The following is a 69,262-nucleotide window of genomic DNA, read 5'->3' on the forward strand; positions in this document are numbered from 1 at the left end:
AAAAAAAAAAAAAAAAAAAAAAAAAAAAAAAAAAAAAAAAAAAAATGAGCCGGGCGTTGTGGCGGGCGCCTGTAGTCCTAGCTACTCGGGAGGCTGAGGCAGGAGAATGGTGTGAACCTGGGAGGCGGAGCTTGAAGTGAGCCGAGATTGCGCCACTGCACTCCAACCTGGGCGACAGAGCGAGACTCCTAGTTTTGAGGCAGAAGGGTTAGGCAGGGGCGAGGGCAGAGCAGGCGCGTCCTCGTGGCTGGGGCTCCAGAGCAAACCACCTGCCTCACCAGCCCTGGAGCTCGCGCCGCTTGGCCTCACCTCACTCGTGCTGTCCCTCGGGTTAGCTTGCCTGGCTTTGTCTCACCTGACGCGCCATGTCTCGCCTACCCGGGCTCTGTCCTCAACTCTGCCACCATCGCTGTGTGGCTGTGCTTGCCCTGCAGCCCGACCCCTGCCTCGCCCACTCTGAGCCTCCGTGCCAGCCCATGTATGCCACGGAAATATGGCTGTTGGAATTGTGGTGTTTTACGACCTTCTTAACACCGTCTGCATACGTGCTAAGCAGTCTGAGCCAGTTCAGAGAGGAGTAGATGGAAGATGTTGAGCGCCTGTTAAAGTCCAAAAAACTTTCAGAAAAAAATAAAAAATAAAAAACAAAAACTGTCTTCATAAACTGTAATACCATATTACAAACATTGTGGTATTCAGTTTCATAACCATCTTTGTGATAAAAATTTTGTACTTTTTTAGTAATATGCATTATAGAGATGTATAGTCAAAAATGTTTTGCTTAAGTATTAAATACAACTGAAGCACTTTTAAAAAGCTAGCTTTGAGCTTTATATCAGGAATTGTCTGAACTATTTGCCTTAAGATACCTTTTCTGCGGTTGTTACCCTGGTCTTTTCACCAATATGCTACTTTTTCTTGGTGGGGGGGCTGTCATATATACAATCTATAGTATCGGTTTATATAGCATATATTGTATTGTAAGCCATTTTTTCAGTTCCTTGTTGATGAGACCTGGTCTGGTTCAGTTGAATTTAAGGCCATTTGAATGACCTAAAGGGTAACTTTTTCTTCTAAAAAATAAGACCTGAATTATTGACACAATCTTGAAGAAACAACTATGCAAATTATGTTTACAGAATTTTTTGGACTCAAGATTGGGGGGAGAACAGAGGAGGTTGCAAGGATATAACAAGTGGTAGAGCTTACAGTTTGCATGCCTAGGGTTCCCAATTCGATCCTTGGTATCTCCACTTTGTCTTCCCCACAAGGAGCAAATGAAGCAAAACCTATTCTGTTTGTTCATAGGTTATTTCATTCCTCTTTCGATGTCACTGCTGGTGTTTACTTTCTGGCTTCATTCCCACTTCCTGGTAGTTACTCTCCAAGAAACTATCTAAAGACGCCATTTTTTGTGGCAATTTTGGTCAACAATCAGAATAGTCAGTAATACCTACAGTGGGGATGTGGTTCAGTGGTAAAGATTGGAAGACCCAGATTTGATCCGCAGAACTTCCTCTTCCCACCTACCTCTTTAAAGAGTGAGACATTGCATGAATTCTGTAAACAAAACAAGGCCTTTGCCTTTCTCCCTTTAACAATTTCGAAAATAGGTTAAAACACCAGAAGTTGAGGCAGTTAAATACAGACATATATGTTTATTTAGTTTTTTATTGATGTATCGTTCCATGTGCTGGGTGGCTTAGTAGATTACTGATACTGAGTGGATTTTTGATCTTTGCAAGGGCCTCTTTTTTTGTGTGGTGAATTAATTAACTAATTAATTAATTAATTAATTTAGAACAAGTCTTGCTCTGTCGCCAGGCTGGAGTACAGTGGCATGAGCTTGGCTCACTGAAACCTCTCCCTCCTGGGTTCTAGCAATTCTTCTGCCTCAGTCTCCCAAGTAGCTAGGACTACAGGCGCAGGCCACCACACCCGGCTAATTTTTTGTACTTTTAGTAGAGACGGGGTTTCACTGTGTTAGCCAGGATGTTCTCTATCTCCTGACCTCGTGATCCGCCCACCTCAGCCTCCCAAAGTGCTGGAATTACAGGTGTGAGCCACCAGGCCCAGCCTTGTGTGGTGAATTTAATTGATTTTTTTGCAAAGCTCCCAACATCTCTTTATGTCCTGTCTAATATCACATGATGAATGTTTTCTCCCTTTTGATTCCAGCAAAGAAATTTCTTTATTTTCAGTTATTGTCCTATTATTTCTTTCTTTCTTTCTTTATTTTTTCAGACAGAGTCTCACTCCGTCACCCAGGCTGGAGTGCAATGGCGCAATCTCGACTCACTGCAACCTCCGCCTCCTGGGTTCAAGCAATTCTCCTGCCTCAGCCTCCCGACTAGCTGAGATTACAGGTGCCCACCACCACGCCCAGCTAATTTTTTTTTGTATTTTTAGTTGAGACAGGGTTTCACCATGTTGGCCAGGCTGGTCTCAAATGTCTGACCTCAGGTGATCCACCCACCTCGGCTTCCCAAAGTGCTGGGATTACAGGCGTGAGCCACCGTGCCCGGCCTGTCCTATTATTTTATTTTCAATAGAGCACACTTGCTCTGGTGTACCAGCTGTTGACCTAAGAGATGAGAACTTGACAAATTACTGATATCATACTGACCCTATATGCCTTTGAGTTCTTGTGTTCTATGACATGTAAACATCGAACATTTCCAAGTAATTTAAATGTAAAGCAACTAAGTCACTACCACCTTTCTTTATCTTAGTTTTAAATTGGAGTGCATGCAGATGGTGAAATAAAGCCACATTGCTTGCAATGCTAGGACCTCTGGCTCCATCAAGTTTTTGGTGGTGGAGGGAGCAGGATAGGGGAGAATAATGCATGGGTATGTATCCCACTCAGCCATTTGTCTTTCAGTAACACTATGATTGTTGCCACTATGTCATTTACTCTAATTTCTCCTCTTCCTGGTTTCCCATTGAAGCCAACTGCTTTTAAAATATATGTACCATGGAACACACATAAGCTGAAGTAGAATGGATTCTCATGATAGATTAGAACAAGACTTTAATGAAGAGAACTGGTTCTGAAGGAAACAAAAAGTTTCTCATGAGAAAGGTAACTGAACATATATATTAGTCTGTTCTCATGCTGCTAAGAAAGACATACCCAAGACTGGGTAATTTATAAAGGAAAGAGGTTTAATGGACTTACAGTTCCACATGGCTGGAGAGGCCTCACAATTATGGCAGAAGGCAAAGGAGAAGCAAAGGCATATCTTACATGGTGGCAGGTAAGAAGGCATGTGGGAGGAACTGCCTTTTATAAAAACGTCAGAGTTCATGAGAATTATTCACTGTCATGAGAACAGCAGGGGAAAAACATGCCCCCATGAATCAATTACTTCCCACCAGGTACCTGCCATGACTCGTGAAGATTATTACAAGTCAAGGTGAGATTTGGGTGGTGACACAGAGCCAAATCATATCAGTATGTAAACTAGCTTTCCATATTCACTCCACTCTGGTTGCCCTATCAGTAGGCAAAGGAGTTATTACATTGCTTTTTGTCATTTTTGTTTTTTAAATTTTAGAGATGTAGTCTTGCTATGTTGCCCAGGCTGGCCTCCAACTCATGCTCAAGTGATCCTCATGCCTCAGCCTCCTGAGTAGCTGGGACTATAGGCAAGGGCTGCCATTGTATGCCCGGCTGTTACTGTGTTGTTGTGATGAATGGTTTGGTTCTGTTTCTTCATAATAACTTATAATAATAACCCAGTTTTATTTTTATTTTATTTTTTACTTTTGAGACAGAGTCTCACTCTTCCGCCCAGGCTGGGGTGCAGTGGCACGATCTCAGCTCACTGCAACTTCCACCTCCCAGGTTCAAGCGATTCTCCTGCCTCAGCCTCCATAGTAGCTGGGATTACAGATGCACGTCACCATGCCCAGCTAATTTTTGTATTTTTAGTAGAGATGGGGCTTCGCTTTGTTGGCCAGGCTGGTCTCGAACTCCTGATCTCAAGTGATCCACCCACCTCGACCTCCCAGAGTGCTGGGATTACAGGTGTAAACCATTGTGCCTGGCCAACCCAGTTTTAATAAGAAATAGTAAGAAACAATTTTAAAAGAAATAAGACATTTAATAAGGAATAATGATAAAAAATTATTTCTTCCCTATTATGCACACAGTAAATTACATGCTATCACCATTATCATTTTTGTCATCATCACAGTTTTCATTATCATTATTATCCATTGGCATGCCACACGCTAACAAGCACAGTCCCTAAAGTCAAGAAAAGGAGAGATAAATTTGATTAAATCAAAATTTAAAATGTATTTAAAAAATTAATTTTAGCCTTTAGGTTTATTTTATTTTATTTTAGTTTAGTTTGTTTTTTATTTTTTTTTGAGACGGAGTCTCGCTCTGTCGCCCAGGCTGGAGTGCAGTGGCACGATCTCGGCTCACTGCGAGCTCCACCTCCTGGGTTCACGCCATTCTTCTGCCTCAGCCTCCCAAGTAGCTGGGACTACAGGCACCCACCACGATGCCTGGCTAATTTTTTGGGGTTTCACTGTGTTAGCCAGGCTGGACTTGATCTCCTGACCTCGTGATCCACCCGCCTCAGCCTCCCAAAGTGCTGGGATTACAGGCATGAGCCACCACGCCTGGCAAAGCCTTTAGTTTTAAAGAAATTGGAGATTGTCAAAGATTTTGAATACCTTAGAGACAAAGAATACTGTAGAACAAAATTAACACATTGATGAATCTGATAATTTTATAGGTCAACTTGACTGGGCCACAGAATGCCCAGACATGTGTTTAAATGTTGTTTCTGGGTATGTCTGTGAGGGTGTTTCCAGAAGACAGTAGCATTTGAATTGCTGGACTGATAAAGCGGATGGTTTTCCTCAATATGGGTGGACATAATCCAATCCATTGAGGGTCTGAATAGAACAGAAGGAGAGGGAAGGTTGGATTCACCTTCCCTCTGACAGGTTGTGCAGGAACACTGATATTCTGTCCTTGATGCACCTGGTTCTCAGGCCCTCAGACTTGATAAGAATCTATGCCACCCACCCTCCAGCTCTTAGGCCTTCCAAATATACCACTAGCTTTTTTGGGTCTCCAGCTTGCAGATGGTAGATCATGGAACCTCTCAGCTCCAGAATTGTGTAAAGCAAAACCTTAAAATAAGTCTCCTTATATATGTAATACATATGCAGAATATTTGTTATAGTAACATAATAAGTATTGTTCATTATGTTAGGATATGTTATAATATATACTAATTATAATTATACTACAATGTTATAAAATGTGCATATAATAAATTATATGTATAATAATATATAACTATATAATCTGTTACTCTGGAGAACTCGGACTAACACAACGACAGATTTGGAGAAGTTATTTGCAATATTTAAAACCAGCAATGAAATCATTCTTAGAATATACAAAGAACAATTGCAAAGCAATAACAAATCTGCCAACTCTTGACGTTAGATTTATTTAAAAAAAAAACATTTATTGGCTGGGCGCAGTAGCTCACACCTGTAATCCCAGCACTTTGGGAGGCCGAGGAGGGTGGATCATGAGGTCAGGAGTTCTAGACCAGCCTGACCAAGATGGTGAAACCCCATCTCTACTAAAAATACAAAAATTAGCTGGGCACAGTGGCAGGCGCCTGTAATACCAGCTACTCAGGAGGCTGAGGAAGGAGAATCACTTGAACCCAGGAGGCGGAGGTTGTTGCAGTGAACCGAGATCGTGCCACAGCACTCCAGCCTGGGCAACAGAGCAAGACTCCGTCTCAAAAACAAAAAGCAATAACAACAAAAAAGCAGATTTACTGAGGCATAATTGTATACAAAGAACTGCACAAAATGTGTACAATATGATGAATTTGGGCATAGCGAAATACCCATGATCCATCAACGCAATCAAGGTAATAGACATATCCACCAACCAAAATTTCCTTATGTCTCTTTGGGTTTTTTTGATTTTGTTTTGTCTTTATTTTTTGTATGTGGTATAAACATTTAACGTGAGATCTGTCATCTTAACAAATTTTGAAGGGTACAATACTTTATTGTTAACCATAGGTGCTATGTTATACAGCAGATCTCTAGAACTTATTCGTGTAGCGTAACTAAAATATACCCATTGAGCAACAATTCCCCATCTTCTTCAGCCTCCCAGCCCCTGGCAGCCACTATTGCATTTCCGTTTCTGAGTTCAGCTGTTACATACCTCATGTAAGTGGAATCATGCAGTATTTGTGCTGTGACTGGTTTATTTCAGTTCCCATAATGTCCTCCAGGTTCATCAGTATTGTTGCAAATAGCAGGATTTTCTTCTTTTCTAAGGCCTAATAATTTTCCATTGGATATATATGCCACACTTTCTTTTTTCATTCATCTGTCAATGGATACAGGTTGTTTCCATATCTTGGCTACTGTGAATAATGCTACAAGGAACATGGAAGTGCATATATCTCCTTGAGATCCTAATTTCAATTTTTGGAAATATACCCAAAAGTGGGACTGCAGGATCACATGGTAGTCTTATTTTTAATTTTTGGAAGAACCTCCATATTGTTTTTCATTGCTGCTTCACCATTTTACATTCCCACCAACAAGTATACAGGGGCTTCAATTTCTCCACATCCTTGCCAACACTCGTTATCTTTCTTGTCGTTTTTTACAATAGCCATCTTTACAAGTATGAAATGACATGTCATCGTAGTTTTGATTTGCATTTTCCTGGTAATTAATGATGTTGAGCATCTTTTTATATACTTGTTGGTCATTTGTATGTCTTTTTTGGAGAAATGTGTTCAAGTATTTTGCCCATTGTCTAATTAGGTTATTTGGTTTTTGTTTGTATTCTTTTTTTGCTATTGTGTTGTATGAGTCCTTTATATATTTTGAAAATTAGCTGCTTTACAGGTATATGATGTGCAAATGCTTCCTCCCATTCTGTAGGTTACCTTTTTATTCTGTTGTTTTCTTTTGCTATGAAATTATTGAGACTTCTAACTTTTGCTTGTTTCAGTAGTGTAAAATGAAGTTTTATTGTTATTTATTGTTGATTACTAATGAATTAATACTGCATCTTCACATCCTCATTAGCCTCTTGTATCTTTTCTTTTTGTAAATGCCTGTTTATATCCTTATTTGACTTTCTATTTGTTTGTTTTTGGTTTGCACTGCTGGGTAAAGTGCAGAATAACACACAGCCATCCTCAGAGAAATTGGCTAGTATTTAGGCAAACATGTTAACACATTCTCTATGACCAAATGTAATAGACACAGATGCTCTGCCCAGATCTACCTGGACTTGTTGCCTCAGCTAATACAAGTGCATTCAGCAGACAATCCACAACTGTCAGGACTTTCAGGGATTGTCTCAGCTGCAGAGCTGCCTGCCCAAGATCACATCCTTTTTGAGGCTGTTCACATCAAATGAGTGAAGGGGCAAGAATATATATATATACACACACATACACACACACACACACACACACACACACATATATATATATATATAATTTTTTTTTTTTTTAGACAGAGTTTCACTCTTGGTGCCCAGGCTGAAATGCAATGGTGCGATCTTGGCTCACCATAACCTCTTCCGCCTGGGTTCAAGCAATTCTCTTGCCTCAGCTTCCCAAGTAGCTGGGATTACAAGCATGCGCCACCACACCTGCTAATTTTGAAGAGACGGGGTTTCTCCATGTTGGTCAGGCTGGTCTCGAACTCCCCACCTCAGGTGATCTGCCCACCTCAGCCTCCCAAAGTGCTGGGATTACAGGCATGAGCCACTGTGCCCAGCAGAGGGGGCAAGAATATTAATGCCCCAAAGTGGATCAGATGAACCACTTAGCCTCAGAACTCCCCATGGTGTTAGCTGAGGCTGTCAGGCATGCATCCTACCTTGCATGCATCCTAGCTTGACTTCTTCTCAATCTTGAGTCTACTCTCTGCCTTCCACAGATGTGGATCTCAAAGATACTGCATAATAAACATCCTGCACATTAAACTCTATCTCGTTGGGCACAGTGGCTCACGCTTATTGGGAGGCCAAAGTGGGTGGATCATTTGAGAGTCAGGAGTTCAAGACCAGCCTGGCCAACATGGTGTAACTCTGTCTCTACCAAAAAAATGCACACACACACACAAATTAGCTGGGTGTGGTGGTATGAGCCTGTAATCCCAGCTACTTGGGAGGCTGAGGCACAAGAATCGCTTGAATCTGGGAGGTGGAGGTTGTAGTAAGCAGGGATCGTGCCACTGTACTCCAGCCTGGGTGACAGAGTGAGACCTTGTCTCAAAAAAACAAAACAGAACAAAACAAAACAACTCTATCTCAAGGTCCACTTCACAGATAATCAAACCTGTGACACCAAGCCACTATGCTCCTGTGTATATGTGGAAAATTGTAAGAAAATTATTACACATACATGAACAGGGACATGAGGAAAGATTTTTATTACATCATTTATTATCAGATATTTATATATTACATCTTTATTTGTACATATATTTATATATTAGTATATATAATTTGTATTTATATATTATTATAAACTCTCTCCTTCTGGGTTTTTATGGAGGTTTCATTACATAGGCATGACTGGTTAAATCATTGGCCATTGGTGATCAGCTCAGCCTTGAGTGACTCTCTTCTCCCTGGAGGTTTGGGGTTGGAGCTGAAAGTTCTATCCCTCTGATCACAAGGCCGGTTTCCCTGACAACCAGCCCCTGAGGCTATCCAGGAGCTCAGCAAGAGTCTCCTCATTAGAAAAAAAAGGTCTTAGGAGCTCTGTGTCAGGAACTGGGGTCAAAGATCAAATATTAGAACAAAAGATTTTCCTACTGCCCACCTAAGGGTTTCAGAAGTTCTATGTCAGTAACCAGGGGGCACAGATATATTTTTTTTTGTGTATATATATATACACACACATATAATATATATACACACATACACACACACATATAAAATATATATATATTTCTTTTATTTTTATTTTTCTTTTCTTTTCTTTTTTTTTTTTTTTTTGAGAGAGGGTCTCTGTCACCCAGCCTGGAGTGCAGTGGTATGACTGTAACTCGCTGCAGCCTCGATCTTCCTGGCTGAAGCGAAGTCCCACTGCAGCCCCCCACAAATAGCTGGGGCTACAGGTGCGCGCAGCCAGCCACTGCTAATTTTTAAATTATTTTTGGTAGAGACGGAGTTGCCTAGGCTGGTCTCTGAACTCCTAGACTCAAGCAATTCTCCCACCTCAGCCTCCCAAAGTGCTGGGATTACAGGCGTGAGCCACTGTTGGTCTGTATTTCTTATATCAAAATATCATAGTGGTAGACCTACACACGAACTACTCTGCATCCATTATGTGGCAGGCCAGGTTTCACCAACTCAGGCCTGCATCACAACTGTTTCAGTACTGACCGAGTGGTTAAGTTAAATATTAAAAGCTTAAAAAAGCCAGTGCCCTTATACAAAGGCTAGAATGTAACAAAAGCCTCTCAGAGTTTTGCCTAGGACTTCTGTGGGCTTTAAAGCATGACAAAATAATGAAGGAGTTCTTAACAGGACCCATTTAGGTTTAAACAAGTTTTATTGGGAGTCTGAAGAAACTCCCCAGGCCTCCACAAACAAGCTTATTGGAGGTCTGAAGGAACTCCCCAAACCTCCGTGATTTAGCAGGAGACAAGATAAGGGTAATCACCCCAGCGCCTAGACCCATTTAGATTAAGTAAACTTACTGAGGCTCCAGAGGAAGGTCTTCAAGACTCAGACTTTAGTTATAGATTAAAAGAAGTTAATCACTTATGTCTTTAGATGAATGCACACTTACACATAGACATATAGCTTAAAAGGTATATAAGCTCTGGAAAACTTTGACATTTTGAGTTGGTCTGGCAATAATTTCCAGGCCTTCTACCTGTAACTGGTTACAGGAATAAAAACCCTCTTCCGGCCAGGCGCGGTGGCTCAAGCTTGTAATCCCAGCACTTTGGGAGGCTGAGACGGGCGGATCACGAGGTCAGATCGAGACCATCCTGGCTAACACGGTGAAACCCCGTGTCTACTAAAAAAAAATACAAAAAACTAGCCGGGTGAGGTGGCGGGCGCCTGTAGTCCCAGCTTCTCGGGAGGCTGAGGCAGGAGAATGGCGTAAACCCGGGAGGCGGAGCTTGCAGTGAGCTGAGATCCGGCCACTGCACTCCAGCCTGGGCGACACAGGGAGACTCCGTCTCCAAAAAAAAAAAACAAAACAAAACTCTCTTCCTCCCCAGTTCATCTGCATCTTGTTATTGGGCATGGAGAAACAGCAGCCAGACCCTTAGTTTGGTCCAGAAACAATTAGAACAATGAAGAAAATATACATGTAGCAACATACAAACATCATGTTTAAAGAGTAAGAAATAATACTGAATTCTATAAATCACAGCATTTACATTATTAAAAATATATGCACAAAAACAACACAAGTTACAATAAGACATACAAATAAAAAGGCACATTAAATACATTCAAATTATGGGAGAAATCTGAGACAAGAAAGGGAAAATTAGATTTTTAAAAAAGGAACAAATAGGTGGAGCGCCGTGGCTCAGGCCTGTAATCCCAACACTTGGGGAGGCCCAGGTGGGAGGCTCTTGGAGACCAGTCTGGGCAACATGGGGAAACCCCATTTCTACAACAAATACAAAAAAATGAGCGGGGCATGGCGGTGCATGTCTGTAGTCCCAGCTATTCAGAAGGCTGAGGTGGGAGAATCACCCGCGCCTGAAGTCTAGCGGCAGTGAACCGAGATAAATAAATAAATAGGCTGGGCGCTGTGGCTCACGCCTGTAATCCCAGCACTTTGGGAGGCCAAGGCAGGCAGATCACTTGAGGTCAGGAGTTCAAAGCCAGCCTGGCCAACATGGTGAAACCCCGTCTCTACCAAAAATATAAAAAATTAGCCGGGCGTGGTGGCACGCCTGTAATCCAGCTACTCAGGAGGCTGGGGCAGGAGAATCGCTTGAACTCGGGAGGCAGAGGTTGCAGTGAGCTGAGATCGTGTCACTGCACTCCAGCCTGGGTGACAGAGACACCATCTAAAAAAATAAACAATAAAAATTAAAAATAAATAAGAGAGGAGCCTTCTACAAACTGCTGTGGAAGAGAAGACCATGATTATCTTAAATCTATCTGAAATAAAAATAGAATAAAATGAGGCAGAGTGGGAAGGGGGTTTGGCTTCAGCCTACCCCTACTAGGCCATTCCTTCATGCATCTCCACTGATCACAAAATCTACCCCACTGCCTCACTGACGCCATAATGTTAGAACCATGCATTTAAAAGAATTCCAGGAACTGACCTTAGGAGACAACCACGGTTGCCGAGTGTCCCACTTTGGGAAGGAATGTTGAAGAATCGATTGATTTACAGTCTGTTGCCTCCGGCCAGACCACAGGGCGGCCCTTTAACTCAAGATAACCAGAGCAAGTAGGTTTGCCGCCCTGCACACCCTACCCCTGATGTCAGTTCCCGCGCTTTGCCTCTTAAGAAAGCCCGACTCGCGCTCCGGAGCTCCAGCAGAGGCCGCTGCCTCGCCTCCCACTTGTCAGGCCCGGCTGGAAGCGGCGGGAAACCTCTCTTCACACCTCGGTGACCTGGTGGCTGCCGGGACACAGAGCCTTTGGGTGGTGGCGTGTGTGCGGGGCGGGAAGAACCGCGCAGAGGCCACTGAAGCGCAGGGCCCCGGAAGACGGAGCTAGGGACGGGCTCGGCCACCTCTTTAGGCCACGGCGCGGCGCAGATCCGGTCCTCGGGCGACCGCTCTGTCCCAATTGGGCGAGACCTACCTGGTCCTGATGACAACAGACAACGGCCGGAAGGTCAGCGGAGTCCCGGATGAGGACGAGTGGAACGGTAATGGCCGTGAGGCGGTTGGCCTTCCTTCTACCAGACCTTGATGTGGGAAGAGAGAAATGGAGTAACAGGCCCCATTTGGCGCTTTGGAGATGCCCACGCTTTGGGAAGATGTACCGGCGTTTATAGAAGGTCTGCGTATATAATGTGAGAAAACTGCTCTCAGCTTCCCCCAAAACTTTTACAAGATAACATTTGCCACATCTAGCCCTTCCAGATGGAAAGAAGCCGCCGATGTATGATAGAGTAAGAATATCACACATCTTGTAAACTCCCATTTGTTTTAAAAAAAATCGTAGAAAATAAACATCTTCTGTAGATGACTTTTTGAAATGGAGTTTTTGCACCACCTCTGGAAGCAACACCAGGAGCAGACACATACACGTTTGTTCAGTGGGTTAGACTAGGACATGGAGAAGTGAGAAGGAAGAGAAGAAGGTCCTATGCCAGACTGGTCATATTTAGAAGACGTTTACATATTATAATCATTGTCTTGTGTGTGCATTTTATTCCTCACTACTGTTTATGTAGCTGACAACTCCAAGTACTTTTTGAAATGTCTAGTCTTTTTTTTTTTTGATATGGAGTCTCTGTTGCCCAGGCTGGAGTGCAGTGGCACGATCGTGGTCGCCTCCCATGTACAAGTGATTCTCCTTCCTCAGTCTTCCAAGTAGCTGGGATTACAGGCACGTGCCACCATGCCCAGCTAATTTTTGTATTTTTAGTAGAAACAGGGTTTCACCATTTGGCCAGGCTGGTTTTGAATTCCTGACCTCAAGTGATCCGCCCACCTTGGCCTCCCAAAATGCTGGGATTACAGGCCTGAGCCACTGCTCCTGGAAATGTCTAGTCTTTTTAGATGTTCTGAAGTGTCTAATTTGTGTTAAAATTAGAAATAGTAAAATAACACATTTGGTAAATATCTTTTGGTTAAAATTCATATGAAATGTTTTAAGAGAATGGCCAACCACCAGTTCAGTAACACACGTTGTGTTTATACACTAGTTCAGGGGAGGAGGAGAAGGAGGCTGTGCAGACAGCCCTATGCCACCAGTGTGCTTACAATGAAGCAAGATTAGCTATTGTCTCTCATGTCTGTTCACTTTGTTTTCCTTGTCTGTGTATACAGTGTTTATAGAGGAAAACAAGTCCTAATTTACATGTAGACTTTCTAGACATTAAAGAGGTTTCCAGTATATGACAAAAGTAGAGTTAGTAAACTAATATATTTTGAACATTTTGTTTTAAAATTCCTTGGGAAGATTGTCTTCTGAAAATTTGAACAGTATTGGCCACTGGGTTGAGATGGGAAGGGTTCTAGGCTGGAATATTTTTATTTGAAAGACACTTTCAGATTTTAACTATTGTTACATGTGTACAGTTTATTCAAGACTGCTTTGCAGGACCAGCAGGGTGACTCACGCCTGTAATCCCAGCACTTTGGGAGGCCGAGGTGGGTGGATTGCTTGAGGCCAGGAGTTCAAGACCAGCCTGGCCAACATGGTAAAACCCCATCTCTACTAAAAATAGAAAAATTAGCTGGGTGTGGTGTTGCATGCCTGTAATCCCAGCTACTTGGAAGACTGAGATGGGAGAATCACTTGAACCTGGGAGGTGGAGGTTGCAGTGAGCCAAGATCATACCACTGCACTCCAGGCTGGGTGATGGAGCAAGACCCTGTCTCTAAAAAAGAAAAAGACTGCTTTGTATATAGTGGGCAAATATACTCCTTACCTGAAACATCTAGCCTATCTAGATGTTTAGAAGTGCCTGGCATATGTTAAATGTACAGGTAACATTTAACCTCTATTGTAAAAGTAAGAGTAAATTAATCACTTAAAAATATCTTTTTGCTAAAATTCATAAGAAATAGTGTCTTTTGAAAGTGGAATTGTTGCTGGGCGCGGTGGCTCACGCCTGTAATCCCAACACTTTGGGAGGCCAAGGCGGGTGGATCATCTGAGGTCAGGAGTTCGAAACCAGCCATGGTCAACATGGTGAAACTCTGTCTCTACTAAAAATACAAAATCAACTGGGCATGGTGGCGCATGCCTGTATTCCCAGCTTCTTGGGAGGCTGAGGCAGGAGAATCACTTGAACCTGGGAGGCAGAGATTTCAGTGAGCTAAGATCATGCCATTGCACTCCATCCTGGGCAACAAGAGCAAAACTCCATTTCAAAAAAAAAAAAAAAGAAAAGAAAAGAAAGTGGAATTGTTAAACCACCTCTGTGAGCGGTATAGTAGTGTCTATACTTGTTTAATGGTTTAGTGGAAGTGGGAGGGAAGATATTGCAAAAGGTAATATGCTAGTGTGTTTATACTTGGACTTTTTAGACACCATTTTTCTGTATGTTTTGTGGATTTTGTTTTGCAGTGTATAAACTTTATAATAAACAAATGAGTCATAATTTTGCAACATCTAGTCCCTTAGATGTTAGAGGTTGCCAGTGTATGACAAAGTGCTCAGTAAAATTAGCACCTTTTGTGCACTTTGTGTTGAAATTCATAGGAAAGCTTGTCTTCTGTAAATGACTTTTGGATACAAATTTGTTCCACCATCTCTAAGCATTACATGTGCCTGTACACGTCCACTGAATTGAAGTCAGAGAGAAGGAAGTGAGGAGGGAATGGTTCAAGACCAAAATGATCGTATTTGGAAGATACCTCAGATTACAACTATTGTTGCATGTACGCAATTTTATTTAACAGTGCTGTGTACATGGTGGAAAAGTTATATGAAATATCTAGTATTTTCAGCTATTTAGAAGTGCTTGATGTATTTAAAAGTAGAAGTAGTTGAATGACACTTTTAAATAGCTTTTAAAGACTGATGGGAAATACTGTGTTTGGAAGTGGAATTGTTAAACCACCTCTCTGAACAGTGTGCTCTCTACTTGTTCGTTGAGTTGAGGGAGGTGGGTGGAAAGAAACTGCAAAAGGTGTGTTGTTAGTACTAGAAAATTTCAGCTTATTCATTGCCTTATATGTTATGTGCATTTCATTTAACTTTGCTATATTGTGCTTATTGTGTATATACTGGACAAATGAGTTGTCAACTATATTTTATAATGTACAGTCTCTAGATATTAAACTTTATAATATCTAGTTAATTTTTTATAACATCTAGTCTCTAGATATTAAAGAGGTTGCCAGTTTATGATAAAAGTAGTGTTAATAAACTAACATTTTGTACACTTTGTGTTAAACTTCATTTAAAGACTGTCTTCTGAAAAGGACTTTTGGAAATGAAATGATAACATTGGCTAAGTGACACACGTGCCTATATCCACTGGGTTTGTGGTGGAGAGGAGTTGGAAGAAATTAAGGATTCTAGACTAGAATGTTTCAATTTAGAAGACACTTTCAGATATAACCACTGTTACATGTATGTAGTTTATTCAACACTACTGTGTATATAGTGGACAAACTTAAGTCCTTATTTGAAAAGTCTAGGCTTTCTAAGTGTTTAGAAGTGCACAAAATACATTGTAGATATCCTTTTGATTCATATGAAATATTGTCTTTTGAAAATTGATCAAACTACTTCCCTGAGCAGTACACATTATTCTATTTGTGCTGGTTCAGGGAGGAAGGAGAAGAAAGTGCAAAGGGCTTTATAACAGTGTGTTTATGGTCTTTTACTGTGCTGTGTATATAGTGCATATAAATCCACAAAGGAGTCCTAATTTACAACATCTAGTCTTTCCAGATGTTAAGGAGGTTGCTAGTGTATGACAAAAGTAGAGTTAATAAACTGATACATTGAGTACAGTTTGTGTTAAAATTCATAGAGTGTTCCTAAAAACACAGAAGTGAGCTGGGTGCAGTGGCTCATGCCTGTAATCCCAGCACTTTGGGAGGCCGAGGCGGGCGGATCACGAGCTCGGGAGATCGAGACCATCCTGGCTAACGCGATGAAACCCCGTCTCTACTAAAAATACAAAACAATTAGCCGGGCATGTTGGCACACGCCTGTAGTCCCAGCTACTCGGGATGGTGAGGCAGGAGAATCGCTTGAACCTGGGAGGCAGAAGTTGCGGTGAGCCGAGATCACGCCACTACACTCCAGCCTGGGCAACAGAGTGAGATTCCGTCTCAAAACAAAACAAAAAAACCCCCACAGAAGTGAAATTGTTAAAATCTCTAACTGGATGCTTATACCTCTTCTGGATGCTCATACCTGTCCACAGGGTTAATTTAGAGGTGAGAAGGGGAAGGATTCTAGGCCATAATGTTCCTATTTAGAAGACACTTTTAAATTATAGCCTGTGTTATGTATGTGCACCATTTATTCAATGCTACTGTATATACAATGGAAAACACCTCCGATCTGAAACATCTTGTCTTTCTAGATGTGTAAAAGCACACAACATAGGTTAAAAGTAGAGACCTTTCACCAAAGTTGCCTAGGAGTGGTTGTATTTGGGAATGGAATTGTTAAACTTGATATTTTGGAGAGTGTACTGACTTTTCACTGGGTAGTGGCAAGTTGTGGAGGAAGAAGTATGTAGGGGGAAGAGTTCTGTACAGGTGAGTTAGATTAGTTCAGATGGTCTAACCATTGTTCTATATGTGCATTTTAGTTAATATTGTTGTATATTAAAAGGTAAGTCCTTTTGCTCAAAGTGTGTTGGAAGTAGAGGTAGTAAAACAATCCCTTTATATCCTTTTATTAGTTTTTAGGAAGGCCTGTCTTCTGGGAGTGACCTTTGTTAATCCACCTCTTGGAGCTGGACATAGCCACTTGGATGGTGGAAGAGGGAGAAGAGGAAAGGTGAAGGGAAAGGCTCTTTGCTAGTATCTCCATTATCTAGAACATGGTTTTAGATGATAACCATATGTCTATATGAGCACTTTACTTTTCAGTAAACATCTTTAGAAGAGATGTATCTTGGACATGGAATTGTGAAACCACCACTGGGCAGTGTTTATCAGGACTTGTTCATCAGGTTAGCAGTAGAAGGGCAGAAGGAAGTATAAAGGGAGAGATGAATGCAGATGTGTCCATATTTCCATTTTGATGAGAGCCATTGATATATGTGCATCTCCTTTGGCTGTACGATAGGAATACATGAAGTAATTCAAGGGAAACATATCTTCCTGCTAATATTTTAATGGTATAGATCTGTTAATGAATTCTCTTAGAAACCTTATACTTAGTGTATTCACTTGCTTTATGTTTTATTTTAAATTGAGCACTAGGGAATGCAGTATTTTAATCAGAACTCTGCTAATGCTTTTATCTAGAGGCATGTTGTCATTTTTGCCTTCTATAAAATTTTTGTCCCCAAAAAAGGCACGATTACATTTTTTTTCTAACAGACTGAGTTGGTGCTGTATATTCTTGGTCATCAAAATACTCATATAGCTTTGCAATTCTGAATTGGTAAATACTTATAATGTGTAAAAAAGCATAATATATACTATATACTGTGCAATCTCAATCCCATATAACTGGATGTTATGTCTATACACACACGGGACCTAGAAGGACACATCAAAATATAAACTACTTGTGATTGTGGATGACTTTGTTCTTTGTTTCTTGTGGTTTTTTTTTTTTCCTTTTTCCTTCCTTCCTTCCTTCCTTCTTTCTCTCTCTCTCTTTCTTTTTTTTCGGAGTCTCACTCTGTCACCCAGGCTGGAGTGCAGTGGTGTGACCTCGGCTCACTGCAACCTCCAACCGCCACCTCCCAGATTCAAGCAATTCTCCTGCTTCAGCCTCCTGAGTAGCTGGGATTACAGGCTCACACCACCACACCCAGCTAATTTTTTGTATTTTTAGTAGAGACAGGGTTTCATCATGTTGGCCAGGCTGGTCTCAAACTCCTGACTTCAGGTGATCCACCCACCTCAGACTCCCAAAGTGCAGCAATTACAGGCGTGAGCCACCACGCCTGGCCTCTTGTGTTTTTTAATTTCCTATAATGCACATATTACCTTAAAAAAAAAAGGTTATTTTTAAAACCTGGGGAATAAAAAGCCCTAATGGTTTTAAGCGATTCTTGTACCTCAGCCTCCCAAGTAGTTGGGATTACAGGTGCCTGCCACCACAGCCAGCTAATTTTTGTATTTTTAGTAGAGACGGGTTTGCACCATGTAGCTAGCCTGGTCTTGAACTCCAACCTCAAGTGATCAGCCCTCCTCGCCTCCCAAAGCGCTTGGATTTCAGGCATGCGTCAACATGCCCGGACTCCATGCCATTTCTTTCTTGAAGGTCAATTTGTCCAGGAGAATTTTCCACATTGTGGATTTAGCTGATTGCATCATTATAATGTTATTAAACACATTTCTGTATCTCCAATATTTACTCTAAACAAATGGTTTTTATCTATTTGATTATAGAAATTTAATTTTCAACACCAGTATTTTATTGTGGTCCTGGTTATGTTCTACTTTATTATGGGTCACATGATTTGTAGTTGTCTCACATCTGATGATATAAAATTTAGCTTTGGTTTTAGGTGACATCAGCCTGCTCCAACCATTCTAGAGTCTTTCATCCAATTTCATCTCATGGTTATAGCAGCCATTGCCAATTGTGACGTGGATGTGTTATAGCAATACCAGTTGCAAAATGTTGACTCTAATTTTGTAATCTCTCCTGCATTTATTAGCTGTTATTTCCTGAGAAGAAAAATCTTTCCCTCATCAACTATATATTTATCCTGAAATACATTCCATACGGGAGAGAGAGGATAAATACTTGATTCTTTTCCTTCATTTGTTAGCTTTCAAAATAAAACTGATATTCAAAAACATTCAAAGGTTGAATATAGAAAAGCTATTTTGTGTGTGTGTGTATGATTATGTATGTTTATGTTAACTTTGCATCTAGCTTCTTTACCAAATTCTCTATTTATAATTAGTTTTTCATTTTGAGGGGTGGCTTCCAGATACATAATCCTACCAAGATACATAGATAGCTTTATCTTGTTCTATCCAACAGTTAATCCTTTAATTACTTTTTCATGTCTAAATGCTTTGGCTAATACCTCCATTACAATGTTTAGTAGTAGTGAAGATAATGAATATCCTTGTCTTGTCATGAAAAATAATTTAAATATATTTGATCACAAAATACTGTAAAAAGACTTAAATAGGGAATATATACCATAAACACCTCCCCCACTCTTTTTTTCAGACAATGTTTTGCTCTCTTTGCCCAGGCTGGAGTGCAGTGACACAATCACAGCTCACTGCAGCCTTAACCTCCTGGGCTCAAGTGATCCTCCTGCCTCAGCCTCCCAAGTAGCTAGCTGGGAATACAGGCATGCACCACTATGACCTGGTAATAAAAAAAAAAAAAAAGATTGTTTGTAGAGATGAGGTCACTCTATGTTGCCCAGGCTGGTCTGGAACTCCTGGGCTCAAGAAATTCTTCTGCCTCAGCTTTTCAAAGTTCTGGGATTACAGGCATAAGCCACCATGCCCAGCCTCATAAACATCTATTAACATTATATATTATACAGAATTATTTATCAGAATCAAACATAATTTCTAGAAATCAATAAGTTAAAAAGGGAAAAACTGGTTTCTTTCCTCTCATACTATATATTTGATCAATATTTCATACTAGCTCTGGTGTAGGCAAATCTCCTTTAATTTGGATTGATTAACATATGTAGGTGTTGTGGGAGACTTTTTTGTGTTAGGGGCAGTGGAGGTGGTCTTCTAGTTAAATGTGTTTGTAAAATGAGTTCAACATGTGTTGGAGACCAGCCTCAACAGCACCCCTAGGGTACCCAAAGTCCGGTGGTGACAAAGGATTGAGAAGAGACAAGTTAAGAGTAAAGGTGGGGAGCCAGGGGTCCAGTTGCAAAATGGAGGCTGCAAAAGGCTCAGAGCTCTGGTCTCCGCTAAGAGTACAATCACTTAGATCTAACAAGCAGATGTTCAGGGCAAAAAAAGTGAATAGGTGGCAGTGCGTCATAGCCATGATCTATAGCAATAGCGGTTTAAATGAATCTCCTTTGTGCTCAAACGGCATATCTTTAACTTATCAGAGAGTAGCTAGTGGGAGCAGGCTTAACTAGGAGGCTGCAAGTCTGTCCACATTGCAGTGTTTCGAAGGAGTGTCTTTCTCCTTGAACACAGTGTTTACAGATAAGAGAGCGGGTCTTGCTCTGAGCATGGGAACATGATGGCAATTAGGAGGCTTTCCTCCTCAGAGGCCTCTTGTGGCTTTCCACAACTTATTGTCTCATATTTTTACGGCCGGTTTATGCAGGCACCCCACAAGCTCTTTTCCCACAAGCCCTTTCCCCAACAACATGTCATTTATGTTTAAGGACATTTTCTTGAACAAGAGATATTTGGATGCCTGGTCTCTCACACTCCCACTAAGCTATTTCAGCAAAGGGGCAGTAGTTCTGGCTTCATTTAACCAGCCAATCCCATCTGTCTCATTTAGGTTAGATTTGGGAGGCACCCTATGCTATGGCAGGCAGCATTTTATTGTCCTTCGTGTACCTATCACCCCATGATACTAACGGGGCCCACTGCTTCCCTATCTGGTGATTCAAGAAAAGGTAAGGTATAGGGTGGTTGGAAGCTCAGAAGAAAGACATCAATAAGATATGTTTCTGCTATTAAACCTCCATGCTGTTCTTTGCTCCAAGAACTCTTCGGAATTCAAAAAAGAAAAGAAAAAAACAGTGAATAAAACAAAGGGTCTCTTATTATTTTTATATTTTTTTCTGTTTTTTTCTTTCTGTTTTTCAGTAATACCATAGCATGAAATCCAAAGAAACCAGGCCGATTAATTTTCAAAAATGCTTGTTACAAAGGGTTCCAGACCTTCCTGGTGTGGCAATGCTATCTATCGATACAGATATTGAACACCGCAAAGGCTGCACAGACAAGCAGAAAATTGAGTGAGTGAGACCAAGTTTATTTAACGGGAGGGAGAAATGAAAGTGAAAAGCCGGGGGAGAAAGTGCTCACTCCCAAAACTGGTGGAGGTGCCGGGGATTGAACCCGGGACCTCGTACATGCTAAGCACGCGCTCTACCACTGAGCTACACCCCCAACCGTAGGCAACTTGCTTTGCATTTCTTTCATGATTTATAATCAGTATTTCTCAAAGATTTAGTAAATTGCAGTGAAATCATGAATGCAAACTCCGCAATTTGTGAAACAGCTAGCCTAGGTCCTGCACAAGCAGCGTCCAAAGAAAGCAACACAGTGAAATTACAAAGGAAGGAGCCTGAAAGCAGACAATCTGTTGTCTCTCTCATTTTCCAGCTTGATTTCCTGCTCTTTTCAACCATAAGGCCCCAGGAGGCCAAAGCCAGTAGCGCAGTACCAGCTGAGACCTACGTGTTTGAAGGGGAACTGTAGGGGGGCATCAAAGGGGATCCTCGCCTACCGAGTTCCAGTCCCCGCGCCCAGCGCCGCCTTTCTTGGAACAAATACTCTCAAATCACTTCCGTTTCCAAAAGCCCATAACGTCCACTGAACATTTAGTAGTGATGGCAGGGAACGTTCTTGCGAGCTCAAGCTGTCATGAATCAATCACAAGGACAAACTGGAAACCTGGACCCGGGTGACAGGCATCACGTAGGCACCCAGATCGGCACTTCTAGAGTACTTTACCTCCGACAAAACTCTGAGGGTCCCCTGCTAAGCCAAGCTGGTGGGGGTGGGGGTGGGGTAGTAGCGTTATTTGAAAAAAAGATGAATTAGGTAAGGCAGGGCTGGCATCTGTTTCTTGGCGACCGATCTGTAGGAAACCATGGAGCAATGAAAAATTATTGGTTTCTCGAATGGTGAGGGGAGGTGGGGGAAGCTTCCCACGTTTTAAAGAGCTGGCCCAGCCCAACCCAGATTCACAACTACTGACTTCTGAGGCACCTCCGTTGAAATCTCTCCCTCTGTCTTTCTGAAACAATTTATAACTCACTAAAAAGTTGAAAAAATAGAAATAATACAAAAATACCTTTCTATCTTTTACTCGGATTTAGATATTATTAATATTTTACCCCATTTGCCTTATCATTTGCTACTTCTCTCTCCTGTACGTTGCATACATCACGACCATTTCCTTTACTAAGTATTTTACTATATACTCAGAGTACTATTAGGAACTTTTGTAAATTTAACATTGATACAATAGCTGTATTTAATCTACAGTCTGCATTTCAAGTTGACCAATTGACTTGATGTTTCCCTCTCATACAGGATCTAGTCTAGGGTCAGGCGTTGCATTTAGTTGTCATATCTTTTTCAGTCTTCTTTAATGAAGAATATTTGCATAGTCTTTATTTTTTATGACAATGATATGTCATTTTAAAAATAGTGTTATTTTCATTTCTTTCTCTTTTTTTTCCGAGACATAGTCTCGCCCTGTCGCCCAGCTGGAGTGCAATGGCGCGATCTCGGCTCACCTGCAACCTCTGCCTCCCAAGTTCAAATGATTCTCCTGCCTCAGCCTCCTGAGTAGCTGGGATTACAGGTGCCCGTCACTGCGTCTGGCTAATTTTTTTTTTTTATATTTTCAGTAGAGACAGGTGTTTCACCGTGTTGGCCAGGCTGGTCTCAAAGTCCTGACCTCGTGATCTGCCCTCCTTGGCCTCCGGAAGTGCTGGGATTACAGGCCTGAGCCACCGCCCCGGCCTCATTTCATTTTTAAAAATAGAATGTCTTTCACTGACTGATACTTTCTCATGACTAGGCTCAGGGTATACGTTATCCATTGGAATACTAAATAATCTTGCATGCTTATATATTTTTCAGCCATTGGTCTGTACTTTTTGGTTCTTGCTTTTAAAAAAATCTTCCCAACAAAGACTCTTGATAGTACACTTTTTGTGACATTTCTGGTCTCACAAAGGATTAAGGAATTCTTTAGAGGTCACTCAAAACAAACATAAATGAATATTTTCTGAGAGCTAAAGTGACTTAGAAACACCTGGAGCCCAGGTCAGGGTAGTGAGTAGTCAAAGCCATAACTGTTGGAACTCTGCCTAAAGTTCCTGGGAGTTAGAACAGTTGGGAGCAAGAACTGCTGGAAGCCAACCTGGACCAACAGAGGAGTGGGTTTAACCTGAAATCAGATACCAGTAGAAATACTACAACTGTGAGGATGAATATTTAATATCAGAAAAGCAGAGAGGTGGAGAAGCTGAGCCTGACACTCTTGTTATGGGGCAAAACCTGTAGTGAGACCAAGTGGTTCTCTAAATTACTATGCTTGAGACTCAACAGATAGAAAAAAGTCATATTGAAACCTAAAGAACTGTAGATGTTAAATTTTAAGATACAAAATGTATAATAGCTATGTATGACATATATCAATAAATTAAGGATATGATTACAAATGGAAGTATGCAAAAGAGAGAGTAAAATTATGTAAACATTTAGATTCAAGAAATAAAGACACAATAGTTAAAAAAAGATTTTTGTTTTTTGAGACAGAGTCTCGCTCTGTCAGCCAGACTGGAGTGTAGTGGCACGATATCCGCTCACTAAAACCTCTGCCTCCTGGACTCAAGCAATTCTCCTGCCTCAGCCTCCTGAGTAGCTGGGATTACAGGTGTGTGCCACCACGCCCGGCTAATTTTTGTAGTTTTAGTAGAGACGGGGTTTCACCATGTTGGCCAGGCTGGTCTTGAACTCCTGACCTCAGGTAATCCACCAGCCTCGGCCTACCAAAGTACTGGGATTATAGGTGTGAACCACCAAGCCCGGCCAAAAAAAATTCCTAATGGACAAGGCTAAATAGCGTATTAGCTACAACTGGGGAAGGAATTACTAAGCTGAAAGATAAAGACAAAACATTAACCCAGAATACAGCAAAAATGGTTAAGAATATGGAACATATGAAGCAAGCTGAGATAGATAAACACGACTGCGAATTATTTGCATCTCCTCCCATCAGAAGGTGGAGCCAAATCTTATTCCCCTAACCCTGGAATGTGGGCTGCCTTTGTGATCTGCTTTGACCATTGGAACACAGTGGCAGTGCTGCTGTGTTACTTCTAAGTGCAGGTCTCAAGAAAGCTTGCAGCTTCAGTTCTCAACATATTGGAACACTATCACTGTCTAAGAAAGCTGGGCAGTCCTGTTGGGGAGATCACATGAAGGAAAACTGATGAACTCCAGAAAATAGCCCTTGCCAAGTATCAGACATCCAGGCATTAAGAGCATCCAGGAGCAGTGAGTCCCAGCTGACCTGCCAACTCACATTAATTTGTAAATCCAGCTGATTTTACAAGGAGATGAGATGATACATTTCAGCTGAGTTCTATGTTGTTTTAAGCCACCGGGTTTGGAGTACTTTACTACACAGCCACAGAAAACTGATTTTAAAAAAACAATAATGGAAATGGAAGATTATGTGAAAATTCTGAAGTATACACGATTAGAGTTCAGGAATAAAAGAAGAGAAAAAAATGTAAGTGAGGTAATATTTAGATATAATATACCTGGGAAATTTCCCAAATTGGAGAGAAAATTTTCACTTAGAGACTCAGAAAGCAAATGTGTCACAAGCAAGTTAAAGAGAAACAACTATAACTACACACCTCATACTGAAACTGTGTTATACCAAACATAAGAGGATGTCTCAAATCAGCCAGAGAGAATGTATAGATTTTCTGCAAAGAAAGAACAATTAGAATGTTAACAAGCATCTTCATGGTAAAATCCAGGAAACAATAAAATATATTTTGGAAATATTGAAATAAAATAATTGCCAATCTAGACTTGTGTACCCATCAAAGTAAACTTTAAGGATGAGAAAGTGTTTAAAATTTTATTTAAAAATTTATTTTTGGTGCCTACAAATGGATAAATCCCAAAGTAGCAGCAACAGAGTATTTAATATTATTTTAATATTTTCTTTTACTCAACAGTCCACCTTTGTGATTTGCTTTCCATAAATTAAAGCAACAATACTCCAAGTTCAATTTGAGTTTATTGAACACTTTATTTCCATTCAGAGTTTAGTAATTACATTATTCTGTCACCAACGATAATCAAATGGCCTACCGAAGTAGCAAAAATCGTAAAGCTATTATAAGCCAAGTCAATGGAATTTATAAAGTTAATATAAACCGGTGACTACACTAATACTATATGAATTGGGCCCTACTAGACACATGCCAAAATCATAAGCTTTATTTAGAGAATGAGGTATTAGGGCAGAGAAGAAAGAGAGGTCATTATCATCAAAAATTATTAGGAAGATTTAGGCAAAAAGTGGCTGGGCACTGTGGCTCACGCCTGTAATCCCAGAACTTTGGGAGGCCGAGGTGGGCATATCATCTGAACTCAGGAGTTTTGAGACCAGCCTGGCCAACATGGTGAAACACTGTCTCTATTAAAAACACAAAACTAGGTGGGTGTAGTGGTGCGCACCTGTAGTCCCAGTTACTCGGGAGGCTAAGGCAGGAGAATCACTTGAACCCAGGAGGCTGAGATTTCAGTGAGCTGAGGTCATGCCACTGCACTCCAGCCTGGGTGACAGAGCGAGATTCTGTGTCAAAAACAAAACAAAACAAAACATCACTATTTAAGTGTCATGAATTATCATCATCATATGTAAGAAAAAATAACCCATCAGAAAAAAATAAATAAAAATTAAATTAAATTAAAAAATAAACCAAAGGACCTATATAGGTCAAACTTTCAGTGAGTCTCTTTTTCTTCTTCACAGGCATTACATGCACTATCAGCATAGCCATAGTTCCCATAGCTGCCAGAAGGTACTCCTTCACTCAGGCCTTCATGCCTCATTATGTCAGAAGAGAGAGGGAAATGGAGAGCATAGCGGGGTGGGTGAGTAGGAAAGAGCTAGAGGTCTCCCAGATCCTGTCTTCAGTACCAGGGTCCCACAGAACAACGACTTTTCCCCCCTCAAACACTTCAACATCGGTGGAGCCTTGAGAGTGAGAGTTCTGTCTGGGCGCAGTGGCTCACGTCTGTAGTCCCATCACTTCGGGAGGCTGAGGCGAGCGGATCAGTTGAGGTCAGAAGTTCGAGACCAGCCTAGCCAACATGGCAAAATCCCATCTCCACTAAAAATACACACACATGAATTAGCCAGGTGTGGTGGTACATGCCTGTAGTCCCAGCAACTTGGGAGGCTGAGGTGAGAGGATCATTTGAGCCTGAGAGGCAGAGGCTGCAGTGAACTGAGATTGCACCACTGCAGTTCAGCCTGGGCGACAGAGCAAGACCCTGTCCCCCTCCTCCCCTCGAAACAAGAGTGAGAGTAATTTTGAATATCATTGACAAAAACCGGTAGTTGACAACTAACGCTTGCATTGAAAAAAGCTCTTCTAGTTTGGTTTATTAAAGCTTTCAAACTTACATAAAGTTAGAGAGAATGGTGGACTGACTTTCCATGCACACGTCAACCAGGTTCAACAACAATTAGCATTTACTGTTCTTATTTCATTCATCCCTCCTTTTCTCCACTGAAGTATTTTAAGCTACTTCTAAGCATCATGTAATTTGATGTTTAAATACTTCAGTATATGTCTAAGAGAAAAGAAAATTTTTAAAAATGGGCTTATGTTGTCAGGACCTCCTGAGGCTGTATCACAGAAAACAAAAAGAATGAACAAACAAAACCATAATTTTAATAACTTTATCACTTCTAAAATATTTAACTAAAATTCTTAATATTATCTAATACCTAGTCCATGTTCAATTTTCCCACTTATGCAAAATTTTTTTTATAGGTGAGTTGTTCGATTTATGATCCAAAGTAGGTTCATATATTGTTTCTGGGTGATAAATTTCTTAAAACTCTGTTTACTTTTTTACATTTTACTTTTTTGAGACATAGTCTCACTTTGTCACCCAGGCTGGAGTACAGTGGTGGGATCTCAGCTCACTGCAATCTCCTGGGCTCAAGCAATCCTCTAACCTCCCAAGTAGCTTCGACTACAGTCACACACCACCGTGCCCACCTAATTATTGTATTTTTAGTAATGATGGAGGTTTGCCATGTTGACCAGCCTGGTCTCGAACTCCTGGCCTCAAGTAGTCCGCCTGCCTTAGCTTCCCAAAGTTCTGGGATTACAGGCATGAGCCACCACTCCACACCTACTGTTTTGATTTTCAATTCCCTAGTGACAAATGATGTTGAGAATCTATGAATAAGCTTAGCTGCCATCTTCTTTAGTGAAGTGTCCAGATCTTTTGCCTACATTTTAACTAGGTCATTTGTTTTCTTGTTAAATTTTTGAGAGTTCTTGTACATTTTCTTTTCGTTCCCTTAACAGTGTATTTCACAGAGAAGTTTTCATTTTAATGAAATCCAACTTTTTTCTTTTTTCAGATGTTTTGCTTTTGGTGTTGTCTTTATAAACTAATTGCCAAAGCTAACACAACCTAGATTTTCTCCTATGTTATCTGCTAGAAATTCTATAGATTTGTGTTTTACATTTAGGTGTATAATCAATTTTTGGGTTAATTTTTATGAAAAGGTTAAGGTCAATGTCTAAAGTCTTTTTTTTAACATATGGATCTCCAATTTTTTAATTAAAATTTGTTTAAAAAAATCATGCTTTTCTCCAATGAATTGCTTTTGCTCCCTTGTCAAAGATAAGTTTACTATAGGTCTATTTCTGAAACTCACTTCTTCCCATTCATTTATTTTTCTATTTTGACAACTGTATTAGTCTATTTTCACACTGCTGATAAAGACACACCGAAGACTGGGCAATTTACAAAAGAGAGAGGTTTACTGGACTTACAGTTCCATGTAGTTGGGGAGGCCTCACAATCATGGTGGAAGGTGAAAGGCATGTCTCACATGGTGGCAGACAAGAGAAGAGTTTGTGCAGGGAAACTCCCCTTTTTAAAACCATCAGATCTCATGAGACTTATTCACTATCATGAGAACAGCACGGAAAGACCTGCCCCCATGATTCAATTACCTCCCATAAGGTCCCTTTCATAACGTGTGGGAATTCAAGATGAGATTTGAGTGGGGACACACCTAAACCATATCACAACACCACATTGTCCTGATTACTGTAACTTTGACATTGGGTAGTGTTAGTTTTTCAGCATTGTTCTTTTGCATGATGTTGGCTATTCTGATTCTTTTGCCTTTCCATGTAAATTTTGAGTTTGTTTGTTTTTTCTAAAACTAAGTAACCCACAGGGTTTTGATTGGGATTGTGTTGAATCTATAGATCAAATGGAAAGAACTGATGTCTTGACAATATTGAGTTTTCCTATCCATGAACATGGAATATCTCTCCATTTATTTGGATTCTCTGATCACTTTAATCAGAGTTTTGTAGCTTTCCTCACATAGATCTTGTACATATCTCGTTAGATTTATATTTCAGTATCCTGTTTCTTTTTTGTTTTCTGTTTCTTCTTTTCTTTTTTTGGTGCTAATATAAATAGTGTTGCTTTCTTAATTTCAAATTACAAATGAGTATTGTCAGTATGTGGAAAAGGAATTGAATTTCATATATTAACCTTGTATCTTGCAACCTTGCTATAAATACTTTCTTCTTTTCTTTTCTTTTCTTTTCTGTTCGACAAAGTCTCACTCTGTCACCCAGGCTGGAGTGCAGTGATGTGATCTCGGCTCACTGCAACCTCCACCTCCTGGGTTCAAGCGATTTTCGTGCCTCAGCCTCACGAGTAGCTGGGATTACAAGCGCGCGCCACCACATTCAGCTAATGGTTTTTGTTTGTTTGTTTGTTTGTTTGCTTGTTTGTTTTGTATTTTTAGTAGACACAGGGTTTCACCATGTTGGCCAGATTGGTCTCAAACTCCTGACCTCAAGTGATACACCCACCTCGGACCGGAAAATCATAACTGGCCTCATTAAAATAGATAACTACGATTGTTTGAATCATTAAATAAACAGATCTTTAGTCCTCTAACCAAGGGATCACAGGTCAGTTTCCCATGCTGGGTAGTTGTATGGTGAGGATGGAGATATGAAATTTGGTAAAGGAACTTGATGGGGAGAGAAGACAGTCCCTTCTGCCTAAACAGAAGTAAAGTTTTCAAAGGAAGGAAAAAGAAAACAAAACAACAACAACAACAAAACCCAGCATTTGGGCAATAAATAATCTCTCCAATTTTTTCCGCCAGATACAGAAAAGCCGAGAAGCCCTAGTGAGTAGATGGGTTCCTTGGTGCTGGGTTTATTTGAAATTGTCAAAGTCAGCTTTTTCCTGGATAGATAAAAATTATGGGATGAAGTTGGTGAAGTAGCCCGCCCAGGTCACATGGTGGGTAGGACAGAACCCCGACCCAAGCTAGTTGGCTCCTGTTCTAGGAAAGATTTCCCGACCCGACCCTTTAAGTGTTGGTGGCAGCCAGGCTAAATCATCTTACGAAGTAACGTTCCAAACTACTCTAGAACGAAAATGCTCACATCGGGGAGTCTTTCTACTTTTTTTCCAACCCTGTTTTGACCCATTGCTGCATATCTCAGCAATGCAGTAATTCCAAACCCCAGAGAAAGAATAAGAGAGAGATGAAAGCGTCTCCTTGCTGTCTGGCATATTTCAGAAGCAAAAACGTATAAGGTAATCACAGAGCCGGTTTGTTGTTCGTTGTAGTTTATTTACTAATTTCTGGCACCTCCCAGAAAACAGGAATCCCTGGAGATGTTCTTATCAGGAGAAGGAATAATCCGGTCCCTCCAAAGGGAGAACACAGAGTAGCTGGCTGGAGCCAGATTAGCAAATCAGAGTTCAAATCCTATGTCCATTCATTCCGGTGTTCAGCAAGGATCTACGTGTTTAATACCTACGCGTACTGTTTTTATCCGTTCGTTTGATATGTGCCGAGTAACTGAACCACTCTAGGTGTCATTTATCACTTTTGTGGTTGCTGCGAAATGTACCTAAAAATACTCGATTCTGAGTGTGGTTGTAAGGACTGAATCAGGATTACGCCAGAAAAAAAAAAAAAAAAAACAATTAAAAATAGCATTATTACAGGACTAACTGTGCGGAGGAAGAAAATGACTTTACCACGCTTAACATGTGACGAGGTGGCCGAGTGGTTAAGGCGATGGACTGCTAATCCATTGTGCTCTGCACGCGTGGGTTCGAATCCCATCCTCGTCGTTTCGTGAGGTTTTATTTAACCCTCTAAAAAGATGGGTCTGGTTGCTGCATAGTTAGCGTTTATCTTTGGTAGATTAATTCGCCAAGAAACCGAGTAGATTACTAAATGTATCTTAACTGGCCTCTGCTAATTTTCGGTACTGAGTATAACATTCTCTCAGTCTTGGCGACCATTCCTTGTCAGCAACACTGATTATACTTGTAAGTTAAATTAGCCAATTGAGACACCACTTTGGGTAGTGTTTACTTTTCCCTCCAGATGGTAACCTTCTTAAGGGCAAGAAATATTTATGTTCTCCATAGAGTTTCCAGTTCTTCTGAGGGAGCAACTGAATAATTAATTGAGGGCTACAGAAAAATACTGTCAATAAACTTAAAGTAAATGATAAAAATCACTCACATAAATATATACAACAAATTATTGATACTATGTTTTGCAGGTATTTTCAGCATAAGTTTAACTGAAATTTTTACTGTTTGCTAATTTTAAAGTGCCCATCCCCAACAAAATACTTAACCATTATTGTCTGCTGATCTTTAGCTTTGAGGAGGATTTGTCTCCGCTTAGAGATGCCACAAAGCTGAAAAATATACTCCATACAACATTCCCAGTTAGATCTAAAGATGTCTCCATAAACAAGACAGAGAGGAATGTCCATAATGAACAGTTTCTACTTGTGATTTCCATCGTGGGCCTTCGGAGAAAAAATATATAGTTTTTATTTTGTTTATTTTATTTAAGGTTTTGAATAGGCACTGCATTCACATGATTTCAAAAGTATAAAGCTTTATAAAATCTTGCACCCACCCTTATTTCCCAACCACCTAATTACATTCTTTACTGATAACCACTGTTGTTAATTTTTCCAGGATTATACTAAGCACATACGAATATATATTACATAAAATATATATTTCTATTTTTGTCTCAAAAAAATCACAAATGACAACATACTATGAACATTTTTCCTTATCCTGCCCCATTTCCCTAACTAATATATCTTGGAGAGCTTTTCCTATCATCAAAAAAGTGAAAGCTTATTCTTTTTTAAGGATGCATTGTATCCCAATGCATACGTTACCATATATTATTTAACCAGTTCTCTATTGGACAATTTGGGCTTTCTGTATCTTTTGCTATTATAAACTATGCTGCAACAAATAACTTTATATATACATACATAAAATTTTGAATGTATATATCTGTAATACTGCAATATAAATTTTTACAAGTGAGTTTGCTGTGTCTTAGGATACACGAATGTAAAATATTTATAGATATTGCCAAATGGCCCTCCAAAAAGATTTTATTAGTCTACACTCTTCACCAGTAATGATTAAAATTCTTGTTTCTCTCACCCTCCTCTGGGCTGTTACATCAGAATGACCCAAAGTGTTTGTTATGAATGAAGAATTCTGGGCCTCGATCATATCTATTGCATTATAACCTCAGTGGCAGGGCGATTGGCGGGGGTGTGGTGTTCCTGAATCTATGATTTAACCAAGTATTCAGATGTTTCCTATGTTGGTCTTCAGGCTTGTACATGGCTGAAGTATCTACATGTTATATCCATTCATCTATAATTTTCTTTTTCTTTCTTTTGTTCTTTTTTTTTTTTTTTTTTTTTTTTTTGAGACTGAGTTTTGCTCTATCACCCAGGCTGAAGTGCAGTGGCGTGATCTCCGTGATCTCTGCTCACTGCAACCTCCACCTCCCAGACTCAAGCAATCTTCCCACCATGTTGCCCAATCTGGTCTTGAACTCCCAGGCTTGATCTGCCCCCCTCAGCCTCTCAAAGTGCTGGGATTGCAGGCGTGAGATTACCGCTCCTGGACAGATTCTGTCTTCGATGTTTCCAGGTACACATCTCATAACTTGGACAGGTTTGTTTTTTTTTTAATTTAATTTCACTTTTTAAATTTTGTCTATAGCCACCCTACTGTGCAATAGACCTCCAAACATTCCTCTTGTCTATCTGAAACTTTGTACCACTTTGACTAACCACCCTATTCCTTCCCCAACTCCTACCCCATCCTATAACATCTGGTAACCATTATTCTAATCTCTCTATTTCTATGAGTTCAATCTTTTTTTTTTTTTTAGATTCCACATATCAGTGAGATGATGAAGTATTTGTCTTTTTGGGTCTGGCTATTTCTCTTCGCATAATGTCCTCCAGGTTCATCCGCATTGTGAAAAATGACAGAATTTCTTTCTTTTTAAAGTCTGAATAGTATTTCATTGTATATATAGCTTTTCTTCTTCTTCTTCTTCTTCTTTTTTTTTTTTTTTTTTTTTTTTTTGAGTTTTGCTCTTGTCGCCGCCCAGGCTGGAGTGCAATAGCACAATCTCAGCTCACTGCAACCTCTGTCTCCCAGGTTCAAGTGATTCTCCTGCCTCAGCTTCCCAAATAGCTGGAATTACAAGCATGCGTCATCATGCCCAGCTAATTTTTGCATTTTTAGTAGAAATGGGGTTTCACCCCATTGGCCAGGCTAGTCTCAAACTCCTGATCTCAGATGATCCACCCTCCTCAGCCTCCCAAAATGCTGGGATTACAAGTGTGAGCCACTGTGCCCGGCCTAGCACATTTTCCTTATATATCCCTCTGATGATAGACACTTAGGTTGATTCCATATCTTGGCTATTATGAATAATACTGCAATTAACATGAGAGTACAGATATTTCTTTGATATATTGATTTCAATTCCTTTGGATATATTCCTAGATGTGGGACTGCTGGATCATAAGGTAATTTTATTTTTAGTTTTTGAGGTATCTATGTACTATTTTCCATAATGGTTGTACTACTTTACATTTTCACCAACAATGTACAAAAGTTGCCTTTTCTTTGCTTGTCAACGCTTGTTATCATCTTTCATCTTTTTGATAAAAGCTGGCATTTATCAAAAAGATTTTGTCAAAAAGATGAAAGATTGTTACAGGTGTGGTGGGTCAGGCCTGTAATCCCAGCACTTTGGGAGGCCGAGGTGGAAGGATCGCTTGAGCCCAGGAGTTCCAACCCAAGTGTTTGAGAGCAGCCTGGGTAACATAGAGGGGTCCCCGTCTCTACAAAATAAGTAAAAATCAGCGGGGCGTGGTGGCGCAGGCTTGTGGTCTCAGCTAATTGGGAAGGCGAGGCAAGGGGATCGCTTGAGCCCAGGGGGTTGAGGTTGCAGTGAGCCGTGATCTTGCCACTTCACTCCAGCCTGGGCCACAGAGCCAGGCTCGGTCTCAAAACAAAAAGCAAAACAAAGCAAAAAGCAAAACAAAATAAATGTTATTTATTTATTTATTTATTTATTTATTTATTTATTTATTTATTTTTTGAGACGATGTCTCACTCTTGTCCCCAAGGCTGGAGTGCATCTCTGCTCACTGCAACCTCCACCTCCCGGGTTCAAGCGATTCTCATGCCTCAGCCTCCCGAGTAGGTGGGATTACAAGTGCGTACCACCACGCCCGGCTAATTGTTGTATTTTTAATAGAGACGCGGTTTCACCATGGTGGCCAGGCTTGTCTCGAACTCCTGACCTCAGGTGATCCGCCTGCCTCAGCCTCCCGAAGTGCTGGGATTAGAGGCGTGAGCCACCGCGCCTGGCAAAAAAAAAAAAAAAAAAAAAAAAAAAAAAAGTTATTCTAATGGGTGTGAAGTGATATTGTGGCTTTAATTTTCATTCCCTCAATGCTTAGTGATGCTGAGCATTTTTTTTCATATGTATTGCCATTTGTCTATCTTCTTTTGAGAAATGTCTGTTCAAGTCCTTTACCTATTTTGTAATCAGATTGATTGTTTTCTTGCCATTTAGATGTTTGAATTCCTTATATATTTTGGATATTAACGTTTTATTAGATAAAGGTTTGCAAATGTTTTTCCATTCTGTGGTTTGTCTCTTCACTTTGTTGTTTCCTTTGCAGTGCAGAAACTTCTTTTAGTTTGATGCAATCCCATCTGTCTGCTTTAGCTTCTGTTGCTTGTGCTTCCGAGCCAAAAAAAAAAAAAAAAAAAAATCATTGCCCAGACAATGTCATGGAGCTTTTCCCTTATTTATTTATTTATTTTTCAGTATTAGGTTGATAGCTTCCAGTGTTGTATTTTGATCCATTTTGAGTTGATTTTTACATACGGTATAAGATAAAAGTTTAATTTTATTCTTCTTCACGTGGATAACCAGTTTTCCCAGCACCATTTATTAAGGAGGCTGTCCTTTCTCCATTGTGTGTTCTTGGCACCTGTGTCAAAAATCAATCAACAATAAATATATGGTTATTTCTGGGCTTTCTACTCTCTTTCAAAGGTCAATGTGTCTGTTTTTATGTCAATACCATGCTTTATTACAATCACTTTATAATAGATATAGTGAGTGTGATGCTTCCAGCTTTATTTTGCTTGTTTTGTCTATTTGAGGTCTTTTGTTGTTCCATACAAATTTAAGAATTGTTTTTACTATTCGTGTAAAATATGACATTGGAATTTTGACAAAGATTGCATTGAATCTGTAGATAGCTTTGGGTAAACATTTTGATGATATTAATTCTTTCATGAACATGGAATATTTTCCATTTATTTGTGTTTTTGTCATTTTATCAGAGTTTTATAGTTTTCAGTGTACAGGTCTTTCATCTCTTTTGTTAAATTTACACTTAAATATTTTATTTTATTTTTGTTGCTATTGTAAATGGGATTGTTTTCTTAATTTCCTTTTCAGATACTTCATCATTATATAGAAATGCTACTGATTGTTTAATGTTGATTTTGTATCCTGCAGCTTTAATGAATTTATCAATTCTAACTTTTCTGTAACATCTTTAGGGTTTTATATTTGCTGATCATGTCATCAGCAAATGGAGTTAATTTCAATTCCTTTCCTATTAGGATGACTTTTATGTCTTTCTCTTATCTAATTGCTCTGGCTAGGACTCCCAGTACCATGTTAAAAAGAAATGTTGAGAGTGTGCATCCTTGTCTTGTCCCTAATCTTAGAGGAAAGGCATTTAACTTTTCACCATTAAGTATGATGTTAGCTCTGGGTTTGTCATATGTGGCCTTTACTGTGTTGAGGTATATTCCCTATAAAACTAATCTTTTGAGAGTTTTTAAGATGAAAGGGTGTTGAATTTTGTCAAATACTTTTTCTGTATCTATGGATATAATCACATGGTTTTTATCCTTCATTTTTGTTAATGTGGTATAACACATTTTTTGATATGGACAGATTTTAAAGTCTGTTTTTATTTCCTCAGGAAATCAGCTACCATTAATTTGCTTGGTCCTCTATTCTGAACACATCTTCTCTGGGCAGCTGATCATATTCTTAATCCTTAGCTGGATCTCTTCTTTGGAAAAGAAGTTTTCCCAGGATATGCCTATACATTCTTTGAAGAAACTGTCAAAGAAAAATTGTACCAGATGGAGTTAAATAGGCAAGGAAGACTTTATTCCAGACAATTGCAATAGGGGAGAGAGATTAAGTAAACTCAAATTCAGATACATCAGGGACATCTGGGGATCTATAGCCAGTAGTAAGGGTAAGACAACCATTTGATAGAAAATGACTATGAGGAACTTGTTTAGATATCAAGGGCAGAAAAACAGAAACTTGATAGGATTTTGAGGTGAGGAATTCTTACTGAATTGGCTTAGCAGGATTCTTGCTAAAACTAGGCTCAACTGGATTATTTGCTGAAATGGGGCTGGACAAGCCAAGGATGGGACCTAGTTGAGAGGAGGGCTCAGAGGAACCTGAGTAAAGTTTGCTCAAGGATGGAGTTTTTATAAACATCCACCAGAATTTCCTCAGCTTCCTAAAGGAATTGAAGACCCAAAAACATGTAAACCACCAGGGGGAGAATCTACATATGCTCCCAGCCTATCCCAGTGTGGGTGACTGCTTCTGCCTCCTCACAGCAGCTGCTCCTTGGTCTTCTGTTCAGTTCTGGGTCACGTTGTGCAGGCACCATCTCCAACCAGGTCTTGTCCCTTACCTTAATTTAGAGGCTTGGGATAAAGTCTGAATGACTGGTTTGAGCTAGAATAAGTGGATGCTTGATGATGGATGTGATCATAATGAATATGCACAGTACCACAGGCTGGCTATGGTGGTGGGTGGAAGGATGGCTGGGCTTATAAGCATCCCAAACAGGTAGAAGAGGCTGTTAGGCCATTAGGAAAAGGGAGAACACTTTGGGTGAGATCTCATCACGCTAACATGAACGAAGTGGAAAGAAGGTGGGGCCACACTAGCTAAGGCAACACCACAAGAAAATGTTATTTCCCTCTGCAATTAGCACCATTAACAGACCATATGAAGTACAATCAAGCACACATAATGGGAACCAAAATAATGCTTTCATAAATTTTGTAAACTTAGTTACAGAGTCTCTGTGTAACCAATGGTAATTCATAATATGAGCTAATTAATTATTACTGGTTTAATGGACTTGGTGAAAGAAGGATTTGACTTGGTTTTTAGGTATGTATGAGAAAATCAAAATGTCAGAGTAAGAAATCTGAAAATAAAGAATTGGATGTAAAGGTTGCCTTTACATCATAGAAGAGATTAATTTGTACGAAACACAAATATTTGTTTCTAATTTAGTTCTTGTCCTCTCTGTCCTCTAGGGCACATATTTCCCTCACCTTGCCACCTCACATTTCCCACCTCATTCTAGCAGCTAAATGAGTGTCTATCAGGAATTTTCCGGACCTTCCAGGTTTCATCAACTCTATCTCCAATTCGATCCTGGTCTACACACAGAGTTCATGGGAGGCGAGATAGCAGGTACATTTTCTGTTCTTGACCTTCAGCTCCAAGGGACTGTTTCCCGGGTGCTTCGGACCGAGTGTTTGGTAGTGTCTGGGGAGGACTCGGTCAGGGAGTCCCCTCCTTTCACCCTGGCACTAGGAGCTGAAGAGGCGAGATGCTAGGCGAACAGCCGAAGGCAGAGGTCGTTTTACCCCCATCTCCCTTGTCTCCCACACAAGTTGTAGGACCCCTCCACCTTGTGTGGTCCCGAGTTGGGAATGCCAGCTCCCGGCGCGGCGAGGCCCGGGTCCGGTCCCGAGGTGAGTTTTTCTCTCCGGCTGGAAGGCCCGACGCCATGGACACCAGGGACGCTAGCCCTCCGGGGCTGCTAGCTTTGAAGGGATTTCCAGACGTTGCAGTCGGGGTGAGCGGTGAGACTAAGGACAGGCGACTAGAGAAAGCAGATGAGGGTGAATTGTGTCATGGAGATGGGGGATGGGGAAAAGGGGCGAGAAGTAACCCGGGGCGCGAGGTCCACAGCAAAAAAAACCAAAAACCAAAACAAAACAGAATACCACGCCTGAGACCAAGGCTCAGCCACTTTACACGCAGGATTTGGTTGTGGCAGAGAGAAGGGCTTCGAACACTAGGAAATTTTGAGGAAGTGTTTGTCTCCATCACAGGAATTGGGTTTCCACATTGCTGCTGAAGGTTTTCATAAGTCAGTCGGAGCAGCGTCTTTCTCTTTGTCTCCAAACCAGTGAATTTGATACGCTTTGAAAGCATTCTTCTAGACGAAGGCGCTTGGTACTTGTGTTTGGATAGAAGGGGAGAGTCCAATACCGTGCACGCGGCCACAAAGGCGTTTTCGAAGTGAATTCGATAGGAAGCTGGGGAACGAGTTTTTCCCACATTCAGAGGCCATCCAGGAACTGTAAAACGTTCACCTTTGAAAGGTCCCACCGAGATTCGAACTCGGATTGCTGGATTCAAAGTCCAGAGTGCTAACCATTACACCATGGGACCAACCACAAGGGCAGACTAGGTATATACAGTCGTGGTTAAATACCTCCTTGATAATAAACTTTCTAGTTGTTCCAATCCGGAAGAGTTAGGTCAGGCTTCAGTGAGACCACGCTGATAGGAAAGCTGTTTGTTGCTGGAGGAGTAACTGGTAAAATAAAACTCAAGGAGATCTGTGCACTCTTTCCTGCGTTTTTGTTAGCATAAATTAGCTTCCAGAAATCAACCGGGGCAGATTTGTGAGGTCTGAAACTTAACAATTTAGAAAATCCTCTTTAAGAAAAAGAATAGCTGTTATCAACATAAAATTGTGGGTACTCTAAGGCCTGTATGATGTAGCTGAGGGTAAGCTGGAGTAGGAAGAGGCAGCTGTCTTAACTAATTTTCATTATAATAGCATACTTTTGCAAATTTTACAAAATATGTTTCATACAGAGCAACCTCTTCCCGAGGCCTTGGAAAGCACAGCGCAAGGAAAGGATCTTAACACACTTTACCGAAACTCCTGATAAACATCTCTCTGGGGTGCAAATCTTTTAGCAATATCTATCAAAATAGTCTCTTCTACAGTCACTAAAAAGAACGGGATAGACACATGTAACACATGTTGGCTTGGCAGTTTCTGGGGGAGGATTTAAATTTAAAACAAACAAAAAAGGCCAGTAACTTGCTGAATTGTAGTCTAATATGATTTAAGTTTTGCAAATTATGCGTTATACTTGTGACTCAGTTATATTTGTACATAATAATACTGTACTCAATTTTATGTGTACATGTTAGAAATAGGTTGGAGGTACATACAACAAACTCTTGGCATGAATTTTTCTGAGGAATGGAACTGAGGATGAAGAAACTTCATTTTTTGCCATGTTGACTTTTTGAATATTTGACTTTTTAAATAAATGTCTATCACTGTTGTAGTAATTAAAAAATGCAAATCTACAAAACAAAACCAAAAAAAAAGAGTAAGACTCGTCAGTAGAGGACTTAGAAGTCATGTTTACTCCATGTTAACTGCCTACTGTGCTCACCATGGCAGAGATCACTGCCTTGCAGAATGAGAAAAAGGTAGTAGAATCCCCGACTGCAAAGGATAGTTAGGGGGGAAACACAAAAGATAAATTCAGCACGTTAATAGTGGCTGAGAAAATGATCCTTTCAGGGTTGGATGACACAGGCACACAGACAAACATTTTATACACAATTTCGTTAGGTTTAGCGATTTACTCAAAACCATCCACGGATCCTAAGATTTTTTTTTTTCCAGAGATTTCTGAAAGAAATGTTCTGATTATTCAAAGCTTCTCTACTCACAAATGCCAAAATGTGAGAAATCAACATGAGGACCAAAGCAGAAGGAAACAGAGAATGGAGAAGGGAACCAGGCAGCAATTCAACAAATATTCCTGGGGCATCTCTGCGCTACCAGAGGTATGGATGAACCCAGTGACTGCTTGAAGGGAATGTTCTGGTTACTCCACTCCAGTGATTCGCTAGGCGCTGATCAGCCGTCCAGATTTTGTTAGATTGCTGGGATCAGTTTTCCCACAGTTGTTTAGTCACGGCTCTGTGCTCCGTGACTAAACAACTGAGGCTCATTCTCGGTGGGTCTTGGTTTTCCAATCCGTAAAATGGAAACAATAGACTAATTCTTACATTTCTTTTTAAGTCTGATTTAGGATGAAAGGGAAAGGTGAAAGTGGCCCGAAATTAACGAGGAAAGGTGGGGGAGGAGCCTACAGATTCGCTGACGTGGTAGTCCTTAGGGATGCTCCTCTCTGTTTTGTTTCAGGTCGCTCCGGTGAGCAACGCGGGTCTGAGTGCCAGCGGTAGTTTATCATGGTGACAGGAAAACACAGACCAGCAGCCTCTACGCCAGCACTACTCACACTGTGAAACTCTTTTCACTGGGATGCCAGATAACTAGGTAATTCCGGAGAGTTGATTCTCCGTAGTTACCAGAGCACTTGCCTCTCCAGAATTACTGGTACCGTAGGTGTTTGCACAACCAGTGAGAAGACTGCACCACCTGGAATCCTAGAGCGGACCGGAAGTGAGCGTGGCTCACCGGGCCCGGCCGGAACCTAGGGGCACAGCTGCGGGTGTGTCCGCGGAACCGCCACCTGAGCCGTGGAGTGTTTACCTCGACCCACTAGTCCGGGTTCGACAGGGTCTGAGCTCCTCAGAGGTGGGAGCTGCGGCCGAGGGAAGGGTGCATATGCGCGGCGACAATCGGGCCTCTTCCCCAGGCAGCTTGTGAGCCCCTCTCCCTATCCGCCCTCGCCCAGGCTGCTCCGATCTTCGTTTCCTTGCCTAGGCTCATATACCCAGGCTTTATTTAGGGCCAAAGTATCCTTCATAACCTCAGTTTTCTGTCTCGCTAGTGTCTTGCCGCTCAATTTGTGACCCTGAAGCTTTAGTGAGTCGTTCTGTGCTCACTATTTCTGGTCTTTTCAAAGGATGGCTTCACTTTCAATGCAATTGCCCGAGTAACTGACCTGTATTGTCACGTAAACAAGTCCTTTTAAACTGAGTCTGTAGTTGTCCTGTGTTGAGTGTTTTCTTATATCAAAAATTTTCCTCACCAAGAAAAAAAGGAGCTCAAGTAAAATCACCCATTTGCCTAGACCCCATCTGGAGAGAGCCTTTCCCTGAGCTGTCTAAGTTCGGGATGGAAGCAGTCTCCAGGGTCTTCCCAGCCTGGGCTGGCCAGGCTCCAGAAGAACAAGGGGAGATTATCAAAGTAAAGGTTAAAGAAGAAGACCATACTTGGGATCAGGAATCAGGCCTACCTAGGAATTTGTCTTATACCAGGGAACTCTCTCGTCAGCGCTTCAGGCAGTTCTGCTATCAGGAGACACCTGGGCCCAGGGAGGCTCTGAGTCAACTGCGGGAACTTTGCCGTCAGTGGCTGAACCCAGAGATATATACCAAGGAGCAGATCCTGGAATTGTTGGTGCTGGAGCAGTTCCTGACCATCCTGCCTGAGGAGCTCCAGTCCTGGGTGCGGGAGCATAATCCTGAGAGTGGAGAAGAGGTGGTAACTTTGCTGGAAGATTTGGAGAGGGAGCTTGATGAACCTAGACAGCAGGTGAGAAATTGGAGGTGCCATCTTCTGTGGAGAATTTGGGTGCATGGATCCAGAATGGAGTAATGGGAGTAATTTCGCACTGGTGGTTCCAAACCCTGGTTTAGGGCATTATTTCTTATTTGATCACTGGTGTAGATGAATAGATTCATGCATATGAGATAACAGTCTTTGTGTGTGATACAAATAATTAAATGATTTAACCAGATGGAAAACCTTGATCTATTTTTTACCAGAAAATATATTTTATGTAGTGACTATGAGATTAAAGAAATATACAATAGTAATTTTTTTTTTAATTACTGTCTTTTGAAGCTATCTCGGCTTTGTCACTGATTAGCTGTGTACCCTTGGGCATATTACACCTTCTCTGGAACATTAATGTCTTCATCTGTACAATGAAAATACTAGTTGCATGATTTCCTTGGTTCTTTTCAGTATCTAGAGTTGTTGGTATGTAAAATGTTTTGAGCTCAAAATTATTTTTAGAAGAATTTTAAAAGCTTTTTGCTGTTACAATGGAGTTGTTTCTAAAGGACTACATTTGCCTTCTTTGACAGTAATTTTAGGACATTATGGATATTGCCAGACATTCTTATATTTTTTAGTGATAATGTTCATACATTTATCTGAACTGTTTCAGAATATGAACCCTTATGTATACAGTCTGATCTGTTAAAAACACATGTTTCTGGAATGCAAAATCTTTTGAAATGAGGTCAGTATGCCATAAGTGAGTCAGTATAAAGCTGAAATTGTGAGGGCTCATGTATGAGTTTTCCCAGCAAGTTGATGTTTGGGGCCACCAAGTGGGAGTAGCTGAATTCAGAGTATCTGATTTAGCTGAGCACAGCAAGTCCTGAGTACATACAATACTGTACATAATTCCCATTTGCTCCCCCATCCTTCCTTGGCTGTCTCGGAAGCACCTATTTACGTTGTTCCCTCCCATCTTTGTGTATTTTTTGCTAAACTTTTTTGTATTCCAGAAAAGGAGCAAGCAGAGGGTTTTGCAAGTGCCATAGAAGTGTGCTTGTGATACATTTTCTGCTAGTGAGTATAAAAGAAGAAAAACTTTAACAATCGAAGACAAGTTTGAAACTGTACAGTGTTTTGAAAGAAAAGAAACTGAGATTGGTCATGCAACTGGCATAAAGGAGTAAATGTATGTACAATTAGAGACAATGATGGGAAAAATAAAAGAAAATTATCTAGCTGAAACAACTGCCAGTGTTATGAAATCTATTGGAACAAGGCATAAGGAAATGGAGGAAATGGAGCATTTGTTAAGTGTGTAGATTGAATACCAAACAAGGAAGCAATCCAGTGCAGTGTTTCTCAGAGTTAAAGAGAATACCATCACAATGTATGGAGACATTAAGAAAAAAAAGATGAAAATCCCACAGAAGTGCCTTCATTTAGTGGAAGCAGTGGCTGGTTTAGTGGCTTCAGGAACTACTGTAGTTTCCACAGTATTAAACTGTGCAGATGAGGCTGTAAGTGCAGATGAAGAAGCTGCAAAGACATTTCCCCCAGCATTAAGAAATTAGATTGATGAAGAAGGCCATCCCCAGGCTCAGATTTTTAGTTTTTATGAAACCAGTTTCTGTTGGAAGCAGATGCCCTCAAGGGGATATGTGGAGAATTTGGGTACATGGATCTAGAATGGAGTAAGCAGGACTGGAAGTACTCTAGAAACACACTGTGGGGTTTAAGGCTACAAGGATCAGCAGATGGTGATGCTGGGTGCAAATGCCAGTGGAATTTTAAAGCTAAAGCCTGTGATTATCATTGTGCTGATCTATAAGCTTTAAAATGAATTGTAAAGACTAGCCTTGCTGCCTACTATATGTCTAGCAAGAGAGACTGGATAACAGGGCAGACATTTTCTGATCGTTTAGGTGAATTTTTGGAGATAAAAGAAACATTGCAAGAGAAAAAATTGTCTTTTAAAATTCTTATAAGTCTCAGTGATACACCAAGCCACCCTCAAGTAGTTACTGAGCTTTCTTCAAATATCACAGTTCTCATTTTACCTCCCAATACAACTTCTTTACTGCAGCCCCTTGATCAGTGTGTGATTGCAATCTTTAAAGCTTATTATTTAAAGCAAACATTCAAGATACTGATTGTCTATACAGGGGGTGACAGTCCCCTAACAGTTTTTGAATTATGTAAATGATTCAACATTAAACTTATGGTTGATATTGTAGACGCCTGGAATGATTTCACAAAAGCCTGTTTGCATGGGGTGTGATATACAATTCTATCTGATTTAATTTATGATTCCAAAGCCTTTGAGCCTTCAGAAGAGCTCTCCAAAACCAACCCAAGCTGTGTTGCTCTTGCAAAGGGGGCTGGATTTGAAGAAGATGCTAGTGAGGATAATGCGGAGTGCTGCAGTCTGACACACAGGATCTTTCTACAGAGGAGCTGCAAGTTAGTTGCTGAGGCACAAATGGAAGGTGTGGAGGAAGAACATGCAGTTCCGCAAGCTACAAGCTGCCTCCCAAGAGCTTTTCACTGCTCGGTTATCTTCTGTTTCAAGTATGATAGAGAAGCGGTTGGAGTGGATAAAAGATAATGACTACAATGCAGAACGCAGCATGATTTTACTTCATGACATAAAGTCCTATTTGGAGCCATATAAACAGCTTTGTTATGAAAGAAGGAAAGTGTTAAAACAGCAAACACTGGGCATCTTTTTATAAGCCAGTGTCAAAGAAGTAAAAACAAGATGATGGACCCGAACCCACATCATGTTTCCTGTAGTATAACTGTATCCAAGGGTGGAAGGATATAACATCAAATGTTCAAGCCTCTTCACTTCACTTTTGATGATGATTATATCTTTCCACCTTTGAATTTTTTTTTTTTTTTTTTTTTTTTTTGTTGTTTGTTTGTTTTGAGACAGAGTCTCACTCTCTCCCCCAGGCTGCAGTGCAGTGGCGTGATCTCGGCTCACTGCAAGCTCTGCCTCCGGGGCTCACGCAATTCTCCTGCCTCAGCCTCCCGAGTAGCTGGAACTACAGGCGCCCGCCACCACTCCTGGCTAATTTTTGTATTTTTAGTAGAGACGGGGTTTCACCGAGTTAGCCAGGATGGTCTCAATCTCCTGACCTCGTGATCCTCCCGCCTCGGCCTCCCAAAGTGCTGGGATTACAGGCATGAGCCACCGTGCCTGGCCCACCTTTGAATTTTTGATAATTATATCCTTCCACCCTTGCTTCGCCCTTTCCTCACACTTGTTTCTAATAAGATAACATCACCTTTCTAAGGTAAAATCCTATACTTAAAGTAAGATTTATTAACGTCTTATATTTTTACTAGCGTTGTTATAGTGTTTGTTTTATTTTATTGTATTTTTATTTTTTGAGACGGAATCTCACTGTCACCAGGCAGGAGTGCAGTGGCACGATCTCGGCTCACTGCAACCTCTGCCTCCCTGGTTCAAGGGATTTTCCTGCCTCAGCCTCCTAAGTAGCTGGGATTTGCAGGCATGCGCTACCACGCCCAGCTAATTTTTGTATTTTTAGTAGAGACGTGGCTTCACCGTGTTGGCCAGGATGATCTCGATCTGTTGACCTCGTGATCCGCCAACCTCGGCCTCCCAAAGTGCTGGGATTACAGGCGTGAGCCACCACGCGCCAGCCAGGAGTTGTTATAGTTTTATAGTGCTCTGGTGACAAAGTTGTGTAGGTGTTAAAATAGTCCACCGTTTAACCGTATTTTCCCCATAAATCCTGTCACTTTTCTGCAGTTTTGCAGAAAGCATGTTTTTTAATACATTCATCTATTACATTGCAGCACAAATGCCTATATAAGCAATTTCTCAAGTCTAGTCAGCACACCCTTTTCCTTTTGCTTTAAATAACAAATACAGGGTTCCCCCCCCCCCCCCCCCCCCCCCGCCTTAAGATATGCCTGTTACTTTAGAATAGGGGTATCCAATCTTTTGACTTCCCTGGGCCACATTGGAAGAATAATTGTCTTGGGCCACACTAAAATACACTAACACTAATGATAACTGATCAGCTAAAAAAAAAAAAAAAAAAAATCACAAAACAATCTTACAGTGTTTTAAGAAAGTTTACAAAATTGTGTTGGGCCACATTCAGAACTGTCCTGGGCTGCATGTGGCCCGCAGGCTGCGGGGTGGACAAGCTTGCTTTAAAATTTCCCCTTCTAGCTTTTTTGAAAACTGTAGCTTCTGGTAGGACTTGGGTATTGTTCAGGTTATATGCTGATCATATTTGATAGTTTTTTTTTTTAATGTGGTCAGAGTTATAAGTATCTCTTAGTCTTGTTGAAGATCAAGTTTGTATAAATGTTTCTCATTTTTCTTGTTTTTGTGTGATTTCCCCCACAGGGGAAATACCACTGTGGCAGACATGTTTAGCTGCCAATCCAGTGTCTGTTCTACCCTTCTTTCTTCCCGACAAGATGTTGGTTTTATTCATACTGGCAGTGTATCTAATTAAATTCTTTTCCAGGCTTCCTTGTTCTAGAGTTAATTGTGCAACAGAATTCTGGCCAGGGAGAAATAAGCATATTTCGGGGAGGAGGTTCCTGGGGAAGCTTTTATTTTCCTAATAAAATAGGGGAGATGAGTTTAGTTTCACCTTTTCCCACTTCCAGTCTTGAACACTTATGTGATATCTGGCCATCTTGTGACCATTAAGTGATGGTAAACATGAGGCCAAATGCTAGTGTTAAAAGTGACAGAGCAGAAATATGAAGACAGCTAGGGTCCCTAACAAAACTGTTAGATAAATGAGTTGGTGCCAGCAACTACCTTCTTCTAGACTTCTTGTTATGTAACAAAAATAAACCCCTATTTGTTTGTGCCACTATAAGTTAGGTGTTCTAACTTATTGGAAATATGTGCATTTCTAATGAACACAGCAATATTTACCATATTACAACCAAAAGTTTCTATCTAACATTTTTATTTATTTATTTATTTGAGATGGAATCTCACTCTGTCACCCAGGCTGGAGTGCAGTGGCACGATCTTGGCTCACTGCAACCTCCACCTCCCAGACTCAAGCGATCCACCCTACTCAGCCTCCTGAGTAGCTGGGACCACAGATATGTGCTACCATGCCCGGCTAATTTTTTGTATTTTTGGCAGTGATGAGGTTTCACTATGTTGCCCAGGCTGGTCTCGAACTCCAGAGCTCAAGCAATCCTCCCACCTCGGCCTCCCAAAGTGCTGAGATTACAGGTGTCAGCTACTGCGCTCAACCTCTTTCCAGCATTAAAAAAAAAATCAAACCCAGGAATTGAATAGTGAAAGACTAATGACTGTTGTTTGAAGTAACTTCAGTTTTGTAATTTATTACCACCCCTCAGGGTAACTTCAAACTTCTGTGATAGAGACAGGTGGAGTTCCTCCCAGTTCTAAGACCAGGCCCACCCATTTTGGTCCAGTGCAGCTGGTGGAAAAGTAGAGGAATCAAGAGGCTAGATTTGTGTTTGTGCTTAGAGTGTGTGGGGGGTGGGGGAGAGTCAGTGAAGAATTCAACACAATGAACCATATCCATATTTTGTTTCTTAGTTGCTCCAAAAGCTGGGATTGTGTATACCAACATTACAGAACTGATACATTGTTTAATTATAAACAGCAGGTGGCCTTCTTTCACAGATTCTGTTTCTGGCAGTTATGCAAAGATTTAGGCAAATTGAAATGCATGCTATTTTATTAGACAAAGCAATTTACATAAGATACCTTATTAAGCTCAGAGAAGGGAAAAATATACCAAAGGGCTGGCTTAACCATTTTATGAATTTTGAGAAAATTGATTTTTTGAAATGTGCTTTGCACAGTTTAAGAATTTTATTTTATTTTTTGAGGTGGAGTCTCGCTCTGTCATGAGTGGCACGATCTTGACTCACTGCAACCTCTGCTCCTGAGTTCAAGTGATCCTCCTGCCTCAGCCTCCTGAGTAGCTGGGACTACAGGCATGCACCACCACACCTGGCTAATTTTTGTCTCTTTAGTAGAGATGGGGTTTCACTATGTTGGTTAAGCTGGTCCTGAACTTCTGACCTCAGGTGATCCACCCACCTCGGCCTCCTTTTATGAGTCCCAAAATGCTGGGATTATAGGCGTGAGCTACCGTGCCCAGCGAAAATGAATTTATAATGTGGTGTCCAAGTTGGAGGAAAGGAGCGTGACACAGAATCTTAAATCCCAACATGATATTCTAATAATATGTAGGCTTTCATCTCCTCCTATGTCTTTGGATATTCCCTTTTAGAATATTCTGGTTTATGTGCAATTTTGGGATTCACTATCCATGGACATTTTCCAACTGGATGTAGTAGAGTAAGTGTAACCATTAACAACTTTGTAATCCTTTAACCATTTGAACATTTTCTTAGGCCTGGTGAATCTGCATTATTATTAGTAGAGACAGGGTTTTGCCATGTTGGCCATACTGGTCTCAAAACTCCTGACCTCAGGTGATCCATCTGTCTTGGCCTCCAAAAGTGCTGGAATTACAGGCGTGAGCCACTGCGCCCGGCCCAATATTTACTTTTAATTAACCACACTGAAACTCATTTACAATTTTTTTTAGTCATCACAGTTTAGAAGATATGTCTTTAACGTGCTTTCATTGTTATTCCCAGAAACAGAAACCAAAGGGATGCATTTTAACTCTTGTCCTATTAAGACATCAGTTTCTGTTGTATGGCTCTGGCTTTATTAGTCCCAGCATTTTTCATTTCTCTTCATATTTTATCTTTTACTTAAGAATTCAGTAAAGACTGATGTTTTTTCTTCTTACATTCTATTTTAATGGAAAAATACAAGTTTAGCTATGACAAACTACAATTATTTATGTTGTTTACCAAATGCATCTGTTTGTCCACAGGTCTCACAGGGCACATATGGTCAGGAAGCTTCTATAGAAGAAATGGCCCCTCTGGATTCTGCAAAGGAGTCTTTAGGCACCCAGCTTCAGTCTATGGAAGATAGAATGGAATGTGAATCTCCAGAGCCACACCCACTTCAAGATAATGGTGAGAATAATTTAGTTCTAAGAAAGAGGGTGAGACTTGGGAGAGTGAAGGGTCTAGTATTGAAAGTTACCAAACCTCATTCCATTTCAGCTTCTACTGAATGTATTAATAGTTGAAGGAAAAGTCAACCCACATAGTGTAGTGTTATTAAGGGAGTTGAATTAAAGCAGTCAGGTAATAATGTCAAAAATACTTGAACCCAAGATTTTTCATGGATACTTTGTAATGAAGTTGGTAAGTACCTGTGGATAAATCAGATACCTCTGTATGTAAATACTGAGCACTTGGCAGTGTAGTCTTGGGTCCCATTGCTGTAGCCTCTGACCATGATTTTTGTCACGTAATGACTGTGTATACATTGGAAATACTATTTGGAAATTCTACGTTAGAATATGGAATTTCTGAAGTCTATGTTTATTAGTGTTCTAAGGTCTGCTATTGGTATAATGTGTAGTAGAGGCGGAGTCTGGCCTGGTTCTGGAACAGCTATCTTTTCTGTTTAAAAAGGGTTAGGTAAAATGGATACAATGTTTTTCTCCTCTTACAGTCCTAACAATTTTATTAGACATTAATATTGATTCAAAAACTTACGGGGCTCATATTTTCCTGGTTCTCTTGACATTGCCCTGTATTTCTTCTTCTAATTCATTCTTGTTTATTTTCCTTCTATGCTTCTAGTTCTATAGCATGGCACAAAATGGATCAGCATGGAAATAAATGCTGTCCATACGATGGTCTTTTTCAGTCACATTTTGAGATAGCACTTACCATTATTGTTATTTTATTATAAAATTAATCAACAATTTTCTATTGAACACTCGATGTAGTAACGTGTTAGATAATGTGAAAGATACTAGAGAAATAAGTGATCTCTGTTTCTTTAGAAACTTAGTCTTTTTGCATCTACCTATAAAACAGTTAAAGAAGAAAGTGCTATAGGGCTAACTTGTGTTATAAATAGATTATGATTTTCAGGAAAGGAAAACTCACTGTGAGCTTCAATTTAATGATTAAAGAAGCCTTACTGGAACAATTGAGAGTTAAATGAGGCCAAACCACACAGTAACATATCATTAATTTTAACCTAGTTTTAGAAAATATAAACATTTTAGATGATTTAAATTTACTAGTTCATTACTGCTACAGAACCAAACTATGGTTCACTTGCCTGGCACAGGAAAGCCAAACATCCACATCAGTAGGAGAAAGGAAGGCATTTATTTGCAGAGTGTCAAGCAAGGAGAATTGGGCCCCTCAAAATTAAGACCCAGTCTCCCCGATGGTTTGCAAGTAAGGGTTTTTTAAAAGAAGGGAGTCAGAGGTTACAAGCAAAGTCATAAATCAGTATGTGGACACTGTACATTTGTTTGACCTAAAAAGGTAGGACGGACATCTCAAGGGGCTTACAGGTCATAGATAGATTCAAAGATTTTCTGATTTGCAATTGGTTAAGGAGGCAAAGCTTTGTCTAAAAATCTGGGATCAGCAGAAAAGAAGGTTAGCTCTGGCTTGTGGGTATGACTTCTTCCAGGCCCCACAGGAAGAACTTTAGAACGAAGCAGCGGTTGGAGTTCAGTCCTCAGTTCCCCCTTATCTGAGGTCTTCAGACCAGTGGATCCATTTGGTGGAGGTATGGGTTTCTGAAAAACAACTTAGGGATATATGTTAAGATGTTATCTTTAGTTAATATAGGGAACATCTCATGACTTTTTGCATGTTGTTTTAAGGTATTACCTTCTTGTTTCTCAAGTTGCTCGTTTACTTCTTAGAGATAGTTAGATGCGTGGAATTTCCCTTGAAGGAACTCAAGATTTTCTGTTATTACCATGCTTGGGGTTAGGGGTGGCTGTCAGGCCCCTAAGAGGAGTCCCTGTTCTGTCTCACTATTTGGTATGCAAATTGATAGTATAAATAATGTTGACTTGAATGAAAATATTTTTCCAAGAAACTATAAAACTATCTAGAGATGTTATGCTAATTCTAAAGTATTCTTTTTTATTTTTTCCAAAATAGTTTTTTTCTTAACACTTAGCCAAATTTGAAGTATTCTTAGTGTTTGTTATTATGAGTATTCTAGAAATTTCTTTTAATAACCTTTATTAAGTCAAAAATTTTTCAGTAATTTAGACTCATCCACTATTCTTATTAAAATTAGTAATGAAGCTATTTGTATTGAGTTTGTACTTAATAGCCCTGAAAGGGAGCTGATATGAATATATCAGGTTGGAACTTACTCCTCAAATGTTGATGTAATAGCTAACCTGCCTGAATAAAAGAGAAAGTGTGTAGTGTGAAGATTTTTTTTTAAATCTATTATTGGCTTGCTGAGGTTCCTCCAAAAAAAAAAAAAAAAGTCTTTGCCTAGTAAACAAATAAATGCAAATTTGCATCCTATTTTACGTAAAACAATGCTTCAATCATGAAAACTGCTCTGGAAAGTCACGACCTGGCTTTCTACTCTTTATTGTGTGAAACTTTTTATTACTAGCTGGAGTTCGTCATTTATGCTCTTCCTTCCACCAAGGTTGGATTCCTTAAATCAAAATGGTATCCCCCTAGCCTGGTGCAGTAACTCGTGCCTGTAATCACAGCACTTTGGGAGGCTGAGGGTGGCAGGCAGATTGCTTGAGACCAGGAGTTCACGACCAGTCTGGCCAACATGGTGAAACTCCATCTCTACTAAAAATAAAAACATTAGTCAAATGTTGTGGTGTGCCTGTAATCCCAGCTACTTGGGAGGCTTAGACAGGAGAATTGCGTGAATCTGGGAAGCAGTGAGTGAGCTGAGATTGTGCCACTGCACTCTAGCCTGGGCAACAGAGTGAGACTCTGTCTCAAAAAAGAAAGAAAATGGTATCCCCTTTTGTGTGCCCATAATCCCTACTTCTACCTCAAGCACTACTGGCTCCTTTGACAATATATGTATTTTAAATTATATTTCTGAATATTCTAATTGATTTTTTTCCTTTGTTTTTAGGGTCATTTTTGTGGTTTTCCATGATGTCTCAAAGCATGGGTGATGATAACCTCAGTAGCTTAGATACTAATGAAGCAGAAATTGAACCAGAAAACATGAGAGAAAAGTTCTTCAGAAGCTTAGCAATGTTACTGGAAAACAAAAGTAATAATACTAAGATATTTTCTAAAGCAAAGTACTGTCAGTTGATAAAGGAAGTAAAAGAAGCTAAAGCTAAGGCGAAAAAGGAATCAGTTGACTACCGTCGCTTGGCTAGATTTGATGTTATCCTTGTACAAGGAAATGAGAAGCTAATTGAGGCTGTAAATGGGGAAACAGATAAAATACGGTATTACTTACATAGTGAGGACTTATTCGACATTCTGCATAATACACATCTCAGCATTGGACATGGTGGACGTACTCGCATGGAGAAAGAGTTACAAGCGAAATACAAGAACATCACAAAAGAAGTTATAATGCTATATCTGACCCTCTGTAAACCATGCCAACAGAAAAATTCAAAACTCAAGAAGGTTCTAACATCAAAACCAATTAAGGAAGTTAGTTCAAGATGCCAAGTAGATCTTATAGACATGCAGTTGAATCCTGATGGGGAGTATAAATTTATTATGCATTATCAGGATCTCCGTACAAAGTTAAGTTTTTTGCGGTCATTAAAGTCTAAAAGACCTACGGAAGTTGCACATGCTCTTTTAGATATATTTACAATTATTGGAGCACCCAGTGTCCTACAATCTGACAATGGGAGGGAATTTTCAAGCCAGGTTGTCAGTGAACTCAGTAATATTTGGCCAGAATTGAAAATTGTCCATGGGAAGTCTCAGACCTGCCAAAGCCAGAGTTCTGCAGAACAAACTGAGGATATCCGAAAGAGGATTTTCTCCTGGATGCAAACTAACAACTCATCACACTGGGCTGAATTTTTGTGGTTCATTCAGATGACCCAAAATCAACCCTATCACAGAAGCATGCAACAGACTCCATGTGAAAGTGCATTTAGCTCTGAAGCTAAACTGGGCTTGTCCCATTCTCAGTTAACTGAAGAACTTGTTGCCAGCTTGCATACAGAAAATGAATTAGATCAGGCTAACAAAGAGTTAGAAAATACTTTAAGAGCCCAGTATGAAGAAAACATTGAGACTGGAACAGATAGTAGTGATATTGAAGAGAATCTTTCTGTCACTCCTAAGATGGCCGAAAAAAGCCCCCCTGAGAGGAGACTAAGATTTTTATCCTGTGTAGTCTGTGAAAAAGAATGCACAGGTGTTACTAGTTGTATATCATGTGATGGAAATATCCATGCAATTTGTGGAGTGCCCTCTCAACATGAGACTGAGGGCTGTGGTCGGCAAATAACTTGTAGCCTTTGCTATGAAACCAGTACAATGAAAAGGAAACGTGATGAGATTCAAAGAAGTTTGCCTGTTCAACCTTCCAAAATGCTAAAGCCATCAGGGACACCATTCTCACCAGACAAAGTAGGAGATTGGGTAAGATTGCGTATCTGCCATAGATGAAAGCAGGGGAAGAATCTCATTACACTTTACTGTGAATAAGTGTTGTGTGACAAGGTATATGAAAGCACATTTTTATTACCTTGGATATATTTCCCCCAAAGAAGGCCTAATTACTTTTAATACTTCTCTTTTTTCCCAAGTTGGAAGTTGTAAAGTTGTAACCTTGAATGCTGTCTTTTTTATTATTCTGGGGGTGATGAACAGTATCTCTTTTACTCCTTTTTTGATGTCACGCATTTCTTGGGAGAATGAGAAAGCTAAGATTGAGGGAATAAATAGTGTGTATGCTAGTATGTTTCTACAGAGAATGAATTTGGTAACATGAATTTAATGTTTCTCTGTTTCAATCTTGAGTTTGGGTTGGGGGTAAGCTAAGAAAAGACATTTCAAATCAAGTGAAGAAGTATTTGTAGGGGTAGGGGATGATAAATTTGCTTGGAAGATAAGGGTTTGTGTTGGGAAAGACTTCAGTTTGGGAATTTAAATGGAGAGTATGAAATAGAACCAAAAAAATTTGAAATCAGTAGGCTTTATGAGGTAGGGTTAATGTTTTGAAATATGGAGATTACTCATGACTTAAAGTAGTGGTACACAAAGTGTGATCAGTAGACCAGTACTGGTATAAAAACTCCAGTCTGTAAGGAAATAAGTATAAAACTTGAGCATAAGTATTTAGAAACATAGCAATTGACATTACTGCAACATTCAAGCAAATGATTAATGGACTTATCTTACCGAATAGAATATAGACCAATTTAGGTATTGTTAAACTCTCAAGGTGAGTCACAAGTGGTGGCAGTTACACACTAGTCAAACTCAGTAGGTCCCCATTACAACCTGCGATACTTTACGCTTAGTTTATCAGCCATAACCCAAAGATGTATAAAACGGAGAAAATATAGGCATTTATTTATTTTTATAACTTAACTTTAAAATAATTTTTTATTTTAATCAAGTCTAGTTTTTAACTTGTGGTTTAACATTGTTAGCTAAAGGCGGAAAGTAAAATTCATATTATTTACTTTTATTCCTAATTTCAGGTGGCGAAACAAGCTTCACTGGACTTTTTTGTCAAGAAAAGACATGCCTTTTCTGAACACAGTAGTAGTAATAAAAGAAATGTTAACAATAGAAGTTATCCTGAAGAAGGGAGAACCAAGAGAGTTCATGCTAGTTTCACTCGGAAATATGATCCTTCATATATTGAGTTTGGTTTTGTAGCTGTAATTGATGGTGAAGTACTAAAACCGCAGTGTATTATTTGTGGAGATGTACTGGCTAATGAAGCAATGAAACCATCAAAGCTTAAGCGACATTTATATTCAAAACATAAAGAAATAAGTTCACAACCAAAAGAATTCTTTGAAAGAAAGAGTAGTGAATTGAAAAGCCAACCAAAGCAGGTGTTCAACGTTTCTCATATAAACATTAGTGCTTTGCGGGCTTCCTATAAAGTAGCACTTCCGGTTGCTAAGTCTAAAACACCATACACAATTGCTGAGACACTAGTGAAAGACTGCATCAAAGAAGTGTGCTTGGAAATGTTGGGTGAATCTGCAGCAAAGAAGGTAGCTCAGGTACCACTTTCCAATGACACCATAGCTCGACGTATTCAGGAACTGGCTAATGATATGGAAGATCAACTTATAGAACAAATAAAACTAGCAAAGTATTTTTCATTGCAACTTGATGAATGCAGAGATATTGCTAACATGATAATTCTTTTAGTCTATGTGAGGTTTGAACATGATGATGATATAAAGGAAGAGTTCTTTTTTTCAGCCTCTTTGCCTACAAACACAACTAGCTCAGAACTATATGAAGCTGTAAAGAATTATATTGTTAACAGATGTGGTTTGGAATTTAAATTTTGTGTAGGAGTATGTTCCGATGGTGCAGCTTCAATGACAGGAAAACATTCTGAAGTGGTAACCCAGATTAAGGAACTCGCACCAGAATGTAAAACAACACATTGCTTCATTCATCGAGAAAGTCTTGCTATGAAAAAAATATCAGCTGAACTGAATAGTGTACTTAATGATATAGTAAAAATTGTGAATTACATAAAATCTAATGCATTGAATTCAAGATTATTTTCTTTATTATGTGATAATATGGAAGCTGATCATAAGCAACTGTTACTGCATGCTGAGATACGGTGGTTATCACGGGGAAAAGTTCTGTCAAGAATGTTTGAAATACGAAATGAACTCTTAGTGTTTCTGCAAGGCAAGAAACCCATTTGGTCCCAACTTTTTAAAGATGTGAATTGGACAGCCAGACTTGCTTATTTGTCTGATATCTTCAGTATTTTTAATGATCTTAATGCTTCTATGCAAGGGAAGAATGCAACTTATTTTTCAATGGCAGATAAAGTTGAAGGACAAAAACAAAAGTTAGAAGCTTGGAAAAACAGAATTTCTACAGATTGTTATGACATGTTTCATAATTTAACAACAATTATCAATGAAGTAGGTAATGATCTTGATATTGCACATCTGCGAACGGTTATCAGTGAACATCTTACAAATTTGTTAGAATGTTTTGAATTTTATTTTCCATCAAAAGAAGATCCACGCATAGGAAATTTGTGGATCCAAAATCCATTTCTTTCATCAAAAGATAACTTAAATTTAACTGTAACTCTACAGGATAAGTTGTTGAAGCTGGCTACTGATGAAGGATTGAAAATCAGTTTTGAAAATACAGCATCACTTCCTTCATTTTGGATAAAAGCTAAAAATGAATATCCTGAGCTTGCCGAGATTGCTTTAAAATCGCTTCTTCTTTTTCCCTCAACGTACCTCTGTGAGACCGGATTCTCTACTTTAAGTGTTATTAAAACAAAACATAGAAACAGTTTAAATATACATTATCCCCTGAGGGTAGCATTGTCATCAATCCAACCTAGATTAGACAAATTAACAAGCAAGAAGCAAGCTCACTTATCACATTAAAAGCTTTAAATATTGGTATGTAAGGTATTTGTTCAAAGTATGCATATAAGCATTGAGTGTGAGGAATTTGCTATTTCACTTTAAACTTTCTGCCTGGTTACAGTTATGGAAGTATGAAGTTATGAGTGAAACAGCAATTTTCTATATAAATTGCCTATATGTATATTTTCAATTAAGACTGGACAGTTTTTATAATTCTTTTATTGTTCCTGTTGTATTTGTCATATTTATTAAAATATAATTTTAGATCTGTTGATTCTAATATTAAAACATTTGATCATATATCTTGTGTCTTCTTATTGTATTTCATTAGCATGTTAAGATTATAGGAAAATTTCAGGATGGGGGATGGTTTCTTTGAAATAGACTAGGTCAGTGAAGGGAAGTGAATTCAAGGGGGTAGGCTTAGAATTCAAATGCAGGGGACAGGTCAGTAGGATATGAAGTTTGTTAAGCTGATCCAGAGTGGTTAGGTTGGATGTTGATGTTAAGTTTGTTTTGTAGATGCATGTTTAGACAAAGTGTGTGAGTGGGATGGAAGGAAACACTTATTTTGTAATGGTGTTATGACCTTGGATTCATATTGATACATTCTGATTTCTTTTTTTTTTTTCTCTCTCTTTTGAGACAGGGTCTTGCTCTGTCACCCAGGCTGGAGTGCACTGGTGCAATCTCTGCTGACTGCAACCTCCACCTCCCGGGTTCAAGTGACTCTCTTGCCTCAGTCTTCCTAGTAGCTGGGATTACAGGCACCCACGACCATGCCTGGCTAATTTTTGTACTTATAGTAGAGACGGGGGTTTCACCATGTTGGCCAGGCTGGTCTCGAACTCCTGACCTCAGATGATCCTCCCACCTCGGCCTCCCAAACTGCTGGGATTACAGGCGTGACCCGCTGCGCCTGGCCGATAAATTCTGATTTCATAAGGATGGGCGATTGGGCCATACTGACAAGTTTATGTTAGGAGGTTTCTAGATTTTGCTAGAGCTGATTGCCTTTAAGGTGCTCTGGGACAAAGTCAGACATTATTGCCTCCTCAATTAGATTTAACAACCTCTATTTTGTTTGGAGATGATTCAGAAAAATGCCACAAACATCTGCTCTTGTGTCTGTGAACTCACTTAAAATGATTGAAAGCAAATTAATCAGGTAAGACAGGTTCTTTAGCATAAAAACATGACAGAATCCATGAAGAAAATATCTTTTCCTAGACAGGGTAGCAATTTATAGTAAGTGCTTCATTTCAAATAAATGTAATGTTCAAAGTTAAGGAAAGGAAGGCTATTCAGTGAGTCAGAATGTTACTAATAATTTAACCTTTTGGTAATGAAAGTTTCAAGGATCCTCCAAACCTTTGAAAGTAGAGGAAAGGTTCATATTTAGTCCTGAAACCTTGATTGGATTATGTTTTATCGTGTGTTTGTTTTAATAAAATCTTACAACTTTTCAAAAACAAAAAACCTTATAATGGTGGATAGATTTAGAAGATAGTGGTTTAATTTCTCCCACCGACAAATTATATGCCCTCTTTCTGACCATATTTTGGAACTAAGGGATTTTACAAATTATATGCCCTCTTTTGGACTATATTTTGGGACTAAGGGATTTTAAAATGTTTTACTGTTTGGTTTATTGATTGAATAAAGTATTATGTTTCCCATATTTAATTTCAAAAGGCAACGTGGTGGTTTTATATTTGTTTCTATACAAACTTAAAGTAGTCTGGAAGAAATAAACTAAGAGGGAATTAAGACTACATATTAAAAGAGAACTAAATTCCCTTACATTCTCTCTAAGAAATATAAAGTATTCGATGTCTGAGATTGGTACAAAGCCTTCACTTTATCTCTAAGAAATATAAAATATTGGATATCTGAGATTGGTATAAAGCCTTCTCATATACTTGAACACTTATTTTTATTTTTTTCTGCAAATGTTTCAGTACCAGGAGGCTAACTTGCTTTACCTTTTTTTCAAGACATAGGAATATTTGTTTTTCCTCCCTTCCCTCCCTGTTTTATTGTGTCACTGTACATTTTTTTTAGGGCAACAGCTTTATTGAGATTTTTATTGAGACCATGAAATCTTACTGCCTATTAACGTGAATTTGATGACTAGTGATTCTGTAGATAACCTGATTTTCTCTTCCTATTTTCTGCTTGTTTTGCAGCAAGTTCACATGTCTATAAACATGTGGCATGTGAATACACTGCAAAGGTACCTTGTTTGTGTATACTTATGACTACTGTATGCAGTGCTGTTTATTTCCATCTATCATGTATATATGTGCTGATTTTTTTTTAAAAAGTATTTATGTATAACAGGAGGTTGTGTTGGGCTTTTCCTATTACTCAAAGAAAAGCAACTAGGGAGGAGTCAAAGATGGGTCAAGAAGATGCTAAGTACTTCACTTTTTAAAGAAATCTGACAATGACTAGAATCAGAAAGCCTCACCACCCACTGCCCCCATGCACAGCACCCAGACCTAACTTGAAGGATGATTAAGAAGTGGTAGAACTAGCTCCCAACATAGTGCTTTCTACCAAGGGAATCGCTGGTAGTGATTGAAGATGCCTTCAGGAAGGAGAGACTTGTATTTTATTTCCAGATTGGATGTTAATTTAGGCAGCAAACTTGTTCATCTGCTTTCTGCCTACTTGATCAGGAAAATAAAAGGGAAGGTGGGGATGGGGAGGGGAGGTGATTAGACTTGCAGTAGTTCAGTCTGTATTCCCACAATTTGGGCTAGCAAAGATATGCAAGTTTCCTGTGGGTCAAGTGACACCAAGGAATGTAATTAATTCAGACCTCTCAGCTAGTGGCACATTCAGGAAAACTGTCCTTCTGCCTAGAGAACTCTCCAACAAAGCCTGTGGGCATTTATAGCTATTGACAGCTGAAGGAGGTGAAAGCCATTAAGTTCTCTATCTATGTATATATTTGTGGGTAAGGCCCCCACAAATATCTTGGAGAATTCTCACATGCTCCTCATGAAAGAATGAGAAAGCTTGAATTCCGGGGCTTAGAAGGCAAATTACACATTTACACTTGGTGTGTGTGTGTGTGCACACACACACGTTTTGAAGTCTTTGGTCTAGCCCTGGTTTGAGGAAGCAGGATACAAGAGGGAATTGCAGCTGAGGGGCCCGATGGCCTGTGCAACTTCATGTCCAGATTCCTCTGTATTGCCCCAGCCACCTGGGTGGAAGACCACTTCTCCTTCAGCTCTGCTGGTCAGAAACTTGAGAAAGAGCCAAAGTGAAGGGGAAACCCAAGGTGGGGCTTTTATAGCAGAGAGAGGAGGGTAGAGATTACTTGAGTGATCTCAGTGATGAAGTCAAACTCTGGGCTTTTGGAGTTTGGTTCTTCTGGTTTGGCTGGCTGCTTAGATATTTCAAAGGCAAAAGAATCTTGAGTCAGGTTCTAAAATGATCCCTGTTAGAAAGTGTCCCTTCTCTGATATATGGCTGTGTACTTTCTGCAGTGGATCTCTCCTGAATAACTCCCAGAATGTCTTTGCCAGTGTTCACCAAGATAGAAAGATTGCAAAAGTTTCAAACATTATATAATTAGAAATTATTATGATAAAGAATAAGACATTTATTTACTGGTTCAAAGAACATACTACGTGCTTTGTATTCTGACGTGTGTTAAATTGAATTTATGATCAATTTGTTATGATTGATAGAGTTTTAGGAGTTAAGTTGTTTTAATAATCAAACCTTGGGCTTATTACAATTATAAAAAGGGGAAAAGCCTGAGGTTGTTAAGGATTGTATGGCTTTTTTTTTGAGATGGAGTCTCACTCTGTTACCCAGGCTGGAGTGCAATGGCACAATCTCGGCTCACTGCAACCTCCACCTCCTGGGTTCAAGCAATTCTCTTGCCTCAGCCTCCGGAGTAGCAGGGACTACAGGCATGTGCCACCATGCCAGGCTAATTTTTGTATGTTTAGTAGAGACGGGGCTTCACCATATTGGCCAGGTTGCTCTCAAACTCCTGACCTAGTGATCCGCCTGCCTCAGCCTCCCAAAGTGTTGGGGTTACAGGCATGAGCCACCGTGCCTGGCCGGATTGCATGACTTTTAAGAGTTTATGCTGAAAGAATGATGTGCTTTATTTTAGGATTTAAATGCAAATGAATTTGTGACTGAAATCTCTTTTGCATTTTTGGGAGAGCAAGTTTTTCCAATTGCCATTTTCTTCTTTCACTTGAAAGCAGAAAAACCTTCTTTCAGTTGATTTGAGGAATCAAAACTGAACTCAGAGTGACAGGAGCACAGAGAAATGCAAGATGATGCAGGTTGGAAAAAGATGGCCAGAACAGAAGCTGGTTCATATAGATGTACCAAGTTGAGGAGTTTAGCCATAATCCTGGGGGCACTGGGAAGTCAATAAAAGATTGATAAGTAGAAGGTGACTTGAGTTACATTTTAGCAAAGTTTTTCTGAATACAATGTAAAAAATAGATTGGAATGCTGAAGGACAACAGGACACTAGGAAGAATTTTGTAATGGAATAGATTTATAATAATGGTGTGAACTGAAGAAATGTGAGTAGGGATTCAAGAAAGTGGATATAAGGGAGGAGACCACCCCTCATATTGTCTTAGGCCCAATTTCTGCCTCCAAAGAAAGAAGTAAAAAGTAAAAGGCAGAAATGAAATCCACAAGCAGACAGCCTGGCACCGTACCCTGGGCCTGGTAGTTAAAGATCGACCCCTGACCTAACCGGTTATGTTATCTATAGATTACAGACATTGTATAGAAAAGTACTGTGAAAATCCCTGTCTGTTCTGTTCCATTCTAATGACCCACGCATGCAGCCCCCAGTCACATACCCCCTGCTTGCTCAATCAATCACGACCCTCTCACGCGGACCCCCTTAGAGTTGTGAGCCTTTAAAAGGGACAGGAATTGATCACTCAGGGAGCTCGGTTGTTGGAGATGTGAGTCTTGCTGAAGCTCCCGGCCGAATAAAGCCCTTCCTTTAACTCGGTGTCTGAGGGGTTTTGTCTGCAGCTTGTGCTGCTACAGATATATTTGAAAGACTCCATATTATAAAGGTGCCAGTTAGCAACTGTATTGAAAATGCCAGTAGAGGCCAAGTGAAGTAGCTCACACCTGTAATCCCAACACTTTGAGAGACTGAGGCAGGAGGATTGCTTGGGCCCAGGAATTTGAGACTGGAGTGAGGTATGATTATGTCACTGTACTCCAGCCTGGGCTACAGAGCAAGGTCCTGTCTACCCCTCAGATTTTTTTAATTAAAAATATTTTTAAAATAAAATAAATATGTAGTAGAACAGGTTGCAGACAAAATGTCTCAGACACCAGATTTAGGAAGGAAGAGGCTTTGTTCGGCCAGAAGCGTCGGCAGACTTGTATCTCAAGAACCGAGCTCCCTGAAGAAAAAGTTCCTGGCCTTTTTAAGGGCTTACAACTCTAAGGGGTCCACTTGAAAGGGTCATGATAGATTATGCAAGCATGGGCTATGTGACTGAGGGCTACAGGCATCAGTGGTGGGGACTAGCAGAACAGAACAGAAAGTTTCACAATGCTTCTCCATACAATGTCTGGAATCAACCAGGGCTTAACCGCACACGCAGTTAGTGTGGGGATTAGTCTTTTACCTTCAGGCCTGGTCAGTGGCGTCAGTCAGTGTGGCCACTGACCCTACTTGTATTATTTTTCAGCTTTTACTTCCTCCTTTGCAACTCTACCATGGGAGGTAGAGGGAAAATCCAGGAAAAATGGTCTCTTTCCTCAAATACACCAATAGAGGTTTCACACAATGCTACAACTATGTCTAAAATAAGAGCAAAGGTCAATACTTGCTTAGAGGCATTTAAAAACAAAAACAGCAGAAAATTTGCATTATCAGATGACAAAACTTACTATAAAGCTATAGTGCTTAAGACATGATATTAAAACAGCAATTGATAAACCATTAGAACAGAATAGGGAATCCAGAAACAATCTCGTGGATATAAGGAAACTTGGTATATAACAGAACTTTGCTCCTCAGTGAGGAAGAGGAAAAATTGATGGTCCATTTGGAAGAAAATGAAATTGGATCCCTGCGTTCTAAATATTTTAGACTTAAATGTGAAAGGCAAAGCTATAAAACTCTTTGAAGAGAAAGTGGGAGAATGCATTTTTGAATCTGAAGAAGGAAATAGTTTCTTATGATGCAGAAACACAAACTATAAAAAAGAAATCTAGCTGTATTAAAATGATTAACTTCTGCCTACCATAAGGCACCATCAAATGTGAAACCATTAATTAAAACTAGAGTGTATATCTGAAACACGTGCTTGACAAAGGATTATTATTTAGAATATAAGAATTACTATAAATCAATGAGAAAAAACAAGCAACTAAATAGAAAAATTAGCAAAATAAGCACTTCAAAAAAGAAAAAGTCTAAATGCCCAACAGACATAAAAAGATATTCGAAACCAGGTTGGGTGTGGCGGCTCATGCCTGTAATCCCAGCACTTTGGGAAGCTGAGGAGGGTGGATCACCTGAGGTCAGGAGTTCGAGACCAGCCTGGCCAACATGGTGAAACCCCGTCTCTACTAAAAATACAAAAATTAGCTGGGCGTGGTGGCGCAAGCTTGTAGTCCCAGCTACTCGGGAGGCTGAGGCAGGAGAATCAATTGAAGCCGGGAGATGGAGGTTGCAATGAGCCTGGGCAATAGAGTAAGACTCTGCCTCAAAAAAAAAAAAAAAAAAAAGATATTCAAAATAATTGGTAATCATATATATACATATTTAAATTACAATTACACTCACCAGACTGGCCCAAATTAAAGTATCAAGTGTTGGCCAGAATGTGAATCAAACTCAAGCTCTTATACTCTGCATTTTATGTACATGTTGGTACAAGCATTTTAGGAAACCATATGACATTTTCTAGTAAAGTTGAAGATGTGCATGCCCTGCAATGTTACAAATCCACTGTTATTTACATGCATTGTGAGGAGCCATGTCTTTGAGTGCTTATAACATCAATATAAAAACCCATACTGGGAACAACCCAGATTATATAGTTAAAATGGGTGCATTTATTCTATGTAAATTATACCTCAATAAAGTCAACTTTAAAAATAACTGACCTACATTTACATGCATCAACGTGGATTAAATTTAACAATATAATATTGGAAAAGAAAACCAAGTTGCAGAAGAATACACAAACATTGTACCATTTATGTTACAAGAAACTTTATAAAAAGTTTTATGTATGTGAAGAAACTAAACAGCATAAACTAGAGACGCTACGTGGTAAAACTATAAAGCAAGAGAAAGCCCACAAAATACAAAGACAGAATTTTGGATAGGGATTATCTCTCTTGGGTGACAGAAGAAGAGAGGGATTGTGATTTTGGCAGAGCTACTAAGATCATATTGTTTCTTAACATGGGTGGGGGGAACAAGGATATTCAGCTTATTATTTTTTGTAAATGGCTTGTAAATATGTTATAAATATTATTTTATCTGTTTTGGAAGTTTAAAGGAATTAGTTAAATATAAATCTGACAAAATTATGCTGAAAGCAGAATAGAAAGATTAAAAAATATTGAAAGAAGCAAAGTTATCAAGGAGAAACCAAGGAGTTCCAATATCTACTCCTAAGGAGAGAACAGGGAGATGTAATTGTCAAGATAAAGGATAAGAATATTCTAGAATTGATCAAAGTAGTTTAAACCATAAACACATATTTTATGTCACAGGATAAAGTGGTCTAAACATAATTTCAATGGCCCAGAAATGTACGTCACCAGGGACAGAGTTTTTTGTCCTGTTTTCTCTTCCTTCCTCCATCTGTTGGCCTTTGCACTCAGGTTCATCATCGGAGGTCACAAGTGGACTTTGTCACCCTCAGTGTTAGCTACTCATAAAAAATCATTTAAGAATGGCAGTGTCATAAGGCAAAAGAGCTTTTTCTTGGAACTCTCTTCCATCAATAAGGAAAAGTCTTTAAAAAAAAATCTTAGTAGATTCCCCCTTCAACTAAGTAGCCGTAATTGGCTCACATAATTTACCCTACACATCTTTACTTAAGGGGAATAAGATTGCCATAAAAAAATACCTTAGAAAAATCATGATTCACCCCCTATGCCAGGGTACTTTACCATGCAGTAGGAATCCTGTTACCAAGAAAAGCAGAAAATAGCTCTCGTGTTGGCAACCCTCAATGTCTGTCAACATTGATAAATACCAGGGCAAACACTTTCTGGATACTTGCTGGAAAGAGTAAATTTGTACAGCCTTTTAGGAGGATGATTTAGAAATAAGCATAGAAAAGTTTAAAAACAGTTGACCAAGTGTAATTGTTAGAATTATATAATATATACACAAATCTAATTATGAGATTGAAACGTTAGGATAGTTTATATTAGTCTAAGAGAAGGAAACCATCTACACAGGCCAACTTTAGAGGAACTGCTTACTGAAGTAGTGTTTCTTTCATGTATTTAAATATTAAGCAATCCTAATAATAAAGATTTAGATGCATTTTCTTCCATGAGAAGCTGGTCAAAATATTGTGTTGACTGGGAAAAGAAGATTATAAAACAGTTTACATAGTACAGTCTTAATTTGGAAATAGTATTCTATGTGTATTAAGAATATCTGAAAAATTATTTCCCAAAAATGTCAACAGTGCAAATCAAGACTGAGATAGTAGAGTTTGCAAAATCATTAAGTGATGGATGGGTCTAATGAATATACATTTATAGGCTTAAAATACTCTAATTCAGTCAGGTGCTGTGGCTCACATCTGCAATTGTAGAACTTTGGGAGGCTGAGGCAGGCAGATCATGAGGTCAGGAAATCGAGACCATCCTGGGCAACATGGTGAAACCTCGTCTCTACTAAAAATACAAAAATTAACTAGGTGTGGTGTTGTATGCCTGTAGTCCCAGCTACTCAGGAGGCTGAGACAGGAGAATTGCTTGAACCCAGGAGGTGGAGGCTGCAGTGAGTCCAGATCACACCACTGCACTCCAGCCTGGGCGACAGTGAGACTCAGTCTCAAACAAACAAACAAACAAAATCTGTAATTCAATTTTGATTAAAATAAAATTTACTTTTAAAACTATAATTACAACGAGTTTAAAAATCTTGAAAGCAAAAGATGATTGTTGACTCAAGTGCTTTTGCAAAAACAGTCATTACTCTTTATTATAAAGAAAGAGGAGAAGTTTTGAAAATATTTATATCCTAATTGCCATAAAAGTATAGTGCATTTACCAGGTGAGGTTAAAGTCATACTTAAGTTTTATATATAAAGTCCTCATGAAATTTAATTTCTGGCTAATTTATTTGCTGAGATGAACAAGAAATTTTTCTGTAAAATGTAAAAATTTTAATATTAATTGCCTTCAGTATTTGTTAGTAAAATGTTTTATCACAGGAAACTGTGTTTGTTAAGGATACATGTTAAAGAATTTTGAGATTTTTCCTTAAAGTCATAAATTATGCTTTTTTCATGAATTTCCATGCTAATCCTGGTTAACTAACCCTCTGACTCTGAACTTACTGATAGTAATATAATTAATTTTACTATATACAAAACCAAAAATTATCTTCTGGGTTAGGAAAAGTATACTGTCTAAACCCTTGACACAAATACATATCTTTCATTTTTTAAAGGAGAAGAAAATTTTCTTTGTGTTGAAAGAGAATAAGCTGAAGCAACTGTCACAGAGATGACAACCTACTTCACAAAGAAAATATCTGTAATTATATGTGTAAGTGGTCTCAAAAAACTTCAAAATATCTGCTTTTTTTTTTTTTTTTTTTTTTTTAAACATGGATACTTCCATCATACCAGCGTAAGAATTTTGCCTTGTCCTTATGATGGCCTATATTTTACCTCAGTGCAATTATAGTTGCTATTTCACTGATTTGGGATCAGAGAACAAGGGAGGAATTGAGAGACAAAAGAAGGTAATGTTGGCTGGGCACAGTGGCTTATCCTGTAATCCCAGCACTTTGGAAGGCTGAGGCAGGTGGATCACGAGGTCAGGATTTCAAGACCAGCCTGGCCAAGATGGTGAAATCCCGTCTGTACTAAAACTACAAAAATTAGCTGGGCCTGGTGGTGGTTGCCTGTAATCCCAGCTACTCGGGAGGCTGAGGCAGAGGATTGGAATTGCTTGAACCTGGGAGGAGGAGTTTGCAGTGAGCTGAGATCACACCATTGCATTCCAGCCTGGGCGACAGAGCAAGAGAGCAAAACTCCATCTCAAAAAAAAAAGAAAGTAACCTTTTTCTGACTTGATGAGTTTGGAGTGTTTCCTGGGAAATTCAGGTCTCCAACCAGAGTCTGCATCATGAGTTTGGAGCTAGGGTGAAAATTTTTGGCTAACATGAAACTGAATAAAATAATCTAAGAGAGAAAGTATGAAGTGATAGGAGAAATATTTCTAGGGCCAAACACTTGGTAACACCACATATAAGGTTCAGACAGAAAAAGAGTACTCAAAAAAAGAAAAAAAAAAAGATATGGAGAAGAAAATGGTAAGAAGTCAGAAGACAGCTAGGAAGTAATAATTTAATGGTAGCCATGAAATGAGAGATATGCATGTGAGTAATTGTCAATCATATAAAATCCTTGGTAAGATAAAGTCTTGGTAAGATGGATCTAAAGTGAACTTGGACAGCATGCTCAGTAATTCTCCTGCCCTTCTCCTGGGAACCCTTATTTTCTCCTATGTACCCCACCCACATCCTCTTGGATACTTTGGCAAGTACCTTGATCTTACACAAATCCACAGACCTGACCAGAATTGATTGTTTCATGTTGCACAGCTGATATAAGCTAGGCTTGTGATGGACTTTCAAGGATTTTGGATGTGAGAGCAAATAAAAGGATCAGGATATGTTCTGTCTCTTGGCTTAAGCCAAGATGTAAAGCTTGACAGTTTCTTTTTCATGTTAAGACAGCGATTCCGTAGAGACTACAGAATAGAGATAATACAAGAGACAGAGTAAAGCCAACTTGCAGAATGAAGTAGATATAATAGAAAGCCCTTGACATCACTAGAATTCCAGGTTTCAATTGTCACCAAGAATCAGCTATATTCTTGTCCTTTCCACAGTTCAATTATTTGAATTTTCCTTGGATTCTATTAATAGGAGCTAGTAACTTCTCCTTTTTGTTTAGGTTAGTTTAGGATTTGTGCCATTTGACACCATAAGTTTTAATTAATACAGTTTATTAATTTGGTAAAAACAGAGGTCATTGATTACTCTGTTCAATTCAAAGTGGTTTCAGTGGAGTAGTAGAAATGAAAACATTACAGTGAGTCGAATTATTAAGAAGTAAGAAAGAGGTAACAGCTAGTGTAGACAGATTTTAGCTTTGTTCATTTCCTTAATAAATATTTATTGAGGGCTTACTATATGACTTTACCAGGGACTCAGAATCAAAAGATGAGTATGATATAGTCCTCTATTCAAGAAACTCGCAGCCTTTTGAAGGAAGCCGATAAGAAGGTCTTTTCAATGCAGTGCCTAAGAGAATGACTCAGAGAGGAAGGGGAGAGAGAGAGAATGACAGGAAGAGACTGGAGACAGAAATGGGGATTTCTGATGGATTTAGACTTCAAGGAGGCAAGTAAAAATAGAGTTAAAATCACAAGTGGACAAATTTACCTAGATGATAAAAAAGGACCTTCTTTTGAAAAAGGAAGTCTGAGTCTAGGATGGCCTTTAAAAAAAAAAAAAAAGGAAAAAAGGAAAAGGAGGGAAGCAAGGATACTTGGAATCCACTGAAGATCACTTTAGAGACTATATTCTCTGCAAAAATTGCTGTGGTAACTCATCCTACTTTTATGTCTTATGAAATGGCTGTTCCTCTTCCTAAATAGACTGTCCTCATTCCTGTGAGCACTTCTACTCAGGTAGCTTGCCTCCTTACGTGCAAAGGGAAGGAGAGAGTAGAAAACAAACACTGCCTAATATTCTAATACTGAAAACCAGGAATAACTTTTTCATATTCACATGACAGTATACTGTCAGTAAGAGCAGGATCTCATACTTTCTTCTACACCATCTATCACATTAGTAGCAATACCATTCAGTAAGCACTCAACAAAAATTTAATCTAGTGATATCCTGTGGATTAAAAAAATTTAAATAATACTGGTGGAATGAATGCCCTTTCTCAGAAATCTTTGTCTTTGCTGCCAACTTCCTATCCAGATATTAGACTCAATTATCTTTGTGGAAATGGGTAGAGACCAGGGAATGGGGTGACCAGGGTCACAAATACACTGTTTCAATAGGATCATGGTTCTCAAAGGGTGATCCCAGATCAGTAGCACTTGGAAATTTGTTACAGATACAAATTCTTGGGCCCCACCCCAGGACCTAATGAATCAGAAACTGCAACATCTGTTTTTAAAAGCCCTCCAGGTGATTCTGTAGTATACTGCCTTGTCTATTCTGGCTGGTATAACAAAATATCTTTGGGTAATTTATGAACAACAGGAATTTATTGCTCATATTCTGGAGGCTGGGAAGTCCAAGATCAAGAGGCCAGCAGATTTGGTGTTTGGTGAGAGGCTGTTCTGCATAGATGACACTTCCTATGTGTCCTCACATGATGGAAGAAGCAAACAAGCTCCCTCAGGCCTCTTTTATAAGGGCACAAATCCCATTTATGAGAGTGGAGCCATCATGACCTAATCACTTCCCAAAAGCCCCATCTCATAATACCGCCACTTTGGGCATTAGATTTCAATACATGAATTTTGTGGGAATGCCAAAATTCAAACTATAGCACATACCAAAATTTGAGAACCACTGTTTTTGGGCAGTGATTCTTAACTGTAATGGGTGTATGAATCACCTGGGAGTTGTTGAAATGCACATTCTGATTCTTTTGGTCTGGATGGAATTCAAGATTTTGCATTTCTAACAAGTTCTCAAATGGTGTCGACATTTATTTTCCACAAACCATGCATTGAGTAGCAAGACGTGAGGATCCCGAAGTGGGGAGGGCAGTTCAAAGCCAGGAGTAGTGACAAGGCAGCTGCTCAGCAGCACCTGAGGTGCCTATTGGCTTTATGCAAAGTTGTCTAGCAAGGTCTCAGATGGGGATGCAGCTGGGTGTACAGGGGACAGCTGCCAAAACAACCTTGTTTTTATTCCTGTTGGTTAACTGCAATTCCATTTATCATCCTTTCTTCTACTCCTCATCCAAGATACATATTAACAATAATGTTGACTGAATTTCCACAGTACCTGCACTAGCCCAGTTTATCAATTTACAAAACTGACACTCATATTTTCCAAACTACAAGCTTAAAAGCCCCAAAATTGAGTATTTTTAAACACAGGGAGATGAAAAAAGGTAAAAAGAGTCTGGGTGCAGTGGCTCATGCCTGTAACCAAAGCTCCACTCATGAACAAAAATGTCATCATTTATTTTCAAACATTTCTCCCCTGGAGTATGTTGGTAAGAATTAATTATTTTGAGAACTGCCTGTGGAGAAATTTCCTAGAACTCAATCTGAATAAATATCATGTTGCTGTTCAAGGACTTGTGTTTTCAATGACAAATCGTAGTGTTGGAAAAGAGCCCCAAATCCTCTGTTTCAAAAATGGATTTAGATTTATTTGAGCATCTCTGAGCTCACTGTGTTCGCATGGCTTTGCCCAACTGCTGTAGTTCTTGGGCCAACTATGGTTTAGTAGTATTTTTTATTTATTTTATTTCATTTCTTTCTTTCTTTTTTTTTGTGAGACGGAATCTCGCTCTGTTGTTGCCAAGGGTGGAGTGCAGTGGCGCGATCTCGGCTCACTGCAAGCTCCGCCTTCTGGATTCACGCCATTCTCCTGCCTCAGCCTCCTGAGTAGCTGGGACTACAGACGCCCGCCATCAAGCCCGTTTTTTTTTTTTTTTTTTTTTTTTTTTTTTTTTTTTTTTTTTT

The 69,262-nt window shown here is 39.6% G+C and overlaps 1 protein-coding gene and 3 non-coding genes across 4 annotated transcripts; 2 read left to right on the plus strand and 2 right to left on the minus strand.

The window, feature by feature from the left end:
* Positions 1 to 20,862: 20,862 nt before the first annotated feature.
* Positions 20,863 to 20,934, minus strand: TRNAA-AGC. The gene has a single exon. It is a non-coding gene; the product is annotated as a tRNA-Ala (tRNA).
* Positions 20,935 to 29,885: 8,951 nt separating this feature from the next.
* Positions 29,886 to 29,967, plus strand: TRNAS-GCU. Its single transcript has one exon. It is a non-coding gene; the product is annotated as a tRNA-Ser (tRNA).
* A 7,702-nt stretch (positions 29,968 to 37,669) lies between these two features.
* On the minus strand, positions 37,670 to 37,741 carry TRNAQ-UUG. Its single transcript has one exon. It is a non-coding gene; the product is annotated as a tRNA-Gln (tRNA).
* Positions 37,742 to 39,793: 2,052 nt separating this feature from the next.
* Positions 39,794 to 55,588, plus strand: ZBED9 (zinc finger BED-type containing 9). The gene is made up of 4 exons (XM_023191624.2): positions 39,794 to 40,829; positions 47,708 to 47,855; positions 50,833 to 52,325; positions 53,393 to 55,588. Exons 1-4 carry the CDS (start codon positions 40,410 to 40,412, stop codon positions 55,307 to 55,309), a joined length of 3,978 nt encoding a protein of 1,325 aa, XP_023047392.2. The 5' UTR covers positions 39,794 to 40,409; the 3' UTR covers positions 55,310 to 55,588.
* Positions 55,589 to 69,262: the final 13,674 nt, after the last annotated feature.

The sequence above is a fragment of the Piliocolobus tephrosceles genome, chromosome 5 (assembly GCF_002776525.5).
Source record: "Piliocolobus tephrosceles isolate RC106 chromosome 5, ASM277652v3, whole genome shotgun sequence".
Lineage (NCBI taxonomy): Eukaryota > Metazoa > Chordata > Mammalia > Primates > Cercopithecidae > Piliocolobus > Piliocolobus tephrosceles.

Excerpts from the sequence above, each read along its gene's own strand:
- ZBED9 (XM_023191624.2), top strand. The coding sequence starts at position 40,410 with ATGGAAGCAGTCTCCAGGGTCTTCCCAGCCTGGGCTGGCCAGGCTCCA. Across the intron at positions 40,830-47,707 it reads TTGATGAACCTAGACAGCAG|GTCTCACAGGGCACATATGG; the intron begins GTGAGAAATTGG and ends GTTTGTCCACAG. Across the intron at positions 47,856-50,832 it reads ACACCCACTTCAAGATAATG|GGTCATTTTTGTGGTTTTCC; the intron begins GTGAGAATAATT and ends CTTTGTTTTTAG.